This window comes from Lagopus muta, chromosome 1 (assembly GCF_023343835.1).
Source record: "Lagopus muta isolate bLagMut1 chromosome 1, bLagMut1 primary, whole genome shotgun sequence".
Classification (NCBI taxonomy): Eukaryota; Metazoa; Chordata; class Aves; order Galliformes; family Phasianidae; genus Lagopus; species Lagopus muta.
Genome location: NC_064433.1, coordinates 156408824 through 156480912, shown reverse-complemented (window position 1 = coordinate 156480912; position 72089 = coordinate 156408824). Strand labels below are relative to the sequence as shown.

Here is a 72089-nt window from a genome sequence, read left to right as displayed (position 1 = left end):
AATAATAATAATAATAATAATAAAAACATTCTTTCCAGTCTAAGACGTTTTGGAGAATTTTTATTTTTTAAATTCTCCTTGATAAAATTATAAGTGCTTAACACTGAAAACTATAGTTTTTATAGCACTGGAGAGGAAAAATTTAGACATTTAGAGAAACTCTTGACTTTCTTAAGTTTCTAAAATCTCCTACAAGTCATTAATTTTCAGAAGATGCTGATAAAATACAATTAACTTTTAGAAAAAGTTTTGTTGCTTTTTTTTCCCCTAAAAATCAGTAGTTTTTAACTCAGCATAAATTTTATAGCATTAGCTGAGTCTTTCATGTATGTATAACATATTTACAATCTTCATACACTCCCACTATTAATTGAAATATATTTATTCTGTTTTTATAATTTCTTTTTAATTTTGTATCTTTATTTTATTGTATTTTCATTATATAGTAATAATGGAAGCTAAAACAATTGACTATACATTTGACTGCCTATACTGTGTTTTGACAGTTTTCATTCTTACTATTTCTGTTTAAAAATAGAAAAATAGAAAAAAAAAATGTTTTTTGTTAAAAACAAAACAAAACATAAAGAAGAGATGAAATTATATTTCCTGAAGAGGTAAGTACAAGATATTTAAATACAAACACTAATAAAATACAGAGCTAATGCATTATACATACTGTATAAGAATATAGATTATAAGAATATAAGTTTATAATAAGTTTATAGTAAATAATAAGTATAAGAAACTAGAATTAGATTCTGCAATGAAGGTACATGATACTGATATGGAATAATATAGTTTCTTGTCCCTCCTTCTTTTTCTGGCATCCATATTTTACTGTATAGATTATATAAATTGTTTCTTATACATGCATCAGATTTTATATCCTCCCAAGTATAATAGTCCCCTTTACCTAAAAATGCTCTGTTATCCCTCTACATGGTTCAGCATTAGAGCCCTCTTTTAGTCAAGGCAACATTTTTCTTCAAGGTCATTCAGATGAAATACCTTGATACATGATGTCAAAACAAAACAAAAAGAACAAAGCACTCATTCTGCATATTATCTGTGGGTTTCCATCTCACTAACATTCCCAATATTATGGTCTTAAATAAATGAATATAAATATAAATGAACAACAGAAATTCTTGATCCATGCTAATTTTATTTTCATAATAATCTGCCATTATTCATTTCTCTGTGAGGTAAGCAATCCATTTTCTCAGATTTTTTTCTACAATACTGATTTATTTTCATCACTCTTTCCTGAAACACTCTTTCCTGATTGTAAGTAGTAGACGTAGGTGGTTTTTTATTCATTTCAGAATCATGTTAAATGTCACATCTGTACTGGATAATACTCTGTCAACTAAGAACTGTCTACATAATAAAAATGCATATTCAAGATCTCTTACTGCAGTGGTTACAAATGCTAAAAATTGCTTTAGAACAAGACCTTTATTTGAACAGAACCAAGAAAATGTAAAAAGATTTCCCCCTCAACTTCTGTGAATTAATTTATGGATCTTAGAAACCCTAATGAAAACCTGTTTTCTTAAAGTGAAGTGTGCATATATCCAAGGTATGAATTCAGTATCTAATCATTTGACTTTTTCAAGTAAATATGTTAGATAAATTTGCAACATGATGGAAAGGTGAGAAAAGTGTAACTTAAACTTTTTGCAAAGGAAATAATCAATTTGTTTGTGAGTGTTTTGGATTTGATTTGGATTGCTGCCTTGTTGATGAAGAAACAAGAGGGAGGATTTAGGAAACTAACATTAACTTAGATGTATTGAGAAAAGTTTACAAATAATTGAGAGGTTCTGGTGGTACAAAGTTACACAAACTTCTGATCATATGTATGCTGTATGCCAAGTTAGTTGCCTTTAGCATGTAAAACAAACAAAAATCATATTCAATTCAGACAGGAAACAAAAGTTTGCAGCTTCATCTTTACTATAGTTGGCTGTAGAAAATTAAAACTTCAGAACAGAAGAATGACCTTTACTAACCTCCTTGGTAACAGAAATTCATTCATTCACCCCTGAAAGACCTGTCCTTTGATCACATGCACAGAAGAGTTACATGAGTTTGTTTGCTCTTTTATTCTTCTAAACTGTTCAGTGAATTCATTTTTCTTTTATGCTTCCAGAATGTTTCATAGTATTATTAACAGATAAAAGTGTCCAATGCACTTAAAGGTAAATTGCATAAAACTTGATGTGAAAATCAAGAATCTTTTGGGAGTTAAGAATTTGCTTTTGTTGCCAACATGTAACTGTCCAAAACTATTTGAAAGGAACTAAGATGTTCAAAGATTTTTTGAATGTTCAACCTTACATATAATACTGGAGTGTAATGGGCCATTTGGGTGGCGTTGCCATGAAAAATACATCAGATAAAAAGAGCACAATAACACATTTTGATAGGGCAAATTATCAGCTACAAAATACCGTTTTTTATCACCGCTATCAGCTATGCATTTTCACCAGTGATGAACAAGAGTCTGCATGCCATGCTAACAAAAATCAGAACCAGTGGAGGTGACTCACTGTTCAACACCTGCTGTGATTACATCATTGCTAGGAAAATGTTGCCCATACAGTCCATTTTTTATCAGTCCAAATAGGTGGAAGTCATAAGGCATCAAATCCAGACTATACTTTGGGCATGGTAGGAGAGTCCAGCCAAGACTGACAGTGTGCTCCATGGTCTTCAAACGAGTCAGGGGCCTGGCATTATAATGTTCCATGAGAAAGACTGTCTTTTTCTCAGGCTTTACTCATAGGAGAGTTGTTTCAGCCCCCTGATCATTTTCATGATTCTCTTCTGGGCCCATTTCAAACATCTTTCTTGTTCTGGAAGCCTCAGGCCTGCGTGCAGTACTCAAGATGGTGCCTCAGGAGGGCAGAGTAGAGGGGGACAATCATCTCCCTCTCCTAGCTGGCCACCCTTCTTCTGATGCAGCCCAGGACTCAGTTGGTTTTCTGAGCTGCAAACACATACTGTTGGCTTTTGCCCAGGTTTTCATCCATCAGACCATAAAGTCTTTCTCCACAGAGCTGCTTCCAGTGAATTCTTCTCCCAGTCTGATCATGTCAGGCATTGCCTCAACCCAAGTGAAACACCTTGCATTTGGCCTTATTAAACCTCATTAGATTCCTGTATCCCCACTTACTAAGCTTGTCCAGGACTCTTTGCATTACATCTTTTGCTTCTATTATATCAACTGCGGCACTCAGCTTGATGTCACTAGCAAACTTGCTGAGAGTGCATTCAGTCCCACTGATAAATACGATAAAGAGTGGCTGTCCCAAGATGGACCTCTGGGGGACATCACTTATCACAAACCTCCAACTGGAGAGTTGTTGATCACAATCTTCTGTCTGTTATCATCCAACCATTTCCTTATCTATTGAGTAGTGCACCAAGTTAGAGATATGAATGAAATGTGGTACCATGCAAAAGGCCCTGCAAAAGTGCAGGAAGACAATACCAGTTGCCCTTCCTTTGACAATGTCCACTGATGCTGTCACTCCATCACTGAAGGCCATCAGATTTGTGGGGCATGATCTGCCCTTGTTTGAGCCATGCTGGTTATCCTGGATCACATCCTCATCTTGCATATGTCTTAATATAGCTTCCAGGAGGATCTGCTCTGTGATCTTCCCTGCCAAGGATGTGAGGTTCACTAGCCTGTAGTTCTTTGGATCTTTTTTGCTGTCTTTCATAAATGAGAATTATATTCTCTTTTATGAGTCACCAGGGACATTGTCTGAAAGCCACGACTTTTCAAATATAACAAAAAGTAGATGTAGTCAAGGACTCGTGGTTCTATGCTTTTGGTTAGGCTTTACTCCACTATCTGGACTTAAAGGAGACTCTGAAAAAGCAATTGAAATTCAGCCAGGAGATCTTCCTTAACCATGTGCAGGTGTAGATAGATCTAGAAATAATATTCATTCTGAGGTTCAAACAAGTTTTCACTATAAACTCTTGACAGTTTATGGGCTGGATCAGTCAAATCCGCGCCTCCAGAAAAGGGAAACAGGGGACCCCAAATAATTAAGAACAGCAGCAACAGTCTAAGGAGAAACAAACTAATTTACTAAATACAGTATCAGAATGCAAGATAACACACCATAATACAATATAATTAGAATTGAAGCTAATAAATAAAATACAATGAGAGAGTATCTGAAAGCTGTAGGCCTTACAGCAGTGCTGCGGCGATGCATGCAGTTGGGATGAGCAGCGTGGAAAACAGCTGAAGAAAAAAAAGGGATGTCAGATGACCTACCAAAGCCTTATATATGTTCCCCCTGAGGTGAAATGATAACAGCACAGTAAAAAGTCTTCTGGGGAATGTAGTTTTTCTCTTCTGGGACAGGTACCCAGAACTGGAGCATTAACAGTTGAACTCCCAGTGAACTACATGATGTTATGATGTAGAATACCAATAACCAAAAATCATAAAACCATGATGAAATAAATATTGTAATTTTAGACTCTTCTTGATACCTGAAACATTGAAAATGGATAGCAAGCTTTGGCATAGCAGAGTAGAACATCATTTGGATCATCCTCTAGTCAGGTAAAATATTTTGCATTATCTAAAAAGATAGCAGATGTCTGAAGTCACACCACAGAACAATTCAGCTCACCAAATGTAGATTCTTTAGGATGTGATTAATACATCTAGAACTCATTATCTGTATTGAATGAACCTCTTTTGACCAGGATGACTTTGGACATCTAGATTTTTATATAAATATTCATATATAAGATATCTAAATTTAGTTATTTTATATTTCTGTGCTCTTGAACTTTCAGAACTGAATATGATGAAAATGTCTATATATTATTTCCTGAACAACCTTACAAGAAGGATCATAGCAATTAAAATGACTAGAATTTTCTAGAACTAGAACTAGAATTTTCTTTTCCTTAAATTCATTTATTACTCTTTAGAAATAACCCTGTCACATACAACAGTGTTAAAAATGGCAATGTCACCAAAAATTCTACATGCTGTTCACTTTGTTTGTGAGTTTTAAAGAGAAGCTTAGTTTTTCAGAGTATCTGAAAATCCATGTTTCATTATTAAAAAAAAAAAAAAAAAGAAAAAGAAAAAAAAGTCTTCAATAAGAAAATTATTAATATAACTTCAAAATTAAAAGTAAATTTGAAGCTGAAGACAATTTCCTCTTCTGAAAATTCTTCAACTTTTTGGGGAGGAGAGCCAGGGGAATTTTTTCTTGACAGTTTTTTTTTACTATGTTCATCACAGTTTTTAATTTCATCATTTCTCTTCTTCTGGAGATCTGTATGTTAAACACCAGTTGGATAATGATTGCAGTTTCAAATTAAACTACACTAGAAACAGATCACATCCCCCTAACATACTGTTAAATGTTTCTATGTTACCATTAGATTTAACTACTTTAACAATACAGGCTTGCTGCTCTAGAAATGTTTTCTTTTCAATACTGTTCCCCTGAAAATTTCATTCTTCCTTACAATGTATGTCTAGTTTCTGTCATCAGGTCACACAGTGGTCTAGCATTTTTACTTGTATGTAGGGAATTGTCTGCATTATTTATAAGATTTAGTACTTTTATGGTGTTTTAACTTAAATTCTTATAATCACATAAGAGCACAGATTTCTTAAATACATTTTGTTTTATATTGTTGAGTGTATGTGAGGCAGAAGTGCATATACTAAGAGTTTTGATACAACAATGCATAGAAAACAGGCCTGGACTATGTGATACAGAAGGAAAAAACTTTCAATGAAAAAAGTCTATGAGGAGCCCCTGAGGTATTCTTCCCCTTCTCCTGTTCCCATTGAAGCTGAAGTAAAACTGCATGTGATAATATTTGATTAACCTTACAGAAACCAACAAGCAAACAAAAAAGGATTAAATATTGTACTTTACTGCTGTTATTTTAGAACATGCAGAGGCCCATGTGATAACATTCCTCACAAGCATTTGCATATGCATACTTTGGAATCAGTGGAAACAGTGGAAAAAACTCAGTGTTTTAGAGAAGTACAGGCACAGATGTTTTCAGGAAATTAACACCATTCCCTATACTGTTTATGCTCAGTCTGTAATTTTGTCATTCTGTGAATACTGTTTATTACACAAAGAGAAGCAGAGAACTTCATAGCAAAGACTGAAGGTACATTTAATACTGAAATATCTGTAGCTTGGTAATAATAACTCTGAAATTTGCACAGGCTCCTCCCAGTTCTCCTCAAAATAACACAATAAAATTCTGAAGTAATCAAGGCATTCAGAGTAATAGAAATAAAAGTTAAACATCTTATTATTTTGTTATTGTTCTTACAGTACTGAACACTGCAGGAAGCACCATTATACCACTTTTCAAATTCCTATTATGGCTATAAGTCCAATAATTTTGTGATTCTGATCCTAATTCTGGATGTGAATGGAAATTAAAGATTTTTCCGTATAATGCCTATTTCATTGCTTCAGAACTTGCATATTACATAGATGAGCATAGTAAATCAGTCAGAAGATAGACAAAGAAAAATTCTTACTAAGGAAATTATCTATTATTACAGTTAATCAGATTATGTTCTTTCTTGTTCTAGGGAATTCTTGTTTGACACTGAGACAACATCATCATTATTTATGTCAGATTTCTCACAGGTGGCATTTAAATATTTAATCATTTAAATATTTCATCATTTTCTAGGTGCTGAAGTTGAGATACAAAAAACAGATTTTATGAGCAGATAAAAACTCCCCTTTAAAAATAATGTCAATTAAATTATACCAATATACACTGTCACAAAAGGCAAAACAGTCTGAGGTTTTTTAGAGTGGACAACCAAGATATGTAGAAAAGTTTTATTTTCATCTCTGCATATCTTGGTTCTCTGTTTTAAAACCAAACTTCAGTGAAGTAAGGCAGTCATGAATTTATGTATAAAATATTTCTGATCTTTCTGGTCCTGATCTTATTCTGAATTTAGACATAAATGTCTAAATATAGTGCTATAATATTAAAGTGCTATATATATAATAATAAATCATTATTTAATTTTATTATTATTATATTTTATTATTGTTATAATTTAAAAATAAATTATTAATTAATTATTTATAATAATTATATATAATTATAATATATATAATATTATAGTGCTATAAATCAGTGAATAATATATATATAAAAGAAAATTGAAAAAATATTACTGAGCAGTTGTTCAGTAATTCTGCGTTGTCTATTTTCTTTCTTTTAAATATGAGTATATGTAAAAACATATGTAGTACCATTAAAAAAAAAATCAGGTTTGTACAGCTAGATTAAAAGAAAACTTCATAGGCAATTTACATAATTCTGCTCTACAAATATAAGTAGTTAGTTTTGCAGTGTTTTGTTTTTTAAGCATTCTTTTCATTTTTGCAGAATGCATAGAATGCATACATGTGGATGTATGTGCAGATAACATGTATTAAAAATGAATATGTCTTAAAATTTGCCAGTCTGACAAATGAAAGGTTAAGACTCAAGGTTTTTTTACTCAGTGTAGTGTCACAGACTTTGCCATGTATAAAAAGCAATTTTTATTTTCAATAACAGTTGTTCACAAAGTGAAAATATACTTTGGATTACATAGTGTGGGGAGCAAGGACTGAAGAGGACAAAAAGCAATTTTGTCTCTTTAACCACATGAAGATGATTCACTGCATTTTATTTGGATAAGGAACTCATTAAAGTAATCTTAAGAAAGCACACAAAATCTGTTGATATATTTACTAAAATTTCCTTTATTGAAGCTTCTTGGTTTTTTTAAGCACTACTTTATTAAAAAATAGTTGCTTCTGCCTTTGGTAAACAAAAAGACTCAAAAGCAAAGACGGGCTTTTTCTTGTTTTCTCACTTTTTATTATGTCTGTCTGTATAGTATAAGATTAATAATCAATTCAGGCAAACATGATATATGTTCTTTTATATTTTCCTTTTTCTATCTCTGTATATTTCAACAACGAAAAGTGCAAAGTGCTTCACTGGAAAGGAATGAACTCAGTCACCATCACATGTGGAGAGCCACACTGCTGGGAAGCAGCTCTAAGGAAAAGAACCTGATATCCTTGAGGACAATATGCTGAACACAAGCCAGCAGAGTGCTCTAGCTGCAGTGAAGGCAAATGGTATCCTGGACTGCATTAAGTATTGTCAGCAGGTTGAGGGAGGTGATCCTTCTGCTCTGTTCGCTGGTGAGGCCACACACGGAGTATTGTGTCCAGTTCTAGGCTCCCCATTATATGAGAAACATGGAAGTACTGGAGAGAATCCAAGGCCACCAAGATGATGAAGGGGCTGGAGCATTTTTCCTGTGAAGACAGGCCCAGAAAAATGGAACCATTTGGCCTAGAGAAGAGAAGGCTCAAAAGAATATTATCAGTGTATATGAAGACTTTGTTGTCGTTAATAGCACTAACATATTGGTCTATAAATGATAATTATCTTTGTGTGATAGATGTTTGAAGAGAAACTTGAATGGAACTTTGATTATTAAAATAACTGGAATCAAATGACTGCAGTGAAATAGTGTAAGAGGGATAGAGTAAGGCTCATACAGAAACAGGAGATTTCTTCTGATCTGTCCTTGATAAAAACTTATAAATATTTGTATAAGGAATAAAAGTAATTGGAAGAGAAATATGCATGCCTCATGCTGAACCTAACAGATTGGAGAAATTGTTCAAGAATTGTTTATTCTCATGGAATGATTGCCCTGTAAATGCTGCCAAGGACAGTATCAGCTTGAATAACTATCTATATAATGACATTCACGTAAGCTACAGTGACTTCCCTTCTAAAATAAAGTTGAAAACCACAGTGTATTAAAGGACACACACTTTTTTTTTTTTTTCCCCATTAAATGAAGGAATGAAATGTGGCATTAAAAGCTGAGTGGTAAGTACAGTGAATTCATATTGTTACTTAAAAGCATAGTTTTTATTTCCAGCTATGGGAATGAAGTTTCTCAGAATTCAAAAAATGTTGTCTGTTTATATATTTACGTTTCTATTTCACCGTGAAAAAGAAAAAAGAGACCTGTACAATAAATGCTCATTCTGGCATTGGGTTTTCTACACAGTTGCTGCTGATTTTTAGGAGAACAGTATTTCCTTGTACGTGTCAATCTATTTTCTTTTTTAATGAGTATGTTTGTACCTATGCCCCTAAGTAGAGTGGTTTAAAAGAAACTTGCAATAACCCATGGTGCAAAACTGCAATGTAAAATCATTTGCTATCAAAAGTGGATTTAATCCTTAGTGTCATCAAATTTTCAGACTAAAACTTCTTTCACACACAAAAAAAAATAATAATAAAAAAAAAATTGGTTTATCTTTTGCTTTTGAAGTATAAAATTTAAAACATCCAGTTCTAGTCCTCTTCACAAATAAAGCTGAGTGTAAGTTGATTGTCAGTGTTCAGTGGAGTTAGAGAGCTCTCAGTTTTTTGTAGCATTAGAATGGCTCTACTTTATTATGTTCAACATACATATTATAAACCATTCACTTAAAAACAAGAAATTCCTGTTCCTCTAACAGTTTCTCTAATCAGTTAATTGGCCCTAGCTTCTCCCAAACAACAGTGATAAAGATTGAATGGTTTCTTAAGCGTAACAAGATTAATAACGCATACAAAAAGAATCTCCTGTTTACCCTTACACACAAACAGACACAAACAGACATTTTGCTCTCTATCTTACACTCCAGTTTCCTAAGGTTTCACAGTGATAGGGTCCATCAAGGAGTCTGATAAACTCTTTGGTGACCCGCTCACAGTTACATCTTCCCCTACAGTTGATGAGTTTGTTAACTTGTGGAATAAAACAAAATGGCTGGGATTCTGCCTTTCATATGTTGTATATACTGGAAAGTAATGTATACCTGCACTGTCTCAAGTCAGATATTTTTAGCAGGGAGCATGTTCTTCTCTCATGTTTATTCATTCCAATTGTTAGAATTCTACTTCTCTACTGAAGTACCGTACTCTGTTGTGGTAAACTCTAATCAATTGTCCTCAGTGTCTATCTTAGATGGAAAACTTAAATGCTTTTTCTCATTTCTGCAGAACTGTGGGTGGTCAGTGTAGTCCACTGGAACACAGTTGACATGAGAAAAAGCCGACACCATATTGCAGAAGTAGTTTCAGTTTCAAAAAATTAATTGGTGTGGTGTACTTACTTAGTTAAATAAAAAACTCTCATTATTCATATCATTTCTTATCATAGAAGCAAGCTACCGTGTTTTAAAAATATCTCTCTGAAAAAAAACCAAAATCATTATTATCTTAAAAATAATTAAGACTGATTATCATGTTTGCCCATATAAGAAGCTGCCTAAGAATGTGGTACATTTTTATTAACAAAAGTTAACTATCCTGTTTTAAAAGCACATTTTAAAGCTGACAGCTGTGTCTGAGAGCAAACACTAAGTGAACAGTCTTGAAAATCAGTGTAGGTGAATAGTTATTTGTTCTGGTAATTAGACAGAAAATCATGTTGAAGCAGGGTGCAAATGCCAGGAGTACAAAACCTTAAAATATTTAATTTTATCTGTTGTAGATACTACATTGATAATCATTTGTTTATTTTCATTAAACAGCTATCTATTGTTTCGTGAGAGCTACAGAAAAGGAAAGGTACTGAAAGGTACTAAACTGTAAAACTAATTACACTGCAGGGGAACATTCAGCTCTTCTATTTTTACTGCAAAAACGTACATTTGAAAATAGTAACCAGAAAATGACAGAACATGGAAGGTTCTACTCTTAAGGAGCTTTTTTTTCTTTTTTTTTTTTTTTTTAATATATATATACTGTGTGCATATGTGTGTATATATATATATCCTATGCTTTCTATGAGTGATCAGTTCTTTTAAAAGTATCTGGTTATCAGCTCCTAGAGCATTACCTCACATACAGATGTTTTTTGCTCTCAACACCTCTTTCCCCTTTATCTCTCTCTATCATCTCTTTTTGTTTAATGTTATTGGCTTAGATTTAACATGGTCAGAATTGACTGAATACTGATTTATTATTCCACTTCTTTTCTGCAGCTCTTGTTCCAGTCGTGTTTTCTTTAAGGACTTGCTGTTCACTATGTTTCTTCCTTTTCTGCAAGATCATTGTCACTCTCAGTGCTGCCATAAATAAGTCTTGCCAATCTCCTCTGACCCAGATCATTTCTTCATTTTTCTTTATCTCTGAGTCCTTTCAACCAGTTATCCACTGAGACTTCTTGACATTTTCAACAATTTGAAAATCTTAATATTTGAAGATTTGGAATGATCCTACTACTTCTTCTAATTGCCTAGATTACTCAGTACATTCCTTAATGACTTGGATGCTGACAACATGCAGCATCCAAATGTAATGTATTAAAGGGAACTACAGAAAGAAAAAGGCTAGATCATATCTAATGTGGAGTAGAACAAAAATTTAGAGGCTCAAAATCCAGTAAAGGACACAGGAGTAGCACTAAAGAACACATTTTCTAATTGTAATTGTGACAAAGGAAAGAGCAGGTTTTCTGGATGGATTATCAAGTCCCCAGCATTAATGAATTGCAAAAAAGTTTTGTATTTGTAGGGAACATGGATAGATGATATAAGTATATAGTTCAAGAGGAAAAAAAAGGAAAATAAATAACATTTCAAGTTTGATTTCAGACTTTTCTTCTATTTTTTTTTTCTTGCTTTTCTAGTTTTCTGGTACATGTGATACTATTAACCCCTTTGCTTTTGTAGTTCTGCAACCCCTGTTCTTCACAAAACTCTTCCCTTCCACCAGCACAGAAAGAAAAGTTGTTTCTAGTGATGAGAGATTCAAACAATATTCAGCAGCATTTATTTTTTTACTCTTACTTCTTTTGCACACATGCAGCATAGCCTTTTCTTTCATTTATTGTTTTTGTGTGTTGGTTGGTTTGGTTTTTGTGTGTTGTTTTTTCTTTTTTTTTTCTCTGTAATTTCTCCTTTTCTGCCTTGAGGAGTTTCAAATGATAAGTTTCCCAACCTACTGACAACTTAGACTTGCATCTGCACAGGACAGCATAAAACTAGTCAAACTTTTCCTCAAGTTCAGAAAGAAGTATGGTCTGAGAATACCATGAGAATAAGGGTTCATTCACCCCTATTCTGTCTAAGATTTACATTTAGTGTTCAGTGTTGTAATGCTTTCACTGGATCGCAGTGTACAATGTCCTATGATATATTCACTAAAAATCTTTTTTCAAGAACAATCAATATGCTTTATGTCTTCCACTTGCTATTTGAGAGTGTTTGTTACTTCCTATGGTTTTCTACAAATACTAAGTATAGGCTCTTTTGCTGTCCAACAGTAAATAGTGGGAATACTCCTAAAATCCATTTTATTTTTTAGATTGGGGGAATATATGGGGAAAAGAAGGCATTCCCAGTTGATAAGCCGGAAGAGAAAAATAAGTATCTGAGAATGTTATGCTTACAGAAAGGAAGATTGTTGTATACTTTTTGTGGAAAATAAAGTTATTTTTTTCTAAGCAACTTAGCAGCATGATAGGAACTGTTGCCTAATGAATGATTCAGTACAATGGACATAAGGAAGGGGATAGTAGTCTGATTGCAGAGAGACAATAATATTATTAAAAATTCAAGTGTTCATTCTCTTTGTGTTTTATGAAACCCATTCAAACCCCAGGCATCACTGTTTCCCAAAACAATTCATATTATTTATAGTTGAAGTGATCTGGCTGTGTTTAACAACTCATTCCAAAAATTCGCCTTAAAATATCACCTTCTATATGATTTTTGTGTTTACAGATATTGACTACTCTGGGTTTTCCTGGTGAACTGTAATTACAGATGAAGTGTGCTGAGTGAATTTGTTTTGAAACTGTGAACACTGAAAACTTGCAAGACATGAGGTGTTTTAGTTGTGAAGTGGCTGTATAATGAGTTGATATTAATCTTCAATAAAAACAGAAGGTGGCTTTGAGTCAAGATCATCTGAGAACATTTTATAACCCCATCTGTAAAATGCATTGTTGTTTTTATCTAACCATTATACTTCTATTTTTATCCCATTAAATACCCTGGATTAAATGGGATTAATATTATGTGTAAAAGCATGTGTAAAACCGAACACTGCAGTGAAATGTGTATGAAACTCTCAAAGTAGACCATGTGATCAGAATTTAAAGTTTAGTTGTCTATGTTACAAACAAAAGTATTCCCAGCAGCAAGATGCTCACCATCTAGAGAAAATACAATTGCAAACAATTGGCTTTGATTTCATTTCTGTATGATGTACAGACCTGATTAAAGGTATATCTAAGAATATTAGTTATATACACACTGTATAGAAATGATATAATTTTTTCCATTAGATAATTTCTCTTGAAAAAGGAAAGATAACAAGGATGCTACAAGGTGACATAAGGATTGTGTCTTAGTGTGTTCATCAGTCATTAAAGTAGTAAAATTCTGAGATGTTAAAAATAGATTAGAAGCCCTTTAAAAAAATACAGATCTTTTGAAAGCTCTTTGAAAGGTGTTTTGAAGGTTAAATCAAGAAGCCATTTTTCTCTTTTTTCTTTTTTCTTTTTTTCAGCATAGCTTTAAATATCTTAGAAGCATCTCATTATTGCTATCTTTTTGAGTATCTGCATGCTATACACAATAATAAGAACAGCAATAACAGCTATGAAGCTAGGTGGTTATTAACACCGTAAAGCTTTAGAACCCTCTGCCCAAGCCAGAAACCCTAATAAAGAAAAGAGATAAAGTTATTTTAAAGTGTAATCTTCCTATGTAGAAAATGGCTAAGTAAAATAAATAGATTTTCTGCTAGAATCTGTATTCCTTGACAGTAGCCAATAAAACCACTACATTTTATTCATGGGGAAAAAAAAATATTTATATATATTTATATATTTTTATATATATATATATATATTTTTATATAAATATATATATATATTTATATATATATGTAATTAAACTTTGTAGATTAAATGTTACCAGCTTGCTGAATATTAAAGGGATAATTTCATTTATATTACTTTTTCCATATTAAGAATTTTGATTAAGCAATTTTAGTGTCAGCCCTAGGAAAGACTGAAGCACAAAATGTTCACTTAAATTAATTCATTTTTGTCCCTGTCATGGGAACTGAGTAAAATCTGTTGCTTTGTAATAGTTGAAGAGGCTGTAAAACATATTTCATTTTTTGTATTCCTGGAAATGCCAAACTGATTTTTGGCAGCTCACTCCCTTCGCTCTCTTTTTTCCATACTCTTTTTATTTATTTATTTATTTATTTATTTATTTATTTATTTATTTATTTATTTATTTATAACAAAGAAGCAACAAAATCTTCTGTTACCAAGGAAGTCTAAAATAAACTTTCAGAAAAATTTACTTCAGTGTCAGGGTAAGCAATAAGCATAGCAAAGAAAATGCAACACATACACATTTTTTTATGATATTGTATCAAACTTATTCATGCTATACAGGCAATGCAGGATTGAAGAAAAAAAAAAAAAAAAGTAAAATATGTTCCATCCCAAAGATACTACACATCAAGTTTTCACTTCAGCTGAACTTTGTTGGCTGGTTTATGTACTGAGTGAGCTCATGATTGATAAAAAAAAACTGGTATACCACAAGTAGATTTCATTTTGGTTTCTCTTGTAGATCGAGCTTATGGATCTATATCTCTGAGTCATTCTCAGGTGAAGAGAATATATGTGTTTCCAATTGTGTTGCTAAGGTGAACTGGCATACTCATCATACACAGAGATATTTGTGATGTCCTGTTTCTCCTTTTTCAAGTTCTTTGATGTGAGTTACAGTGCTTTTTTATTTTATTTTTTTCAGTTTATTTGTTTATGTTTGTTTGATTTCTTTTCCCACTAGGATCAGAGCAGGGCACATTTAAATGAATGGGACAATAAATTTCTCTGAATCTGTTTCATATTTTATAAATATGTTAGTTGCAGTCTCCTTGTGATTTCAATGCTTTTTATGTAACCAAAAAAACAAAGAAAAACACACAACCAACCAACCAACAAACAAAAAACACCTGAAAACTGAAATGAAATCAAAATCTAGATAATATGAACATGTTTGCACTGAGAATTTACCTAGAAAAAAATGTTAGACCATTGTGCTATAATGAGTCTCCACAAGCTGTTCTGACTTTGCCTTGTGGGCCTCCTATTGGAGAGAAAATATCTCATCATTCTGGAGGAACCACTTCCAGATTGCTGCTGTTACCAGTGTATGGGAAGCAGTCCACGGAAACCCTGCTTCTCTTTTGTACCCCTCCCATTTTCTTCAAAACATTTCCAAACAATTAAATGAAGAAAAATATCCAACAATCAGAGTGAATTTTAATATAAATAAACAAATAAATTCAACAGAGATTAACAGAAATCTGGATCCATTACATTATTTTCTCTAGAATAAGGATTGCATCCTTCTATTCTGCTTTCACTTAGTGATGATAGAAAAAGCTGTACTATCCAAATAACTACTATACAAAAATATCAATAAATCCTCTTTCCTACCCTCCAAAAAAGTAGATATTTGCAAATGTTTTTATGTTACCAAAGCAGTGAACATGCATGTAGTTTGTAAAAATACAAGAAACTCAACTACCAAACTAAAAAAAATAATAAAATAAAATAAAATAAAAAAATTACCAAAGGATACCCCTTAAAGAATTATATATTGTTAATGGTCTGTAAACAGAGTTTAATATCCACAGAAGCTATTTCCATAGTTTTATATTTCCGATGTAGCCGTGATGAGAAAGGCAGTCAGGAAATTATTATTCCAGTAACCAGTAGATGTGGAAGGATGAATGCGATGCAGATGCCCAGTCTTGAAAAGAACCTTCTATTTCATGTGACTATGATAGATGTCCAAGTGTTCTCAAGTATTAAGTATACTAAAATATCAGGTGTTTAAACACGATTTTTTCTGAGATAGAGCTATGGGATTTCACCATGTTTTGCAGAGAAAAATAAATCAGTTGGAAAAAAAAAAAAAATAGTTCAAAAAGCAAAATGTTATCCAGGAACCATGTGGTTTTGGTTGGTTGCTTGCTTGCTTGGTACTTTGTGAAGAGAGCATTGGTGGATGTTATGAAACATATGCAGTAAACATTTTAGTTTCACAGTTTTACTTCCATCCTACATGTTCAGTTGAAATTTGTTGTATGGTACATTAAACTGTCTAGTACCGCTTAGTTTCCATATTGCACAGCTAAAACCAAATGTAAATATTTGGTGTAGTAAGGTAAAAGCAGCTTGATTTGTCTTAAATGCTAATGAAATCCGTTTTATGATTAGAAAGTGGTACTACTTTGGGAACACAAAACTTTATTGAAGCTTGTTCCAAATATTTGCAGAGTGATAAGAAACTCTTTGTTTTGACCAGTAATGCAACTCCCATTTGGTCCCCTGTCCATTCCACATGGTCACTTGATAACATGGTCTTTAATCTGCTATATTATTTTTCTGCATTAAAAGATCTGTAGGTACAGTTTCTCTTTTTGTCATAGTTCAAGATCAAATTACATAGTGAAAGATTAATGGAATTGGACATCAAAGCAAAGGACCACAGATACATACAATTTTATAACTTACATGACTTTTCTGTGCTGCTGGAGAGGTGTTGAAATGAGGAAAAGATGTTGAGTAGTTCAGCACTGTTGTTTGTGTCCTGGCAAGAGTTTGGGCAGATCAAGGTAGGAGTGTCAGGCATGCTGTGCATAATCATGGAGGCAGACTCATAATCAATTCAGTTGGGCTCTCCTCATCTCCCTGTGCTCCTGGGAGGTTAAAGAAGATACTCTGGATCCTGGCAAAGAATTGTGGGATCTCTGTGCACAGGAAAACCCTTCCAGAAACTCTTTGCTATCCCGGTATTCTTAAGTGCCTTTATAGAATGGCCAGTTCAAATTGTGCTGCAGCTTTCAGATTTGCTATTGCCATTGTGGGGATGCAGAATCTGTTTCAGACTTTCTGACACTTCTGCACTTCTTGAATATCAAAAGGTTTTTGCAAAGTTTGGCTATCTATTTGGCTATCTTGAGCAAACTGTTCTACTGTTGGTACAAGTGGTTGATCATATTTCACTCAATTCTGTTGCAACAAAAGTAAAGTTTCTGCACTTGCATTAAGAGGTATGTTAACTAAGCCTAAGTCCTGCCAACTGATGCACTCCTTAATTTATAGACTTATAACCTGCAAAATAGAGACAGTTTATTTTGCCTGCCTGAGAAATTTGCCACTAGGAATGACAAGTAAATATGTGTCAGAGAACATTCAGCAGGTTCTATCTACTCTGTATGGTTATTTTTTTTAATCTGATTATTTCCATAAAGGAAGTTAAAGCTGGAAATTCATTTTCATTTTTTTGTCTTCCAGCTGGTAACTTATAGAAGATCCTTACTAGGTCAGATCAACGGTCCATCTAACTCAGTGTATCACATCTCTAGCAAAATTCAAAAGCCAACATCAAGGAAAAAGAATACAGCAAGGGAAGCGTATAAATGCTTCTTCCCTGTACACTCACAACTTCAAATTTTGATGTCAAGGAAGTTTTCTGTCCAGAAGACTGTTTCTGAGTATTTCATCAATTACATTGATTTATATTTTAAGAGCATGTTCAGTCTGCCTTGAATTCATGTGAGATCAACATCTTCTGCTTTACTTTTACTATTAATAAGTAGGTCTACTTGGCACTTCAGTTAAGATACAGAACTGTTTTCTACCCTTATTGGCTATATTATATAATTACATGCCACTATATAAAATTTGTGCTGGGTCTACAAATGGGTTAGGAAACCTATGAAAAATATTTATACCTCAGTCAATTTGATCCCAGTAGAAAAATGAGTAAAATAGTTGTGTATTCTGTCAATATTCATCCCATGTTGGAGGAGAAAATGTTTTCTTCATGTTTTTGTACTTAGTATTTTTCTGATATTAAGGAATTAATTAAAAGAGGATGAAAAGGTTCCAACATCCTTATTTCAAATCACACTGGGTGTATAAAAATCTGTAACTTAAAATTGAAGTGTGATGTTACGCTTGACATATCACAAAGCTAAACACAATGTACATCTGATATGCTTGGTGAAAAAAAGGGCCTCTCTTGTATACAGTATTGACTGTGTTATGTCAGATACATTGAAAATGAACATATTTGAAATGCATGAAGCAAGCCACATTGTGTGCATAGTTACTCTGTGAAATAGTTGTTATGCCATTATTTCAGTCTCCTTCTGCTATGCTACACTAACTCTCTTCACATAGAATTTTACTAAAAGTGCATCTGGAGGTCTGGCAATACTAGTACTAGTATTCTGCCAGGGCCTAGATGCTTTAACCTTCCTGATGGCTACAAAACCAGACAGAAAGCAAAGGCTCCATCTGGGAGAACTGGTCAAAGTAAGGAAGACATGTTAGTAAGGACAATCAGAACCCTAAGATGACCAGTGAATTTCTGCTTGTCTCCAACAGAAAGGATTGAAACTAGCTCCTGCTTTCTCTCTCTCTCTCTCTTTTTTTCTTCCTTTAATGGTGTAGAATCTGATGGGCAATTCTCTTACAATGGAAAAAAAAAAAGCATAGTAAAGGACCAACAATTTTCTTTATCTGTTATCTATTTTCTTTATCTAACATATAGAAAATAATTTGTTTTGAATAGAATAGTATAAAAATGTGAGAATGTTGGAAAATAGATGGAAAGAGCCAAGTTATCCAGGCTCTATAATTAAAATATTTTATTTCTCTTATTTAAGAGAAGTACTGATGAATTAGGTTTCAAGTGTGTGCCTAAATTACACTTATTTCTTTCCCATGGTAAAGTCTGAAAATACTTTCCTGAATGCTGAATTAGACCAAATGGTCAGACCATAATGTATGGTTAGGGCACATAATCCCATAACCAAAAGCAGATCTTACTTCACGTATTGAAGTGGTGAAAGTACCTCAATATACTAGAATTGTAAGTCTTGATGTGCAGAAAATGAAGCTGGCAAGCCTGGTGGACAGGTTGGCTGAGTGTCCTGATACAGTTCTGTCCTTTCAGTTTATTGTTAATATTTTCTTCCAAGTGTCTGGTGGGATGCCATGTTTTGGCTTTGGAAGAAAAACAGTGCTAACTGAACACCAAAATGCTTTTTGTTACTGGGTGGCGCTGCAAGATGCCAGGGATATTTCAGTTTCTAGTGTTGCTCTGACCATGAGGGGGATGGCTATTTATTAGGAGCTGGGAGGGGACAGATCCAGAACAGTCGATCAAAACTGGCTATTAGCATATTCCACACCATATGACATTATGCTAAATAAATAAATAAATAAATAAATAAAAATAAAGTGTGGGGAACTGCTCAGAGAGGCAGCTGCTGCTATTGGACTAGCTGGGCACTAGGGGTACTTTTCATTCTTAGTGTTAGCTGGGGACTGTCTAAATGAACCCCGAACAGAAATGTCCATGAAACTGAACAAAAAGTACCTAAAGGTGCTAATTTTATTGTTTAACTACTGTGTATAATCTTTGGAATGTTATGGGGACTGGAGGATGTCTTTTGAAGTTCTGCTGACTGGGGAAAAAAAATGTTTATATGTTATCTGCCAGGACACTTTCCTTTGAAATCTACTCTAGGGAACCTGCTTTAGCAAGGGGTTGCACTCGATCTCCAGAGATCCTTTTCAACGCTTATGATTCTGTGATTCTGTGATACCAATTGCCAAAAATTGTAGGAGAGTGTCCAAGTGAATGAATGCGCAATCAGTCCCACCTCAGTCCCTTAGAAGATAATGACAAAAGTGCTCAAGGAAATTATTTGCACACATCTAATGTACAACAAGATGATTAGCAACGGTCATCATGGATATTTACCAAGTCCAAGTCTTGTTCAAATAACCTGATTGCCATTTAAGTGAGATGATTAGTTGTAGATAGGAGGACAGTGACGGATGCCATTTGTCTAAAATTTAGGAAACTTTCTGACTTAGTTTCCTGCATGTCTTGCTCCAATTTATATGAGGGAGAAGACATTCTTTGATGTATGTATACCCAACGTGAGATTAAAGAACAATTATTCAAATGTCTGTCCGACCAGTTTATTACAAACCTTAATCAGGGTGATGGGGAAGAGAAAGCAGGTGATAGAAAAGATAGAAAAGAAGAAAGAATTATGTAAAAAGGGAATAGTCACTACCAAGATCCAGCAGCGTCCTGTTGCACATTGTTCTGATGGTCTGAGGCAAGAGAACGGGGAGAGCAGCAGCAGAGTGACCAGCCTTAGGCAGCAAGCAGGTGTAGTGACACGGTAAGTCCAGGAAGAAGGAGCAGGTCTCAGGTAGCCAGCCCCGGAGAATCCATCAGCAGGCAGGCATCACATCATGAAGCATATGATATCAGACACCTTTTCTTTTTCTTCAGCATGCAGGCATCACATTGTGAGGAATCTGATGTCAAATACCTTCTTCTTCAGTATGCAGGCATGTTGTGAGGAATTTGATTTCAGACACCTGTACTCATGGCTGTCGGTCCCTTTTTTATCCTTCTGCCAATCTGGTATTCCTGGATGCTTGGGTCAGAGACATGTGCAGTGCCCCCTGAGATGGCCATCTCCTTTGAGATAAGCCCACACAAAAGACTGTTTCCCAGTATTAAGCTGTGGCTTATCTCTCTCTCATTCCCCTTGGCCTGCAAATTTTCAGACAACAGATTTTGCAAACTTTGAACTGGACTTGCCCGGAATTGTCCATCTGTGTCCCTCAGACAAAGGATTTTTCAACCTTTACCCAGGACGTGTCCATCAGTGTTCCTCAGCTAGCTTTGAGGCTATGTTGCAAAAGATAATCTCTTACACTGCATCAGCCTTGTAGCTAAATTGAGGAGATGTGGACTGAATGGATTCACTGCAAGATAAGTGAAGAACTGTTTGAACTGCAAGACTTAAAATGTAATGCACAACAAAGCGAAGTCTAGCAGGTAGATATTTATGAGTAAAATTCTGCTGGGATTAATATATTTGGTAATCTGTGCATTGTAATGGAATACATTTTCATTGAGTTCATGGATAACTTTCAAACTCGAATGATCATTGAAGTGTATTGAAGGACAGGGTAGCTGTTTAAAGGTATTTCTGTACACTAGAGGCATAAGTTCATTAGAATTTCACAAAGTTCAGTAAATAGAAATGTAAAGTTCCCAGTGCATTCCCCTCGACCCCTCTGCCATTAGACAGATTGAAGACTGAATAGGTAAGGACAAATTTTATAAAAAGTGTTTTAGAGGTCCTCAATGCATAAGCAGTGCATCCAACAATTAAAACTAATAACAGACTGTGTTGCATTAATAAAGATACAATCAGTTCATGGAAAGTGGTTATTCCACTCCACTAAGCACCTGTGAAACTGCACTGAGAATAAGGGTTCTTCTTTAGGACCTCAATGCTGCAGAAATACTGATAAATTGCAGCAAAATCAAAGGAGGGCTGTTTGGGTCCTATAGCTGCTAGCATGTGAGAGGGGATCGAGGGAACCTGGAAGTATTTTAGCCTAGACATTGGGGAAAGAAAAAAAAAAGGAAAAAAAAAGGCTAAGAGGAGAACCTAATATCAGTCCTTCAGATAAATAAGAAGATGAAGTTACACTCTGCTAGATGTGCACAGCAACAGAGCAATGGGACAAGAAGTAATAAATACAAGTTGCAGAAATTGCAACTGAGTATAACGAAAAAAATATGCACAATTAGAGTGGTTAAGCACTGGAACAGATTTCCCAGAGAGACAATAGAATTTATGTGAAGATATTCAAAACTTGATTAAATGAAAGGCTATCAGCAATATAAATTTAGTACTGTTTTCAGAAAACATTTGAGTAAATGATCTTGCCAATAAGTGGGATTGTCCAGACATCCAGACAAGAAAAAAAAAAGTTACTTACAAAAAGTTGTAAGACAACAGACAACAAAAGAACTCTGTATTTGTTACTAAATAATCACTGCCATTTTTAGCACATGTATCAAAATTCATTGCTTGTATTAGTTCAGCCAACATTATGGCCTGACAATTCAAACACAATGAGTTTGTCAGTCTCTATTCCGGTAATACGTATTCACATACCTACATTTTCTTTTATGTCCTTAACCCTGAAATCAGAGAACAAGTGCTTAATTCTGTAATGCACATAGGTAATTTTTTATTTCGGCATCATATTTCCTATAAAGAGATCTCAGGTTTTTTTTAATGTGTTTACATGTCTGAAGAACTCTGATTATTACAGCTAACTTCCTTGCCAAGTCTCATTTATTATTCTTCCATTATCCCTGACAGCACAACTGTCTTGGTCAGTACTCTTTCCATTCTTGGTAAGTTTACAGATTACTCTTGATACATCTGTAAAGTTGTTATACTGCTACTAACATCTGGAACAACTTTCTAAAATATTATTTTCCATTTTGCCTGGGAGGCAAATTAGAAACATTCTTTTAGTTTTGATTTAGAATGCAATCCAAACATATAACATATTTATTTCCTTGAGGTTTTTCAGATTGATTCACTTACCAGTTCTTTTACTATCCTATTTTAGGAATAAAACCCCTACAAACCATAGCTGTAAACATCTTAAACATTCCTTTCTATTAGCAGGGAACTAACTTAAATACTATTTTCACTTGTTTTGACACAGTAATTTGAAGTGTTACACTGGCATCATCTCTCTTTGTCTTGATAATGTACACAACTCCTTGATATATATTATCAGACTGATTAGCTGAAGACTTGAGATGGTAGTGTGGTGTTTCGTAGAATTGGATTTACATCTTCCAGGAAAAAAATGGATCAAGGAAGCAAAGTGTCAGAGAATGTTTGACACAGATTGTAATTCATTCACATGGTGGTTAGCTATAATACCTCAGCTGCCATTACATGAACAGTTTATCGTACTTGAAGTACATCAACAATCTAAATTTATGTAAATTTAAGGACATCTGTTTAAGAGCCAAAACAGAGACATACATCACAGACTCATAGAATGGCCTGGGTTGAAAGGGACTACAATGATCATCTAGTTTCAAACCTCCTGCTACGTACTGGGTCACCAACCTCTAGACCAGGCTGCCGAGAGCCACATCCAGCCTGGCTTTGAATGACTCCAAGGATGGGGCATCCACAACCTCCTTGGGCAACCTGTTCCAGTGCGTCACCAACTTCTGAGTGAAAAACTTTCTCCTAATATCTAACCTAAACCTCCCCTGTCTCAGTTTAAAATAATTCCCCCTTGCCCTAAAAAATATAATATACTTGCCATAGTGGTGTTAAATGCTCCTTACAATTTAATATATGAAGAAAAAGGAAAGCCACAGCATCTTAGCTATCAGTGTTCCCACCTAATTTGAAGGAAATGAAGATTTCCGCATGGCAATGCATCCCACACACTGATCCGGTTCTTTTTCAGGAATTCATCTCTTAATCTTTAGTTTCATCAATCTCTATGTGAATTTTGACCAGTCCTTTCACTTGTGTTTAGATTGTTCATGTGTAAACTGGTTATCCTTCAGTGTTTGATAGAAATATCCTGATAATTACTGAATAAATGTTTACATTGTATTTTCAGTTACTATCATCAGAGTAACAATATAAGCATTATTTTTTTATTGAAACTCATTAGACAGAACTTCAAGGTTAGCTATTAAAGGCATATGTTTTCTTCAAATTTTATTTTAATGTTTTTATTGTCTACAAAACATTACAATTAAAGTTGATGAACTGTTAAACAACTACTTGTGACAGAATGCCGAACAAAGGTTATATGCATATAAATATATATAAAGCATATTGTTCAACTCATTTATTTAATTCAAACCATGACACACAATATTGTAAGATACTGGTTCTGTTGCTTGGTAGGGAAATCAGTTCAAAAAATTCTTGAACACAGATGTCATCAGGTTGAGTCCAATTACATTTTCTTGAGCACTATTTTTTTCCTGCAAGTTTTCCTGCAAGTTTTTCCTGGCATTCCTACTTAAGTTTAGGACATTAAATATGATTATACCTTCTGATTTCAGGAGAGTCAAGTAATTTTAGAGAATGTCAGACCAGTAGGCTTATTTCACAGGACCATTATTTAGTTCTGATTTTCCTTTTATGTGTACCTCAATCAAAGATCAGAGCTCTATTGTGCTGGGCACAGTAAAGACAAGTAATCAAAAAGCAAGCTTCTGCTCTAAATAGTTCCCAATCTAGATACCAGTAAGAATGCACCAGGCAGATGAAGCAGCAAATGGAGTAAAAGAGAGTCAGGCAATAATGAACAGACTTTTCAGCTTACAACTTCCCAAATTGATTTCTGCGTAATACCACGATGAAGAAGGTTGTCAGATATCTTCACTTTGAATATCTTACATGGTGGTATTTTGGATGTTCTCCTTGGGAAAGAGGAGGGATTCAGATGCGAGTATAGAGGAGGAAATAAAACGTGGTTCTCTTTTCATCGACTGTTCTAATCAGTAGGATATTTCATTAAATCTTAGAATTTCCAAAGACAACATCCTGTAACACCAAATAAAAACTTGGGGCCAAATCACATACTTGACTTTTCTGTATTACTTTCTAGCAAGACAGGCAGACTCTTGTTCAGAATTCAGGTTTTTATCCAGATAAAAGTTATCTACCTGCATGAAATGCATGTGGAGCATAGATAAGTAATTTAGTTTATTTCATGGTTAAATGAACAAAAATTAGGTACAGTATTGACACTGGACAGTTCTTGATTTTCTAATTAGAAATGGGAACTTAAAATGTATCATTAAGATGGGGTGCTCCAAAATATTGTCCAATTTTACTTTCAAAGTCAGTTAAATGCTTCAAAAAGTAATACCCTAGACTGCTACAAGAACAGATATGATCTGATGCCTAATTTATTCCAAACATTTTCTGTTTCTGAATATGAAGAATTTAGAACTACTTCAAATAAAATTCTTCCAGAATTACTTTAGATATTCCACCAAGTGAGGAACAGGAGGGCATGTGAGTTACAAGATGTGACAGATAATGTTGGTTTGCAAAAAAAAGGAAGGAAGGGAGGAAGGGAGGAAGGGAGGAAGGGAGGAAAGGAGGAAAGAAAGGAAAGAAAGGAAAGGAAGAAAGAATTAGGATTAAATAGATACTCTTTTGAATGTGGATATAGCAATTAGTCTACAATAACATTAAACAAAAGATGGTATTTGGTCTTTAGGAGGAAAGTTAAGTAAATCCAATGAGTAAATGCGTTAATTGTCAGGTTAGTTGTTTTGAAGAGGGAGAGGGAGTTGCTTGTTTCTTTAGACAGTTGATTGGTTGGTTTTAAATTAAAATGTAAATTTATGTTTCATGTAAATTCCTGCTGTCTGACAGAAGCTTTAGATTTCAGGATATTTGTCACTACAATCCCTGATTTACACAAAAGAAGCTACTTTATACTTCACAATAGCCAGCATGATCAAGAGAGATGTGGTTAATATTTGTCAAAAGTAATGTAGTTCTTATATTCTATTTCTATTTACTTCTTTAGCATCCATGTTACTCAGGCAACTGTGACTCATGTAGGTTTTACAGAGGAAAGCCTTTCATAGAGATAGGCAACAAAAGCAATGCTGGAGAAGGAGGATCATGACCATTCTTTTCATCTGAAGCACAGCCGGTTTAGAAAATATATCTGCTTCCTAAATCTACATGGATAAATAAAGATGGGTGCCCAAAATATATGGTGTATAATATTCCATTCAAGGGAATCTGAATCTGTATCAAGGACATTTTCAAAGAAAGACTTAAATAGCAAGTTTCTAAATATATGTAGATGTCTCTGAAGTTAATGCCTCCTATTTATTTCCATGGAAACTACAACTGATACACAGATAGTAACACTACTTAATAGAGCAAATTGTCAGCTACAGAACACTATTTTTCAACATAATCACCACTATTAGTTATCCATTCTCAGCAGTGATGAACAAGAGCCTGCATGCTTCACTCATAAACTTCTGTATCAGTTCACATTCACTGTTTTGTCTCCACAAATAAGTAAGCATTGATGAATGCCAATGGGTGCCTTTTTTTTTTTTTTTTCCATGGAGGAATTCAATCACACACCTTTGATTCATACTCATTTCCATGTCAGATACCATTTTGTCAGACTGCGCCTCTGCTGTGATCTGCCACATAGGAACAAAATGCAATGGAATATTGTTGGGAAGGCCTCTAATGCCATGCCAACAAAATGAACCTCTGATATTGTGGGCCAATATAATTGAATCAGAGTCATTACTTTTGGATCAGAACTCATAAGATAGTATTGCAATTTTAACAAACAGCAAACCATGAACAAAAAAAGTTAAGTCATTTCTGGAGTTCCTCTATCCTGCATGTAACTGAAGATCATGAAGACAATTGGAAAGAAAACAGCAACCCAATGGCTTCCACTTATTCATCAGAAAAAGAAGAGTCATTTGACCCTAGAAGTGCTTAAAATGATACAAGCAAATCCATTTTACTCTGAAGGGCAATATGCATTATCAATTTTAGTATTAGGGAAAATTCCTAATATTTTAAATCTGGTAACATCTCACTTAAAGAATGAGACACTTTAGGTTTTTGTTTGTTTGTTTTTTAATTTAAATAAAAATTTTACATGCTTTAAAATGCATAGGAATTCATATTTTAATAAGAATAAAATTTATATTAGAATATATAGAAATATAGAAAATAGATATTTCTAGAATATATATCTAGAATATGTATCTAGAATGAGATGTTACTAGATTTAAAATATGAAAAGTATAGAATATATATATATTCTGTGTTCAATTCTATCTATATATCTTCTATATATATACATATATATGTGTGTATATATACATCTTATACAATATATATAAATACATAGGAAAATATGCATTTTATACCAAAATCTGAAGTTTATGAAGTAATGGAACTCACTGAGCTAAAAAATAACCCGGGGGGGGGGAAAGATATTCAAATACATAGCAAAAGTATCTACTGTTACTAATATGGAAATTTGGAAATATTTTTCATATTTCAAAGTTTATATCAGTATGGTATAAAAGAGAATGAAAGACCATCAGTATCAAATTATGCTAATAAATTAAATTTAACCAGTAAAAGACAAGCTAAGATTTCTCTTCTTTGAATAGCAGATACTTCTTGCTTTTTGCATTAGGCAGTGATCTGTTTTAATCCTGGTGTTGTGCAATGATGATCTTCACACAGGGAGATTTAAAAGAGATTCAGAGTTCTGACATGAATTGCACAGCCTCATAAAACTGTTTTTACCAAACAAGCAGAAATATGTACACACTGCAGAATAAGTGCTGTCTACATCAGTGAGTCATGTAAAATAGTACACTTCCTTGTGCAATTATCTATGTGGTTGTAACAGCATTCATAATTACATTTGTACTAATGCAACAAAAATGACATGGCTACATACTTTTCAAACCTTAATCAGCTTGCACGCACCTCTTCTATCAGGCTGCAGAGTGCTTTCCTTGTTCATTGCCATGCAGAGCATTGCAAGGCAAATGTATCTAGCTGTACCTGAAGAACAGAACTCTAGACATTTCCCAAGTATTCATTGGACCACATTACTTCCCCCAACAGCATGATTTACAGAATTCAATACTGACATATTGCTTAATATTTTAAGCTTTGATTTCCTAGATTTTTTTTGAAATAAGGAAGGAGCCTGATCTATTACAATTATTCATTCAAATGATCTCAGAAATAAAAATGAGAGCCACATTTCATGGTCGTATTTCCAAATCTGCAAATTTTTAGTGAAAGTTAAGTGTCCTTATGAACATGAGCTCAACAGCAATCACATAAGAAAAGCAGCAAAGAATCTAGCACAAATAATTATGTAAACTCCTCAAAAATCACATGTACAGCTAAATTGATCATAATGTCCAAAATTGAAAAATATTTATGAACTGCTAGCATTCATACAGTATTAGCTGCTTGTTTTGTAACTTTGTTTTGTGAACCATTTCACATATAAAGTGTACAGCAAGAATAAATGGTTCAGCTTGTTGGTTTCCATGTTAATTCATACAGATATGCTTTGCCTGAGATTTTTTGTTAAATAATTTTTGAAAAAATATATTCATTTAATTGCAGGAATATATTAATTTTCTAGGTCAACATGTGCTCAAATATATTTACTATTCAACTTCAGTAAACAATAGCTGGTATTATATTAGTTGTTGTATCTAATGTTCATGTCATGTATTGCACTAAGATCTTTATTAACTTTTCTGTTGTCTGCAACCACTCCACAAAAGTAAAATACATTAGATACTTTATAAAGAAAGTGTCCTGAAAATGTTCATCAGTCACTACTAAAGAATGTTTTTTAAGCACTTTGATTATGAAATTACAGAATCTTAGACATAAGGAAAAATAAATTAAATTTAGACTAGACACCAGACAAAATTTGTCAGATACAGATTTTGGAAAAGGGACTACGTAGATCTTTCAGATGAATAAGAATGGAGTTACTTAATTCTTTTAATTCTGAAAGTAGACATCACATTGGAAAATACAGCAGAAAAAAAGCATCATAGCTGAAAACAAGTATTTTTGGTTTAAGATCATGCATCCAAAATGAGAGGCCATATTATTCAAGACAGAATTTAATTAATTACAACCTCAATTGTCATTTATTGTATAGTTATAACCATCTTGCCTATATGACATCTTGCTTACAACCATCTTGTGCTGCTTCTTTGTAAATGTTCAAAGACTGCACCTCCTGCTATGCAATTTTAATAGCTAATATTTTTCTCTACATTTGGACATAAATCAGGCAGTTTGGGGAATTTTGTGGAACAGATTAACTAGACCTATCAAACCTTAATAGGTCTTTTTATAATCACATACACAAATACTCACAGAACTTTTTTTTTTTTTTTTAAAGGGAGACCTGCATTACCAAGATAAAATAATAATTATCATCATAAATAAATAAAATGTATTAACACATCTATGTACACATATCATGAACTTTATAATTATCTTCTAAATGTTTATCCTATCTACTATTTCTACAACAGAGAAGCCAAATTTTAGTGGATGTGACTATGCTGTTTAAACATAGTTGTTGATTTTATTTTGCTGCTTTCTCTAGGTTTCACAATATATAATTTTTATTTATAGACAATTCATTTTAATTAGTGGGGCTTCAGCTGGCAAAATAAATACTGTTTCTCGGAGTGAAAACTGCATAAAGATGAATATATTTTACATTTTACCCTACCTTTGAGTACAGATAAATAATTAAATAGTTTAGACAAATAGGAAAGTGCATCTGTAGTCATGAATTGTGACTAAATTTAAAAATACATAGTTTAAGAGTGCCATCTTCTGGAATCAATTATTTCTTACACTTCTGCTCTTATTTTAGTCTTTTGCTCACTAGATAAATCAGTTAAAGAGGAATGAAGTTTACTTGCTTGTTTTCCCTACAATTCCCTTTTCATTTGTCTGTGCAAGTTTTAAAGGTAGTAGTCACTACATAAATTATTTTCCATACAGAGAGTTAGAGAGTTTGATCTAAAAATCATCATCTGAAAGTACTCAGCTTTATTCAGCCTGATCTGCATGAGTAGCAAAAGATTATTAGAATGGGAAATTGTGTGTTCCTTCATTGCAAGCACATATAGACCTCCACACAGCAAACGTAAAGATTACAGAACATCTCAAATATTTTTTGAAGGAAGATGCTTTGGACTAAATATTCATCTCACTCAACACATACACAGTTTCTGCTAATTCTAATGCAAATATTATTGCCAAGGTACACTGCATCTAATAAAAACGATGGGTAACAGAAAATTTTAGTCTAAACTGGAATATAGAAACATCCATGGTCTATAAACTGACAATGCGGGGATCCAGTAATAGCACAATTTTACTTGCCTTACAAAAGAACACCATGTAACCAGAAATTGCATGCTTAAAACATAAGTTAAGGCTTTGCACTGTCTGGAAACAAGGCTTTGGGGAAGTGATGTGTAAAACACTGTCCTCTCTTCTTGCCTTGGAACCCAATAAAATCGAAACTCATCTACTGTATTTCAGCTGGGATTTTTCTGTCTGAATTTATTTATTTATCTATTTATTCAGGCCTGAGCCTCCATATTTCAGGTCATTTTTCATATTGAAACTATCAAAACCAGTAATGATTTGTCCCATATCTCACTCATTCTTTGTACACTTAAAAGCTCTTAAAATTAAATTCCCCTTCTTTTCTGCTTTTAACTTTCCAGATTAAATATACCTATTCATCATCCTATGAAGCTCTCCACTTTCAGTTGTCAACAATCTGCTCACCCTGTTAGACTTTCTCTCCCAAAGGGATTTTCTCTTTGACCAAATCCTATTTTCTGTTCAGCTGATCAGCAACATGCTCTACTTCTTCCTTCAAGGAATGCTAAAATACATTCTTGCAGATGTCGTAAGAATCTCTCCTTTATCAGTATACAGGATCAAGATAAAAAAATAGCAATAATAACCAAAGAAAACATATTTTTATTAGATTAAAACTGCGATACATATACCATCTGTTCTAGATTATGATATTATCAGTATATGTATTAAAACAGTTCTATACCTTTTCCTATATGATAAACCTACTTACTTGTATTACTAGATAATGACAGAATGCCTCTGTTGCACTGGTTGTTATTTTTCAATTCCCTTTTCCAACCCTTATTGTCTCCTGTGAGATTTTAATACATATTTGGAAAATTTCAATTCTCACTATTGTATTCTTGTACACCCACTATTTACAATTGCTCTAAGTATTCTTAAAACAGAAGTCTAAAAAACTGACATTTCTAAACACAGATGTCTTCTTTATCTTGTCACTGTCTCTCTACATATGCTAAATGCATATTAAAAAGCCCATGTAGCATATTTGGAGAAAAAGCAAATCAGGACTCAAAATCCAGATACAGACATGGTGCAGTATGATAAACTGTTTTGTAGACATATAAAGCTTCTGACTTGTACATATTTCAACAAGATAAAGCAAATTACAGATATATTTTACAATAATAAAAAATGCAGTGTGCACATGTAAAGGAAGAACAGCCCAGTTCCTAGCCCTAAACCTCCTGCAGTCTGATTTCAATTAGGAAAAGTTGAATGAAGCCTAATAGTATGAGTGACATAATTAAAGATACAAGTTAAACAAAAAATATATATAGTCACAAATTCAAGTATAACCATAATCAATGTTTCAAGACTATACCACATAAAACTATTTTTATACTGCCTGAATGGGAACTGCTGAATCATGGCCTGAACCTCTGATCGATCACCTGAGGCGAACAATGAGTCAGCCATGAGAGCAAAGGTGAAGGCAAATCACCTGTGCTGCTGGAAGGGTGGCACCTGGCTCCACCTCTCCTAGACCCACTTAAGAGCTGACTACCAGTAAGAATGAATCTTTTCTGGAGATCCCTCTTCTGGAGTTTTGCAGTGAGCCTGGGATGTGGGTAAGCCTTCTATCTATTCTCTTTTTGTTATTATAATGTGGTTTGCCAAACTCTTTTGTTTATTTTGTAATTATAGCATCCTTATATTCTTTGACTATACATTGTCTAATATTAAAAAGTATTGCTTTGAAATAGTGAACTTGAAAAGTATTCTTGGAGTATTTTATAGGAATGATATTTCAATGGGATTTATATTTAATATTTAAATGTACATGTATATTTACCAGCTTTTAGTATTCCAAGACCTTGTTTTTTATGCCACTTAGGCTGCCACTACAACCATGGAGGCTATGAACAAACAGAAAACAAGGAGTTAAACACTGCTGGAAAGTGAGAGGGAAAAAAATGTATTCAGACTATCTTTTAATTCTAAGAAAGCATTTCTCACAGTTTAAATAGTAAAATGACAGTTCAGAGTCTAAATGGATATGAATAGCAAAACACTTAAATCACAGATATGCAAGTTATATGCAGATACGTATATGCAGTTTTATAAGTTGCATTAGTTCACTGTCCTGTAGGGTTGATAGTGGAGTTCAGAAGGAAGTCGAAGTGGGCCAGTGAATTTCTTTTTGTTTTTTCCTCTCTTAATGTTAATTTCAATGTCTTATTTTACTTCATATTATTCTTATGAGCTGCTGCATCATTTTCCTTTTGATTTATGGTCACCTTTTGATAATTACTGCTGCTAGCATTTTTTTCTGTTTCTAACTAAAGAGGTGCTGCTTAGAGTTTCTAGAGAATCTGAATTTCATCAAGCCCTGGGAACACAATATTTAACTCCATACAGTAACTTAGCTTATCATTCCTCCAATTTCAAAGAAATTTCCATATTTTGTATTCAAAATCTTCTTCTATCTCAAACAAAATCATAGCCTTCTCAGTAGTCTTTAAAGACATCAAACTAATGGCTATGTCTATCCAGTCTCTTAACTAAAATACGAACTGTAACTTCAACACCCATACTTGCAGATTTTTAACTAGTAATTTCCCTCTGCAAATTATTAATCCTTCTGGATAGCCGTTACCTATTTTTTCTTTCTTGAAGTCTATCCACTCATATATTCATATATTATGTGACACTCCTATGATGTTAATGAAAATCAGGGAGATGTTCTAGACAAAAAGCTGTACATGGGGCAGAAGAAGTAATATGACATAGTCTACTTCTAATAGTTGTTAATATTGTACATGTTAGTGCTTTAGCATTAATAAAAATATTGCATCATGAACCTCTTGTTAAAATTCTAAGTATTGGTAACATCTTCATTTGAAAGAAATCAATGGTCTTGCCAGTGATATCACTGAAAGTTGTTGTACTGTTCAAAGATACTGAGACCCTATCCTCAATATACAAATTTGAATTATTTCTTCTTTATATGGGTCCAATATATTAAAAAAAAAAATCAATCTGTAATACATTTTTAAAGTTATTTGTAATTGCAGAATTCTTCTCATATCTCAGAACTTACTGTGATACAAGAATGAGAAATAAATTTGGTAAGACAACACTGCATATTTAAAATGCAAGCTGTAAAATGATAATGGACAAGCAACACCCTTTAGCTCCAGCTAACGTACTGTCAACATGTCATGTTATGTATTTTTTTTTAAACTTGACTTTCACAGTTTGACACCAGCTTACCTGGATGTCAAATTAAATTAGACCAAATAGAAGAAATTTTCCTAAGTAATAATGAGTGGTTCTACTTTTCTACTGTCATTCTATATATATGTAAAATATTTAAGTATTTGCAATCCAAAAAATTTACTGGCTTGCTTTCTTATTTTGTTGGTTAGTTGGTTTATTATGTCACAGCTGAAATTATGCAGAATTACTAGCAAGGCAAGTTGTGAATTTTTTTCACATGCCTAGAACTGAAGAGCTGTAAGGATTTCAAGTTTGTAAGAAGGTACTTCAACAGTATGTTGCAACGTGGAAAGTATTTTAACTAAAAAATGCATTTTACTACCTATTAGTAATTTAAAAAGAAATCTCAATATGGATTTTCATAGGAAGAATTTAAATGAATAAGTTTACAATCTGCAAGACACCTTATGCTTTAAGGATGAAAACAGACATTTGAATTCACTCATGATGAAGTAATCTTCTGTCTGACAGTGAGTCATTTTCAGTTCAAGGCACAACTTGGAATCTGGGAGCTAATAAGGAAAAGAAGTTTCTGTGAACTACTTTTCTGATCCATAGTTTGAGAACACAACAAGGGAACTGCACACAGCTGTGCTTCTTAAAAACTATAGAGTTTGTAATGTTCTAAACATGATATGTGCTTTTTCTGGGCATATGCATTCTGTATGAAATGATGTTAAAGCAGGATTCCTCCTTGTTAGCTCAGTGTCAGATTATCAGTTTAAGAAAGTCACAAAACTAAAAAATCTCATGTTCACTTTAAGAATACGGAATGCAATAGTAGTACAGCATGAACAAGTTACAGACAGAAATCACAGAATCATAGAATCCTAATGGCCTGAGGTGAAAAAGATCTCAAAGATCATCTAATTTCAACTTCCTTCTGCAGGTTTGCCGAGCACTAGACCAGGCTGGCCAGGGACACAATCGTCTTAACATTTTTTAATTGTTTGACTTAGGGATGGTGATTCCACCACCTCCCTGGGCAGGCCATAGTAGTGCCTGACCACTCTCTGAGAAAGAAAGTTCTTCCTTACGTCTAACCTAAACCTCTTCTGCTACAACTTGTGGCCATTTCCTGAAAGACCAGAAAGTGTTATTTCATGTAAGTAAATGAATACAAATTCCCAAAATATGTTTCTAATGATTCAGAAATACATGCATCTACTAACTTCTCAAATCTACCAAAATCTATTGCAATAAAGCATATTTTTGCAAAACAAGAAAACAAAGAAAAAACATACCATTAATTCACTGATAATAATGTAAGCAATGAGTTAAAGAAAATTTTATTCCCTTCAAAACTGTCATGTTTATAGCAGTAATCCAAATAATGTGGAGTGATATTGTTCTTTTTAATCAAATACTCTTTTCCTTTTTTTTTGAATCAAAACTATTTCAAAGAAGTTCTACACTTGTCAAGATGAACAGAAGTATTTCTCTAAAATGTCTCTATTCATCATAATACACAGATCTTGATCTTGTAAAATGAATTTGTAAACAAATGATCTTTCAGATGTGTCATTTCTTATTTTACAGTAGGTTATTTGCACATAGAATGCTCAGAAAAGATCTTCTTTTCAAAACACCATCCCAGAAATATAAATTTAAAAGTAGTTTTGAGGACAAGACGCTTCACTTTTACAGACAGTGTTGTATCTTAACTTCGTTTCTCGTCATATTGCGATGGTCCTATGTGTTAACAGTAATTTTCAGAAATTTTGAGTATTTATTTAAAGCTTTACGGAAAATATTTTGTAACATCCATTCAAGCATGTTTTTCACATTCATCACACGCATCCCAGTAATCCTTTGCTGTGCAGAGTTCTTGGTTCCACTGTGTTGTATATTGAAATTCTATTAGTCCTTTCTGTTTTCTGAATAAAATTACAAAGACTTCTCGGAAAGTAACACATCCTATTTCAACATGCTGGCCCACAACATCAGGGATGGATGTTGGTGGTATGGCAGTAGAGGTTGAACCTTCCTGCTAATATTCCCTTACGTTTTGATGTTGTGTGTCAGATGGTAGCAGAGGGACAGTCTGACAAAATGGCATCTGATGTGGAAGTGTACATGAAGCAAAGGTGTGTCATTGAATTCCTCCATGAGGAAAAAAATGGCATCCATTTGTTGATGCTTGCTGAAGATTTATGGAGACAAACAGTGGGTATGAACACAGTGAGTCTGTGGGTGGTACATTTCAGCAGTGATGACTGAGATGTGAAAGACAAGCCATGTTCTGGATGGCTAAGCACAACTGTCATACCATGAAATTATGAGGTCTTGTTTATCACTGTCAAAAATGCTCAGCCAATGGTAGTAGCTATATTGAAAAACATTGTTTTATAGCTGAGAATTTGCTCTATCAAACAGTATTATTGTACTCTTTGTATCTGTTGTGATTTCCTTGGAAATAAATAGGAGGTATTATTTTTAGAGAGACCTACACGCTAACAAAAAAAGATAATACTGAAAGATAAATAAAATAGTTCACAGCACTGAAGTTTGTAATGGAAAGAATCTAAAATACAATCCCTTTATCTACTGATTGTGTTTACCTTTCAGTTCGGCAACATAAGCATAACTGCTAGGGCTTTCATTTGACTTTCAGTGTCTGATACAATATCCATTTATTTGTTTTTCTTCTCTGGAAACTGAATTTTCACTAACACTACTTTAGCAGACTGATCAGGTGAATAGTATTCCTCTTCAGTTCCTCTGTCTTGAAAATTTTGTTTAGCCTTTTCTACTGCTTGTATGAACTGACCTAATATTTGCTGAATTTCAACTGTGGCAAACAAAATGAACTTTGAAATGCAGAACATTTAGCAATGAAAGACCACTTATTGGGTAGAAGTTATTTAATACAATTGAAAAAGATGAGGATACAAAAATTGTGTTTATCTATTTCTGCTGTGGCAAAATGCTTTTTATTGTCTCTTAGTCAAATAGAACATTTGAATATGTGCAGACAGCACATTACAAGAGATTATTAACTTCTTTTAAAGTTCCCATCTTGGGCTCAAGGGCATCATGGGGTGATGAGAAATCTGCTGCCACCAGTATAAATTATGACAACTATAAATTATATCACCTGGCTACACTTTTTTCCACACATCTCATTGACTGCAGGTTCATTAGAGAATGTCAGTTTCACATGAATTTTACATGAATGAATTCTCAGCTAGTTAATTACAACTTTAATCTAGATCTGTATATTCTTAAGCAACAAAGGAATATTTTGCTCCAAATACTTTGAAACATAAAAGCAGCACCGTAAACTTATTACAGCTAGCAGTTCAGCTCAGCCTAATCAGTCTTTCTGGAAGATTACTAAGAGAGAAAGGTAAGATGACAGAAAGAAGCTTTCTGAGACCTATCTTCATGAATTACATTGCTCATTGAACAAAATCAAACATTCTGAATGAAATACTTGAAAAGTATAAATTCAGAAATTCCTGTATGTCTGTTGAAGTCAGAGTTAGGAAAATTTTGCTTCCTCAGAATTGTTGCCAGCACAGATTATGAAAAAAACAGAAGTGAAGATGTTCCTATGTGAAATGGCTTTATCAGTTAGAGGACAAAGATGTCATCAGAATTTGTAAATACAAATAAGAATGGAACGATGCAAAGATCTTTCTTTTGTTTTGAAATGAGTCAGATTTAGATAACTGAAATTTAAAAATGCTTATTTTGAAAACACATGTACATGTATCTGGGACTGCCCTTTCCCAAGTGCAACACCTTGCACTTGGCCTTCTGAATCTCATTAGCTTCATGTGGACCCACTTCTCTAGGTCCCCTTGGATGGCATTCCTTCCATTGTATTGACATGCGAAATCAAACTCTATAACCACAAAGTAGTTATAAAGCAGGTATGGTTTATTCAGTGCTGCGCAGATACCAGGTGCAAGGGGGAAAGAGCTGCCTAGCTTGCACACCATCAGGAAAAATCATACTACAGATATACAAATACATAATCAATAGTTTTCCCTGAATTTGGATACATATTCATTACACCCCCAAGAGTTCATTAGCATGCAGACCCTCCCCTCTTGCATGTGCGTAGTGGGTCATGGGATGAAGATTTGTCATCTTCCTCACGAAGGCTTCTGACCTTTTTTGCTGTAAACTTCTGACCTTTTGGGGTAGCATCCCCCCAGACCAATTTCAAACTTCTTGCCCTGTGGACATCTGATCACCTCCCTGCCAAATGTCCTCAGGCTGCTCTCAAACCCTTATCTTTATGGCCTTCATCCCCCTCAGTATCCCAGACCTGGTGTCTGCCATCCCTTATTTTCTAACAAGCTCTACATTCTCGCTTCTATAAGCTATCTCTAACTATTCCCCTTCACCCACCTTATTCTCAGTCACTGTGAAGCCTTCTTGCCTTTTTACTTTCATTTATGGGGCCGTCTCACCTTTCAGTATCAACTGCAACACATCTTTGTATCATCACAAACTTGCTGAGGGTGTCTTCAATCTCTGTCTAGGTTACTGTTGAAGATGCTGAAGAGCACTGGGCCCCAGATGGACCACTGGTGGATACCATTTTTCACCAGCCTCAACCTGGACACAGATTGGCTGACCACAACACTGGCTGCAACAATTCAATCAATGTATTGCCTGCTGCATATGCCACTCTTTTAAATTCATATATTTCCAATTTAGATATAAAAGTTATTGAATCAGATTAAAAGAAAATGCTGGTTTTTGTTGTTGTTTTTGTTGTTTTTGTTCTAAGGAAAAAAAAAAAATCCAGCTCACATAACTCTTGCAATCTGCCTATCGCACATTAATCTCTGTAATTCACTTATGGATCCTTTGGAAGCTAACACAGTACTCATATGTAATGGTGTACTAATATGCATTACAAAGTGTATGTACTGCTTAGAAATTAAAAAAAAAAAAAAATCAAAATCCACTCTTAAGAATATTTACCATGCACCTGGTTTGGAAGGAGAAAAAAATGAACTAAAGAAGAAACAACCTATTTGATGTTTTTCAATCTGTTTAGTATGGAAATTAATCACTAGCAAAAATGAAGGCACATCTGAGTTAGAGGAACAAAAAGCAAAAGCAAAAAAAACCCACAAAACCATATATATAATGTTGAAAATTTCATTACAAGTCAAATCATTCTTACTGTTCCTAAATCAAGCCTAAAAAAAGCAAACAGGAAATATTAATTTGCTAATCTCAACAGTAAGATTGAAACAGTGAATGTTCTGATTACATTGCTTTGGTAAGTTAATTCAGTGTTCCCTCTGGCTTAAAGAATCATAGAATGGCCTGGGTTGAAAAAGACCTCAATGATCATTTAGCTTCAACTTCCCCACCATGGGGAACTACTTGATTAGAGTGTCCAGAGCCACATCCAACCTCGAATGATCTCAGCTCCCTCAACTACTCCTCATAAGGTCTGTGCTCCAGATCACCAGCTTAGTTGTCCTTCTCAAAACTCAAGGGCCTCAATGTCTTTCTTGTGGTGGGGAAAACCCATAAAGTACTTCACGCAAAAGTCTACAGGTCAATTTTAGCTCAGAAGAACAAAATAGCCAGAAAAATGGGATTAATGTGGGCGAGCCTCCACATATTACTGCAATTTTTTCTTCACAGTACCAATCTTAAAAACAGCTCTAATTAGTCTGGTTATTCTCTCAGAAAATAGCACCTCTTAGCATAGTAGCCATACTGGTTCAGACCAATAGGATCACATAGTCCAATAAGTAAAAAAAAAAAAACAAAAAGAAAAAACACCTGATGCTAAATTCAGTTTAAACACATTCCAAACAAAATTAAAAATGGAAGAAAAAGCACTTTTTTTTCTCTTTGAAACCCATTCCAACTGAAGAAATAATTATATTTGCAGATTATCTGATTTGAATCTTTTTTCAAAGGATTCAAGGGGATTCTTTCCTTATTTATTTTTCATAATTGTCATTATCAAGCTGGAAAAAGATTAAAAAAATAAAAATAAAAATCTACATTTCCTTTAATTCTCTGCCTTAATATCAGAATTTTACTTACCTCCAAATACTTGGACAGTTGTCTACAAGTATTTCCTTTTAGCTTATACATAACTATATTTAAAAAAAAATCACAAATGCACAAAAATATTTTCTGGAAATACTTCCAAAGTAAATACTGTGTATACGTATTCTGAAAAAGCAGCTTCTTCTGTTCTTTGCAATACCTGTACAAGTGTTACAATTTTCATATGCCAATTGTTGTCAGCCTAATTCAGAGCTCATTCTTGAAGACCGCTCTATTTAATTAGTCCACGTAATCTATTTAGTAGTCCACATAGAACTTTCTAGTAATGTTTGAAATGGTACAAATGGTTTTCCCTGTCCTCTGTCTGCTGCTTCAAGAGAGTATCAGTAATGATCCTTGTGACATACCCATTATTCCACACAAATGACTGTGTCCCCTGAGATGTTTCATATTGCATTGGCTGTGTGCTTTTAGGGAACTCCATTTTATTTGTTTAGTAAGGTTTTAAACACTCTATGTGCATCCAAGATCTATCTAAACAAATTCTGCAAATAGAACTCACAGAATCACAGAATTGTAGGGGCTGGAAGGGACCTCTAGAGATCATTTAGTCCAATCCCCCTGACAAAGCACGCTCCCTAGACCAGGTTGCACAGGTAGGCAACCAGACGGGTCTTGAATATCTCCTAGGAGGAGACTCCATAGTCCCCCTGAACAGCCTGTTCCAGTGCTCCATTACTCTTATTGTGACATGTATCACAGAAACTGCAGAACCTCTCCATGATGATGGTATATAACACTAGTTGTCCACTACACAACAATACATCATTTTACTGGAAATAACATACATAAATAAAAGTATTTTTTCAAATAACAGAATTGTTTGAGTTGAAAGAGATCTTTAAAGGTCACTTAGTCCAACTCTCACAATGAACAGGGACACCTACAGCTGTATGAGGTTGCTCAGAGCACCGTCCAATCTGATGTTGAATGTCTCCAGAAACATGGCATCAACCACTTCCCTGGGTAACCTCTTCCATTACCATACTATCCTTTCTGTATATCCAATCTAAACCTTACTTCTTTTAGTTTGAAACCATTTCCCCTTGTCTTATCCTCACAGATCCTGCTGAAGAGTCTGTCCGCTTCTTTCTTATAGTCTCTTTTTACATGTAAAAAGTCACTATCAGGTCTTCTTTTCTCCAAGCTGAAGCATTCCAGGCTTCTCAACCTGTCCTCATGAGGGATGTGTTCCATCCCTTGAATCATTTTTGTGGCCCTCTTCTGCACACTTTCCAGCATATCCATGTCTCTCCTGAGGAGTTCACAGTACTTCAGATGAATTCTCATTGGCACAGAATAGTGGAGTAGGATCACCTCCCTTGACCTGCTGACCACGCTTCTTTTGATGCAGCCCAAAATATGACTGGTTTTCTGGACTGTGAGGGCACATTGCTGGCTCAGGTCCAGCTTGCCATCCACCAGTACCCCTATGTCCTTTTCATCAGGGCTTTGCTCTATCCTTATCCCAGCTTGTAATGATAGCAGATGTGGCTACACTCAGGTGCAGGACATGACACTTGGCATTGCCAAACCTCAAGAGGCTCACTTGAGTGCACTGGTTGATTCTGTCTAGGTGTTTCTGGATGGCATCCTGTCTCTCAAGTGTGTCAAATTCATCACATTGCTTGGTGTCAGCCACAAACTTGCTGAGGGCGCACTTGATCTCCCTGTCAGTGTCACTGAAGAAGTTATTAAACAGCACTGGTGCCAGCAGTAACCCTGAGTAACCACTCATCATTGATCTCCATCTGGATGTTGAGCTACTGACCACCACTCTTATGATCTTGCAACGAGTTCCTCATCCATTGAACAGCCCACCAATCAAATCCATATATTTCCAATTTGGAGAGAAGGATGTTGTGAAGGACCATGTCAAAGGTGTTACTGAAGTTCAGATAGATTACATCAGCAGCTTTTCCCTTGTTCATTGATGCAGTGACACCATCATAGAAGGCCACTAAGTCAGGCAGGATTTTCCTTTGGTGAAGCAATGCTAGCTGATCTGAATCAGTTCTTCATCTTTCACATGCCTTAGCATAGCTTCCAGGAGGATCTACTCCATGATCTTCTCCAGCATTGTCTCACTCCAGTTTATAGCAGGGAGAGGAGGTTCTTTGATATCACAGAATGATAGAATCACAAGGTTGGAAACAACCTATACGATCATCTAGTCCAACCATCTCCTCATCACCATTGCCACCACTAGCACTAAACCATATCACGCAGCACGTCATCCAGACGCCTCTTGAACACTGCCAGGGACAGTGACTCCATCACCTCCCTGGGCAGCCATTCCAGTGCCTGACCACTCTCTGAGAGAAAAAGCTCTTCCTTATGTCTAATCTAAACCTCCTTTGATACAACGTGTGGCCATCTGTATAGCCGGTGTGAGATTAAGAAACAGTGGTTTAAATGTTGGTCCAACCAGTTTATTACAAATCCTAATCAAGGAGATGGGGAAGGGAAGGAATGACTATTATGAAATAGGGTGATGAGGAAGGGAAGGATGGTAATAGAAAAGATAGGAAATAAGCAAGAATTGTGTAAAGCAGGGATAGTCACCGCCAGGATCCAGTAGTGGTCCCACTGCAGGCCGCCCCAATGGTCTGAGGCAAAAGCATGGGGGAGAGCAGCAGTAGCGTGGCTGACCTTGTGCAGCAAGCATATAGCAGGAAGAAGCCATAGGGTAAGTCCAGGAGGAAGCAGCAGGTCTCAGGTAGCAGGCCCAGGAGACTCCGTCAGCATGCAGGAAATTCGTAGTGAGGGATCTGATGGCAGACACCTATCCTCATAGTTGTTGATCCCTCTTTTATCCTCCTTTTTTCCTGACTATGTGACATCCCTGGGTGCTTGAGCAAGTGTCATGTGAGTACCCCCTGAGATGGCCATCTTCCTTGAGATAAGTCCGCACAAAAGGCCACTTCACAACCATTAAGCTGTGGCTTATCTCTCCTTCGTTGTCCTAGCCTTGTTCATCTGTGTCCCTCAGACAAAGGATTTCTCAACCCTTGCCCAGAACTTGTTCGGACTTGTTCATCAGCAAGCTTTGAGGCAATGGCATAAAAGAATAATCTCTCACAAGCATAGAGGAGAGACTGAATGCGTCCCTGGGTTATTCTTTTTATCCTTCTTAAAAACAATTGTGACATTGCCTTTTTTTTTAGTCACCAGAGACTTCACCTTCTCAGTATGACTGAGAGTGGTTTGGTGACTACATTAGTCGATTCTCAGAAATCTGGGATGCATGGATGTTCAGGTGACTGGGCTGGTAGTGAACTTGATCTACGCTTGGTAGATAAGAAGCTGGACATGAGCAAGAAGTGTGCACTAGCAGCCTGAATGGCCAACTATATCTTGGGCTGCATTAAAAAAGGGGTGGCCAGTAGGAAGAGGGAAGTGATTGGCCGCCTCAACTCAGCTCTTGTGAGGACCCATCTGGAATATTGTGTCCAGGCCTGGAGCCCCCAGCACAAGAAAGACACAGAGCTCTTGTAATGAGTCCTGAGGAGGACCACTAAGATGATCAGAGGGCTAGAGCACCTCTCCTATGAGGAAGGATTGAAGGAGCTGAGCTTATATAGCTTGGAAAAGAGAAGGCTCTGGGGAGACAACGTTGCGGCCTTCCAGTGCTCAAAGGGAGTGTATCAACAGGAGGCAGAACAGCTATTTACACGGGTTGATAGTGATAGGACGAGGGAGAATGGTTTTAAACTGAGACAAGGCAGGTTTAGGTTAGTTATTAGGAGGAATTTTTCCCAGAGAGTGGTGACATGCTGGAACATGTTGCCGAGAGAGGCTGTGGATGCCCCATCCCTGGAGGCATTCAAGGCCAGGCTGGATGTGGCTCTGGGCAGTCTGGTCTAGTGGTTGGTGACCCTGCCCACAGCAGGGGGATTGAAACTAGATGATCATTGAGGTCCTTTTTGAGCTCAGGCCATTCTGTAATTCTGTGATTCGCTTGCAGTGGGAGGGACATTGCTCTATCAATTCCCACCTTCCAAACCATTCACTCAAGTGCTGTGTGAAAAGCAGTTGCCAGTGATGACTGCAGTAAAAATGTTATTGAGCGCCTGAGAAGTTGTTGTGTACCAAAATATACGATTATGTTCAAAGAATGACATACTGCTCTCATACATTCTTATTGAGCATTCCCTGACCTTTCTCTTACATAAAAAATGGGTAGATCTTCAATTGAAATCTGTAATTATTTTTTTTTTCCTTCATTTTTCAATTTTAAAATGACATAAAAATGAACATGTGGCATCATTACTGGTTAGGTCATGTTAGCTGCCCTCAAAAAAAGCCCACAGTCTTTTTTGCAGTCTAGTTAACACTCCATCCAAATACCCCTGACAGCATTACGTATTTCAACCCAGCTGTTTTCTGTTTCTAATGTCACGTAAGTGGCTACTTCACCAAAAACATTTTTCCAGTTTGAAATGAAGTAGTGTAAGTTGCCAGTTTTTGACAAGCAGATACAGAGTGTATAGTGATACAATTGTAGAAACACAATTCATTTCATGGAATTTAATTCTGCAGGAATATATAACTGGACGTAGATTTATAGTATATATACTATATATATATATATATATATATATAGTATATATACTATACACTATATATAGCATTTATAGTATAGTATAGTCACAGATAAGTGGTTAGCCGGAGAGGTGTGGCCAGTGGCTGTAGTTGTTGAAATAGAAGGAAGGGATGTCATCCAAAGGGACTTGGACAAGCTTGAGAAGTGGGCCCATATGAAGCTAATGAAGTTCATTAAGGCCAAGCGCAAGGTGTTTCACTTCACCATTCCAGACATGAGTGCAGACTGGGAATAGAACTCATTGAATGTAGGCCTGTAAAGAAGGACATGGAGGTACTGGTGGACAAAAAGCTGGAGATGAGCCAGCAGTGTGCACGTGCAGCCTGGAAAGCCAAATGTATCCTGGACTACATCAGAAGAGAGGAGGTTAACAGGTGTATGGGAACTGCTGAGTCACGGCCTGAACCTCTGATTGATCACCTGAGGCGAGCCATGAGCCAGCCAGACAAGCACAGGTGAAGGCAATTCACCTGTCCTGCTGGAAGGGGGTGGAGCCAGGGTCCACCCCTCCTAGACCTATTTAAGAGCTGGCTACCAGTGGGGAATGATCTCTTCTGGAGATTGCCTCTGTTGGTGTTTTGTGGTGAGCCCAGCTGAAGGGTAAGCCTTCCATTTTATTTTCTTTTGTTATCATTGTCTACTTTGCCTAGCTTTCTTGATTATATTGTGATTGCAACATCTTGATATCTATTGATTATATAACAGGAAGAGAGAGTTGACTGTTCCTCTTTACTCCATCCTTGGGAGATTTCATCTGCAATAATGCATCCAGCCTGAAGGTGCCCAGTACAGGAAAGATACAGAACTGTTGGTGTAGGTCTGGAGGAAAGCCAAGAAAATGATCAGAATCCTGGAGCATCTCTCTTATGAAGAAAGGCTGAGAAAGATGGATTTGTTCAGCTTGGGGGAGAGAAGGCTTCCATGATTATCAAGATTAAAATAGACATTTTTTTTGTCTGAAGGGACAAACTCCAAACAAAACTGAAATAATTTCTGGTTATTTACTTCTAGTCAGGAGGAGGAGGAGGAAAAAAAAAAAAAAAAAAAAAGATAAAAATCTCTATGGAGTACTAAGTAATTGCTTTCTATTTACAGTGCATGAATTACAACTTACAGATTTACATTATATTTTATAGCATGAGTAAATAATAAGAAATAATCATCCTATATGGCTAAATCCTGACCTTTAGAGGATCTGTAACCTTTAGAGAAGGATTGGTCTAGACACAATATTATTTATCCAAAACATTTGTTTGGACTATATTTTGTTCTTATGTTCAAAATCTTTTCAACAGACCCTTTCAGACTCTGTTCCTTTAGAATAATGAAAACTACACAATGATGGAGTTATCTTGGTGTTTAAAAAAAATAGTAGTAAAAATCTGTTATACATTTTTCAATATTGGGTGAATTAAAAATGTCTTGTGGAGTTGTCATTAAGTACTTCCTAAAACAGTTTTTAACTGTCCATTCAGCATAGCTTGCATATTCTGATATCTTTATCTGATGTAGTGACTACAATCACTTCTTAAGTTTTCAGAAAATAGAAAATAAATGAATTGAATCTGTGTGATAGTTAATATCTGGTATACACGGACTTCAGGAGAAAAGGCAAGTATAATATAGAAAGATTATGCAATAGCAGGTAGTTATATAAACCAAGAAGGTGTAGAAGGTGCAGTTAGTTAATTTAGTGATGTTTCTCCTTCAGAAACGCTGTTCTTATTTCTAGCATAGCTAACACTAAACATCTAGGAAGTAAATATTTTCCCTCAAAGAGAAAGAAACCTCTCCAGCAAATAGAGAAAATCTACTGTCCACTAAATGTGCACATATATGTATGCTATTTGCTTTTCCCGCTGAATTAAAGGTGATGAGAGTCTTTGGTTTTCAATGGAAAATTCTTTCTCACAATTAGTTTATTAGCAATCAGTATGTTCAATTTTTGTGGTCACAGAAAACAAAACAACAGTTTGAATATACCCTCTTTTGTTTTGCTTTGTCACCAGCTGGCCAGGCAAAGTTGTGGCTCTGTTCAGTAAATTTCCTTCCAGTTTCTGAACCTCACATGGTCTGCCAGGTCTCTCCTAACAAACATCTGCTACTGTACTGATTCCTCTCACTGATGTGCTGATCTATCAGATGCTGGCTGAAGTCACTGTGCCAACACAGGATGTGCTGAGAGAGGTCCAACCGCTGGGTTAGTCCTGGCTATAGTACTCTACCATGGTGCTTCTGCCTGTTTTCAATTCAGAAGACTGAATTTCCTGATGCATTGCTTCTTTCAAAAAGATTTAGAAAATTTCTGAGCTCATATACATCTCTTTAAAGAATGATATAATTTGTTCATCATGTTGGATTAACTGTTATCTACCTATAGGCTTTTCTGGCTTTGGCTTTTGATATTGAATGTGGCCAAACATTCACTAGAATTTAGTATTGCTAGGCTAACAAAGGTGGATAAGATGCTACAAAGTTGAACGGTGTTCTGGCACATGCTTTAACGGTAAAAATGCTATTTACAATCACATTTCTAACTCCTGATTACTTGTTAAAATATTGTTGAAGAATCCTGAAATCACTGTTCCAGGGGTTGTATCTATCCTCAAAATATCTGTCCACTGTTCATCAGCAGCCAGGTCCCACCTCTGGATAGCTTAAATTTCGAACTGATAAAGCTACAGCACAGCATACATTGCAGCAATGTGCTTTCCAACTAGTTCCTATATTTAGTAGAAAAAGTGTTTTCCTTGACCTTATGTAACACTATATCAGATCCTTAGTGGTTGTCCAGGTTGCACAAGACAACATGAGAGAAAAGAATAAACAAAACAATCTGTAGGATAGGCATTTATAAAACAATATTTGTAGAAGTAAATTGGTTAGCAAAATCAGTGCTATAGAATAAAAAGCTCTCATATCACATATATTTCTATTTACATATTTACACTCATTCTGCATATATGTATATGAAAAATTATTAGCAAGTTCTTCAGAGATAAACTATTTTTTATACTGTAGATTTTCATAGGGTACATAGCATATAATTCATTCACAGATCACGGAAGATGTTATTCACTAAACAGTTTGTACAAGAAATTTAAAAAAAAAAACTTTTATTTGTAAAAATATTCACATTTTTCAGAATAAATTTATTTCATACTAAGTAATCCACCTGTTCTTACATCATGATTGAGGTAGGTTTATCACTTTTTGAGTACAAGCAATATATTTTGTGCAGTGAAGACAGAAGAGGAATATGCCTTGAGAATGTATTTCAAGGAAGAATTTGTGCTGCCTTAAGGCTTTAAAAGTTGTTTGTTGTTTTTTTTTTTCCCTCCCAGAAGGGGAATCTTCTTAATCGGATTCTCTAGAAAAACCGTGCTGAACATGTTGGTTTTATGACTACGGGAATCAGTTTTGTCAACAGAATGCATTTTAAAGATACATTTTCAATTTTTCACTGGCCTATAGTTCTCCGGATCCTCCTTGCTTTCTTTCTTGTAAACAGGAGTGATGTGACCCTTCCTTCAGTCATCCAGGACCTCACCTGACAGCCATGACTTTTCAAATATGATGGAGAGGGGCTCAGCAACCATCTCAGACAGCTCCTTCAGAACCCTGGGACGCACGTCATCCAGCCCCATAGACTTGCACACATCTAGTCTCATGAGGCAGTCTTGGACTTGCTCTGCCTTTACAGTGGGAGGGGAGAGAGATTTACCACCCCAGCCCCCACCTAGAGGTTTAGGGATGCCAGGCTCAGGGACGTGACAAATACTACAATCCTGGAGGCCAGTGAAGACTTAGGCAAAGAACTCATTCAGTACCTCAGCCTTCTCTTCATCCATTGAAGCGCGTTCTCCTTTTACATTTACCAAAGGAGATACACTCGCTTTGGCCTGTCTGGCCAATGTACCTGTAGAAAGTCTTCCTATTGTTTTTCATGTCCCTTACCAAGTTCAGTTCTGCCTGTGCCTTGGCTTTCCTGATCCCACGTTGTCTCACTCCAATTTATAGGAGGAAGAGGAGGTTCTTTTAATATCTGTATACCTGGTATGAGATTAAGAAACAACAGTTCAAATGTTGGTCCGACCAGTTTATTACAAATCTTAATTAGGGAAATGGGGAAGGGGAGGACGGACACTATTATGAATTAGAGTAATGGGGAAGGGAAGGAAAGCGATAGAAAAGATAGAAAAGAAGAAGTTAGGAGTCTTTATAGGAAGCAAGAGGGACATAGTCACCACCATGGATCCAGCGAGGTTCGTAGTTCCATCTTTGATCTTCAGTAGTGGTGGATCGTCGGGCATTGTTGTTCTATTGACAACGACGGCGAGAAGCACGACGATGATGACCATGGCGATGATGGCCCCTTTTCAATGCTTTCAAAGTGGTAGAGTCAGCTGTCTTTGGAGTGACAGCTCAAATCCAAAGTGGTTGAGTCAGCTCTCCTTTGAGTGGCAGCTTCTGGCTCTGGGATCTCAGCAGAAACTCCTTTGTTCCCATCTTCCGGGCCTTGCCAGCAGATAAGAGGGAGCAGGGATGCCCATTTGCATCCTGTTTCTCACAGAACACAATGGTATCGTTCCCCAGTTTTCCCACAACTAGCTGGAGCTGTTTAGTCACAGGCCAGATCTTCCACCAGTAAACACTCCTGAGCATTCTCATCCACTCTTCTACAGAGCAAGCAGCTCTGGGGGAAGGGGCTTTCAAATGTTCCCAAAGCGATATCGATTGTCACACGGTTAGCACCCATTAGTTGCCTCCTCAACAAATCACTCAGAGTCTTATCACAAGAAATACCTCAGGAAGCAAGCTTTGAGCCAAAAAACAAAGAAGGATTCTCACACACATCTGCAAGTCCAGACGGCACCCCTGTACCCTTCCCAGGTGACACGCCCCTGCTTCCAGAGCTTGTACACACCTTTCTTCGCCCCTAGTGTCCCCATCAAGTCTGAATGGCTTAGAAAGGGTTTCCTATCTCCTCTGCCCACTTTTCAGAGGGATGGAGAGCTCTTGTGCTCTCAGAAAGGCATGCTTGAAGAGTAGCCAGCTCTCCTCAACATCTTTGTTTTCAAAGACAGCATCCAAGGGGATCTTGGCCAACAGTCATTGAACTGCTTAAAGTTCACTCTTCCAAAGTTCAGGGTCCTGAAGCCACTCTTTGCCAGGCCCACAGACTTTGAGATAACAAACTCGACAAGGGCATGGTCACTGCAGCCCAGGCTGCCTCCAACCTTAACGCCTTTAATGATCTTTGCACTGGTGAGCAGCAGGTCCAGCAACACTTCACCTCTGGTTGGTCTGTCTGATACCTGGACCAGAAAGTTATCACCAGTGGATTCCAGGAGCCTCCTGGACTTCTTGCAGCTCACCATGTAGTCTTTCCAATAGATACCTAGATGGTTGAAGTCCCCCATCAGGACAAGAGCCTGTGAGCATAAAGCCTCCCACATCTGAAGCAAGAAAGCCTCATCCACAGTCTCCCCTTGATCAGGTGGCCTGTAGTATACCCCTATCACCAGCTGGCCTTTGTTAGACCCATCCCTAATTCCACAATGTTTGTGGCGGTAGCCTTCCACAGGAGTGCAGCCACTGCAAACCAGCAGGCACATTAACACTACTAGATAGCCTTAACGAGGTGTGACTGATCAGCCCCGCCCTGCTGCCGGTAGCGCTGGCTCGGCCCTCACCCCGTTGCCAGGTCGTTAACAGGAGCCCTCGCACTCATTACTCACCTGAGAGTGATAACAACTGTCCTTGCTGCGTAGTCCCGTGTATGGGTGACTTACAGTTTCTTCTCGTTAAAGAAACCCACCCCGACTCCTACTCTCTGTCCCTGAGGCTTTTTCTAGGTAAGGGGGGTGGATGCAGAGCCGTTGCCCTGGAAAAGCCCCTACTGCATCAGCAGTTCTTATGAGAACTGCCTGGCCAAGAGCTGCCCAGCCACCCCTGTTATCTCGGGGATCCCTGAATGAGGGAACCGACCCCCCTATACCTCGTGGTCAGTCGCTGACCATTTTGCCACAGACAACTGAAGCAAGACAGCCCCAACCCTGCTTGCACTTGACATTCTGGAACCTCATTTGGTTCATGTGGACCCATTGACCAGGTGGGTCTGAATGCCATTCTTTCCTTTTATTGCATCAACCGCACCACTCAGCTTGGTGCTGTCTGTAAAGTTGCTGAGGGTGTGCTCAGTCCCAGAATCTATGTAACTGATAAAGATGTTGAAGTGGCCCCAAGACAGACACCTGGGTATCACCACCTGTGACTTGCCTTTACCTGTACATAGTGCAGGGTATGCAGTGTGAAATGCTCTAATTCTATTTGAAAGTGAAATTGGGAATTGTAAAGAAAAACACAATCTTTGCCTTTCTATTTATCTGTTTAGATTTTTTTCTAATAAAAAGTAACTTTACATGTTATTGCATATTTTACGCAAGAAAAATTTATCTTGAAGAAATTCAAAGAGAAAAGAAATAAAAGATTTTTCTAGTTTTGCTATTGAACCTCCTCAATCTGACAGTAAGAAGCAAAAACAATAGTGAAGGCAATTTAATATAATGACCTAAAGCAGAAACCACGTATATTGAAAGAGTTCAGTCACATAACTTGATTTACAAGTTTTAGATTCCAAAGAAAAGAATGCTTACTTTCAAAAAATATAACTTAGCACTTATCATTACTTTAAAAACAAAAACAGACAAACAAAAAAATAATTTTTAAAAAAATTTGGAAAAAAAAAATCCAATTAGTTGAATTGGATAATTCATAAATGCAAATAACTCCCATATATATTCAATTTTAAGTTTCATTATTTTCATTTACTGTTCTACACTGACTTTATTGTTTTCTTGAAGTCAGCTATAAATGATTTGCATTTTGCTTCATTTATCTATATACATTTTTTCATGCTAGTGACACACTTTCACTTGTAAAATTGTATGTGAAATAGAGCAACTTCAGGAGTAGATGAGAAGAAACCTACTCAATCTGGATCTTCCTGAATACAGTGAAAATTGTTGACAATTAAAACACACACACAAAAAAAAAAAAAAAAAAAAAAAAAGGTTTGAGTGAATGCTGCATTTCTCTTAGAATTATGAGGTATTATTTAACACTTAGCAAATGCTGAAATCTGGCAAGAATCTATGTTAAATTAAGTGTCTTGTCTAAGAAACTCCTCAGAAGTACATATTCTACATATGCCAGAGAGTAGGAATTTTATTTTAGCAACAGTATCTGTTTATATATTTTAAAATAATTAAAGATGTACTATGATGCAGGCCCTTAAGCTGTTCAGCAACCTGATAACGTCATTTGCACATTCTTTAACAATATTTTCCCTATACCTATTTCACAAAAATCCAAGAGCCTAGAATAGCACTTAGTTTTCCTGTTCTAGCCCTAAGAGGCCAACGCACAATCCAGTAGAGGCAGTTTTGCTAAGGCTTGACATCCTTAATATTTCTACTCATCAGAAAAGTTATATAATTTCTATTTTCAGAATGATAAAATGGAATACAGACATTAACTAGCAGCCCATGAAAGCATGTGATGCTGAAATGCTGAAATGCTATGTTACACTTGGATAGACTTGTGTTTTGTAACTTCTAACTTTACCTAAAAACTAAACGTCATTTTTAGAATGTCAGCACACATCTGTTATATTGATTTTATTAAATTATGGACCCTTGCTGTTCTATTTATTATAGGTGCTATTATAGGTGCTGAGAAGCATGGATTGGTTTATATTCTGACTGTTGGGATAAAGTACTCATACATAAACATGGCTACTTTTGTCCTTGCTTTTGAAGATGAAGGAAACTATTTTAAAGGATTCCAGGAAGGTCTGAATTTCTTTGCTGTAGAAACTTTCAGTGTACAACATACAAGCTAATATATTTTAATTCGAGCTTATAACTGGCAAAAAGGAAGCTTACTTCATGCTAAATATCACATCTTGATCTTTATTATTTTTACTTAATCTTTGCAAGTCAGTACATCTCTGATAATAAATCTCTGATTAAAAGTAAGATCTCTTGCTTGCTCTGTGAGAAATATTTAATATTTATTCTTCTATTTGCAGTTATCATTGATAATCATGAAGATCATTCCAGAACAAATCTTAGAGTTATTTTGAGTATAGCAAGTTCTTGTATTTATCTGCTCACTTTAGTGCACATATATATACACAAATATTGGATACAGATAAATTTTAAAACCTGACATTAAAAATAGTTCAGGCTAAGGTTTGTTCTTCATTTAGTCAGTGGATAGAAAACATAATGTCCTGAGATAAGATGACTGAAGATTCCACTCCTTTATTGATTGCAAGATATAAGAATATAGTTTAACTTCCATCTTCTTAGGCTAAATTAAATTAAATGCATTTTACATTTAATAAAGTTATAATGCAAAAAAATCCTGCTCATTTTCTTCATACAGAACTTTTCATGAGTGCTCAGACAATAGATGTTTTCTTAGCAAAATCCTTGGGAAAAATCCATTCACCTCTCTCCAAAATCTCACCAAGTCTGGTTTGTGCTAATGTTATGATTGGACTATTGCTAATTTTTCAGTTGTCCTGTTTTGCTGTTAAAATATGCTTGGTATTTTAAGAAACATAACAGTAACATACATTTATTTTCAAGAGAGGATTCATAGAAACAGCTGCAAAATTTCCAGAGAAACAAAGAAAAACTTCTTCCATTCTTAAAGTTGGTCTTTCATTATCTTATGATTTCTCATTCATTGTATCCCATTTCAGTTCTAGTAAAAGCTGGAGGAAAAAAATGAAGAGCATAAAACAGATAATGTTAGATAAATGTCAGTATTTTAACTAAAGACACACAATTCAATATACTATTCTAGTCTCAAACTTACAGATGTACTTGTTTTCCTTCCCCGCCCTTCTCCTGGCCATTAAATAAAGTGTAGACTACTTACTATAATCACTGTATTAAACTGAAGTTTGTACACAGTCCTTAACACAAGGAAAACAAACAAACAAACAAACAAACAAAAAAACTAAATATTTTAATTTAATTTAAGCATTATTCGTACTCAGTTGCCTTATTCTTTTTCCATGAAGTATTTACAAGCAGAAGCATCTAGTTACAACAAAGAGAACAAAGACTTGTTAATTTTTTTAAGGTTAAGCCTTAGATAGTTGTCGCAACATGTTTGAGTTTTAGATCTAACTTTTCAGACAGGTAATAGTTGTTTTGTTGTTGCTACTACCTAAAAACAACAACAAAAAAAACCACACTAAACTTACAGTCTAGCAGATGCTTGATAATAGTGGTGAGATATTTCATTATGGATACAAGATCACTACCACCTGTTTCAACATTTACATTTGCTGAGAAGTAGAGTGTGTTCTTCAGTAACAGTTGGTAATATCTTAGGAGCAAAGCTGCATGTCATTTTTTTTTTTTTCCTTAGGTGGCTGTCAGCTGACAAGAATAAACTTACATTCACTTCACAGGTCAAAAGTCATTCTGCACTCATGTTGTAGTTGTAAATGTATTCAGTCTTAACAGAGTACACAAAAGTGTTTAAAAAAAAAAATCTCTAAAAAGATATTAAGCTGATCTGTTGCTATTGAAAGACGAAATTCCCACTACTCAATTAAAAACTGGAATCAGTAGTTTTATAACCAATTATTTGTAACCTAAAGCACAACCAAACTGAAGAACTGTTCAGACTACTAGAATAATTGCTGTTGACCTTATTAATTCAAGAACTGTGTTATAAAACTTCAAGAACTTGACTGTGAAGTATATATCCTCTGATATAAATGTATGCCTGTAATTTCTTACGAGTCAAATAGAACTAAAAAAGCCTTATAAGTAGAAAATCTGAATTGCACTAAAATAACTTAAGATAGGGTATTGAACACCTTAATAAAACACAGGAAAAATATAAACATTGGCTGGCTTTCTTTTATGTTCAGAACTATAAAATTAATCAAAGTTAGAGTGGAGGAAAGTATACTGGACAAATTAACAGAGGTGCTAGAAAGAATCATAAATTTTCCTAATATTTTGTGCATTTCATAAAATATGAAATATTTTGTAGTAATTTTTGCATTTCATAGTAAATAATTTTTAAAAATGCAACCAAGATTAGTAAAAGTTTCTAACATAAGTTATTTGGAAGTTACTCACATCTGAAGTAATAAAAAAAAAAAAAAAAAAAAAATTTAGCTTCCGCAAAGAAGTAAATTTTGTATGTGGAATTGTCGTTCATTACTTCTACAATTGAAATTATTGAACACTTCATATTAAACAAAAACAAAAAACCTAGGCTCATATATTACTTTCCTAAGCATAAGCCATTTATACTGAAAACTTCTAAGTTGCATGTACACATCCAGATGAACTTATTTGGAAGGAGGAGAGAAGGAGAAGAGGGAAAGGGAGAGGAAGGGAGGGGAGGGGAGAGGAAAATGATTTACAATTCAAAGCAGAATTTCAATAATTTTCACTGAAGATCTTGATATTTTTTTATTACATTGAAGGAGTACTAAGGTACCATTGGCTCTATGGTCTCCCTGTTAATCTATGTAATTTTTTGCAAAACTAACAACTGTGGGATAAACTTTTGGGTTTATTCTTCAAGGTTGGCATCATAGAGATCACGTCTACATTGCTTTCACATTTCCCATTTGCTGTTGAAAAGGTGTGGGGATATTAACAAAACATTTAACCAAAAAAAAAAAAAAGCCTAAGAACTTCTAAATGATATCTGAATTGAAAATAACACCAGAAACAGAAAATCAGGTTATTTTTTCCCCCTGTATTTCCATCTGTTCTAATATTTCACCTGAAAGATGAAAAATGTTGAATTGTTAAATAAAAAACTGAGAAAAAAAGGATGAAAGGAAGACTTTTTTATAGGAAGAGTCTAGAAATATTTGCAGAATACAATATTTAGAGGAAAGGCATGAAGAAAAGATAAGAATATCAATTACAACTAGATGTGCTGAAGAGAAGATAGTTTAAGAAAACTGCAGGAAAAAAAAAAAGACAATGGAAAAGGATCACAACACAAAATCAACAGCTGGAGGGACTGATTATGCTCCTCAGAATCAACAAACAACTAAATTCAGTGGATTAAAAAAAGCAATTTCCTTTCTAAAGGTGTATGAAAAGGAGTTACCTTTGCTTAAAAATTTATCTACATTCAGAATAACTTTCTGCTTAGAAACCAGAAACACTGGTTTTTAAGATCTTGAGAAGAAAATATCCTGTTGTGATTATTACTTTCCAATTCCTGCTAGTAAAATATTTTCCTCAGAACAGGGAGTTTGTATTTCGTTTTCCTGTGATATGAGTTACTTTTGCTTTTGGAAAATAATGTGATAGTAAACAGGTTGAAATCAGATCATAGAGCATTTGAGAAATATTACTTACTGTTAAAACATTTATTTAGCTGTTGATGTAGACTGAACACCGTGAGATTTTGAGACACCCTTGTGCCAAATACAACTTCCTGTACTACAGCTGAAGCTTAAATGGAATAGGGGCATATGGTTTATAACGGGGAGCAGAGTGGTCCAATCATAACAGCTGTAGAAAGTATCACCTCTCTAGCTTCTAATTCTGGCCTCCTCCAGAGTCGTCATTATTGCTGTGAGTTGCGAGAAGAGTGATTGCTGTTGTTTGTCTGGAAAACCATGGTGGATTTTACATGGAAGAAGTGATATTGTCTGTGTTTCACTGTATGTGGTGTTAAAATAAAAGGACAAGATTAACCTCTAAAGAAGTAACAGAAAATAGTTCTGATGTGTCTGAATTTGGTCTGCTTTATAGGAACTTCAGATGATTTGCCACCGTGCACTGGAAACTATATAAAAAGTCCACCTCTGACAATCTGAGCTCTGCCAATTAATTATTCATTATATTGTTCAGCTCTTTAAAACTATTGTTAGCATATAAAATCCACTCAATTTTTGAATTGATCTGGCTTTGCTAATATATGGGATATTGGATCAGAATTACAGATGTTGATGGCTATGGATTAGCCTGCAGTCAGAGAAGACTGCAGATGAGAAATTACTTACATCATGAACCGTGACAGGTAGCAGATAAATGTGGGTGCAGATGAAATGTTGGAAACTGAACTTTTGAACTCTCAAGCACAAGTCTGTCACTTGCTAGCCGCAACCACAAATTCCTGGTTCTACATTGTGATAACACCTAGACTGTAAAACTGGAATACAGAGGTCTCCAGTTAATAAAGAGACCACTGATTAGGAGGCTGACCATACACTGTGCTTCTACATGCAGGCTATTTAGATTGAGAGAATCAGGTCTAGAAAAAAAATGGAAAATGGGAATAAAGCAAGTTTCAAGGAGACAAATATTGGGGATCTCCAACATTTGAGACTGGAAACTTTAAGCAGCCATACAGCAAGAGCCAACATAATCGTCTGTCTGACTTTCCTAGACCTTCAATGATCTCTGTGATAGAAGGCCAGTTAACATAAAGTGAATGTGATTTTAAGTGGGAAAGTAATTGAAAAATCACATGTGACCATCAGGTAGGATAAGAGTTCCAATCTGAAAGAAACCTCAGTATCCAGAGCAGTTGTAACTTGCTCTATCTCACCTACAGTACTTGTATACACACGTATTAACTGCTCCAAGGTAAAATTTGTATAAAAAGTGGTTGGCACTGCTTGTGTGGAAGGCAAAGAGTGAAAAAAAAAATGAACTCCATGGATATTCATAGATATAGTTATTATATATAAGATTATTTAGTGGATGTTTTTATTTGGCAGCACAAATATGATAATTGGAATTACTTCTATGAAATAAATTCTATAAAATAACAGACCTCTAATCAGAGTACAAGCCTAGAAAACCTGCTTTGCACAAACTTAACACATTTTCTGTTGTAGAACAACAAATCTCAATGCAACAACTAGCAAAGGACTTAAAGGGGACAAATCCTCAGTGTTTCTAATCAAATGTCTCCAACAGGAGACAAATCCCATTACAGTTTGCAACCAGAATCTAAATATCGTATTTGAAACAGTTTGCACATACCTTGTGAAGATAATATAAACTGTACTGACACCTTCTGATAGTACACCGTCTTGTCCTGCTTCAACAAGGTAGAGAAAGACAAGATAATTAATATAGAACAGAGTTATTTTACTTTTACAGTTTAATGTTTCTATTTTGATCTTGTATCATTTCAGGGCTTTCAGATTCTTGCCTGAGCTCTGTACATTTTTCTTCTTGCAGCAGAGTAAATCTGAAGAAAAGAATTGAATTCATTAGAGACATGCAGATTTTAAATTGTATTTCATTGACAACTTTGGAGAATGCAGGTCTAGAGAGAAGATTGAATGGATTGCTAGCAGTTGAAAAAACTTTAATATTTTTTCTTTCCTATAACAGCACCTAATTGAGATTTATTATTATTTGTGTTAGAGTTGGAGTTTTTTTTCCTCTAAAATATAAAATTTTATTTCCTCCTTCTCATTCATCATTTCAGAGACCAGGCTGTCACAAAGTATACTGTCACTGCATTTTGGAGTTGGAGTGAGAATCTCTCTTTAATATTAGAGGGGAAAATATAGCTTTTTTCTAGTTATTATAGTATGTAAATGTATAGTATATTTTCTGATGAGTTTGCTACTTTTCTATAAATGTATTTTCCCTTGAATTTTACTGCACAGAAACAAATTAGGACAAGCCTTATGTATTAACCAAGCTGAAATTCTACCATGTAGGCAGATCTCTGATTCACAGTGCAGAAGACATTCACTATCCTCCCTTACCAGATATTACCATATTTCCACTTACTAATGAAATACCAGAGATGCAGTATCTCATACTGAATAGCCACAAACCTATTTAAATTCCAAATTTTAATTTGTCAGCAATATTGTATATTGGATGTACAGCAATTTCCAAGAGCTCTATAACAAATAAATAAATAAATAAAAATAACCCCAACTCTATCCTTTACCATCGTTTCCCTTAGAAACATGTTAAAAGGAAATTATGTCCTTTGTATATACCTCAATTAGGGCAGATTATATATTACAACATATACCATGAAATTCATTAATATGGAGAATATGTGAAGGTTGATATATCTTCTTATATTTTCTATCATTTCCATTGGTGTAATATTATTATTGACATTTCTTTGTTCATTCAAGGGATTAAAAATCTTGTAGCCATTCAATATATTTTTAAAAGAAAGTTGAATGTGCAGACAAGTTGCACAGAAAGCTTGAATTTCAAGTAAACACTGACAGCTAGGGAATGTTTTATATTTAATACTTCATTTATCTAATTGAAATGACATTTCAAACTTTTTACATATCGCTGACATTGCTGCAATACAGTTTTCTTGAAAATATGGTTTTGCAGTAAAGGAATGCATTTCTTTGATTTTAGTCCTGTCACATCGTTTAAAAAAATAAAGATAACCCATTTCCATTTTCCCAAAGATTGCATAAGGTTTAAATGAAACTGTCATGACAGAAATGTAAAATGTGAAGAATAGTCTAAAATATTACAAAAACTTTCACTTATGCTATGACTCTGCCATCAGAGGCTATTTGTTCCAATTTTCATACTAGCAAATGATGCAGTGCATGTCAGTGTGAGTATAAAAAGGAACAAAATAGATAGGCGAGTGGACAGGGAGAAGAAAAATATCATCAGATTTATCTGAAAACAAACCAAAAAAAAAGAAAAAAAACCACAACAATAAAGTATAACACTTAAATACAATAGCTTCTTTCAAAAAGAAATATACTTCTAGCAATTCCCAAATGTAAAGAAATTAAACGATAAATGCAAGGGCCTGATTCTTGTTATCATTAGTCAACTTTAAAGTTCTTTCTCTTGAAACACAGGATTACATGTTTGACCTGTGTTTGAATATGCAGTGTTGTGCTGAATGAGGAATAATACCGTTGTGCTTTTCCAGAAAGGTTTTGCCTTCAGGATGGAGTATCTCACTGTTGAGTGAGACCTGACTGCAGCATAGTGGTACCATCTCACTTTTGCTCCATTGTGATGCCCTAACACCATTAGGTAGCTCAGTTTCACAACACCTCTCACTGCCCCCCCTCAAAAGAAAGGAGGAAGGTAATGGTCTTATCTCATGCATTGGTGTAAGTACAGGGCAATCAATCACCAGTTAGAATCATGAGTAAAACAGACTTAGCATAAGAGAGATTAATTAAGTTTATTATGTATTACTAACAGTCCACAGCAGTGAAAACAGAAAGCCTCTGGAGGTTGGAGTCAGTCATAATCCTTTGTCCTCTGCCAATTTGTCACTTATTTTCTCTGCTTCACTGTGGGGTCCCTCCCATAGAATGCCATCCTTCCCAAACTAATCCTGTGATTTCCCAGAGGCTACAGCTCTTCAAGCACTGCTCCACATGTGTCCCCACAGGTGGCAGCTCCCCCCACCCTCCTGCCCCTCTGCACACTGCTCTACACAGCTTGCAGCTCTGGCCCACAGCTGCACCTGCTGGAGTATCCATGGGCTGTGCCTCCTTCAGGCCTCATCCACTGCTTCACCATGGGCTCCTCCATGGCTGCATGTGGAGATCTGCTCTGTGTGGTGCCCATGTGCTGCAGGAGAACAGCCTGCTCCTCCATGGGTCTCTTCTAGGCTGCAGTGAACTACTGTTCTGCACCTGGAGCACCTCCTGCCCTCCTTCTGCAATGACCCTGAAGTCTGCAAGGTTGTTTCAGCATTTTTTCAGTTCCCTTCCCCAGCATCCAGCATTACTCACTGGCCTTTGTAAGCCAGCTGGAAGTGGTCCTTATCTAATATGGTACAGTTTTTGGACTCGTCTATCAGAGGCCACTCTTGCAGCCCTCCATTACCAAAACTTTAACACATAAACCTAACACATCCATGTCTCTGATGCAGTGGTCCACAGGCAACATTAGTGCCCTAAAGCCATGATATAACTTCAAGCAGTTTATAAAAAGCTCCTATCATAATATGCCTGGTTTGACTGTTAAAGACACGTTGCTTTTTTCATTTGTTTGTTTCTGATAATAGAACTGAACACATAGAATCATAGAATCATACAATAATAGAATTGCTCAGGTTGGAAAAGACTTTAAAGGTCATCAAGTCCAACCACAACCTAACCATATTACCCTAACTCTAACAACCCTCCAGTAAATCATGTCCCTGAGCACCACATCCAAATGGTTTTTGAACACATTCAGGGATGCTGATCCTCCTTTGGACCTGCTCCAGCACCTCAATGTCCTTTCTGTACTGAGGTGCCCAAAACTGAACGCTGTACTCGATGTGAGGCCTCACCAATGCTGAGTACAGGGACCGGATGACTTCCCTGGTCCTGCTTACCACACCAGTCCTGATACAAGCCTGTCCATAGTATATAGTCCAGTAAAATTAGGGGTACTTATTTCACAAAGACAGTTCTTTGCATTCTTACATATATTTTAAGTTTCCTATTCTGCCTTATTTTGTAACCAAGTAACTGTATGATTCAAAGTGACAGAAATCTCCAAAGTTGATTTTTTTTCCTAATTTTGTGATTCTGTGATTCTTGAGTATCAGCTACCATGTTGCAGGCAGTACTGTAAAGGAAATGCATCTGGAATGGAGGTATAGTTGACAATTTTAGCAAAGGAGATAGAGAGTAATCTTATTTCTTTCCTCAAATTTACACAAAAGAAAAGGAAAATAACAGTGAAACTAGCTAAATATAAGAATATTTAACTCATTAGTATTATCATGAACTCAGGAACTAAGTGTTGCCACCATCAGGTCTTGCAACAGGATGTGATTTCTGTTCTCTCAATCGTATGATTCTTGTCTCGTCACAACGCTTCCTGAGCTGAGCATGGAAAGACTACTTAACACTGCTATCCATCAGTGCATTCATTTAATAAGCATTGGAATCCAGTGAAATCAGCTTAGAAGTATGATTTATTCATCAGAGACACTGCTGAAAAGACGATGAACATTACTGTGAGTGAAAGGTTTTATAAAATGTTTTTTCATCGAACACTAAGCTCATTATTAATTCTGAAATTCAGACAAAAGTGACATGTTCCTCATCAGAAAGATAAAAATTTCCATCAGGATGCATCTGAAACTGAATAAAAAGAAATCCATGTGGCTAGATTTCCCGTCTGCTACAAAAAGTAGCACTCAGTATTTTACTAAGGGAATTGGAAAGAAATAAGCCTTTTCCCACACAGGGAAAGTATTGCACTGAATACATTTCATGGAAATTAACTCATACTGAATCTAAAAATAATCATAATTGGTGTGTTTAGTAGTGACAATAAGAACAACTACTTTTGAATAGTCTGATATGCAATTAAATGAGTTTAAATTCTGATATCTGAAACATGATCTACTACTACAATCATTCCCTCTACACACATACACACACACAAAAAAAATTTTTTTTTAAAATTAAATATTTCTGAGACTATAAAGCAAGCAGCTCTAAGAAACTTCTAGTGAAATTGCAGCTGAAACACACCTGGGGAAAAATATGTGCTGCCTTCCAAACACCCTGTTCCTAAACACAACTGTTATAGACAGTCAGATATTTGCTCCCTTTAAAAATCTTAAGGGTTTTTGTTACATCTCTTTGCGGCCATTCAGATAAAACAGAAAAGCCACCAAACATAGGAACAGCATCCTTTTACTCATGGTTTCTCACTTTACTATATTTCTTTTATGTAACAGTGACATTTTTTAGTGTCATCTTTGATTAGATAGTATAGCAGTAAGTGTGCCTGCTGCTTTTGTTAAACAGACTAAAAGATTACTGAAAATATAACGTTTGCAAAGTTAACTTCTATTTCAGACTTATTTTACTGAATAATTACTATCTAAACTAGTCTTAACTATCCTTCAGTTTATACATCAAAAATTGGACTGACCAAAAGAATTTTTGGAGTATTTAAGTTGACACTTCAAATTGCTTTATTGAGCTCTGTATCAGCTATTGAGAAACAACTATTCAGATATTTCCAGCGTAAGCCTGTGTATGAACATGTGTATAAATAATGATAATATTGTATGCTAATGTGTACGGATGATAGATAACTGTGGAAATATAGAAGTTTTTCATTTAATTGATAAAATAGAAAGATACACATATGGCTTCTAACATAAATTTTTCTATAGCTATAGTATGGTAACCAAAGGGATAGAATATTGTTCATCTAGCACCCACAAATGCTAGGTATATTTATAGTTTGAACATCAGATTAACTACTTCAGTATTTATGGTTTATGGCAGTCATTAAATTTAAGTCTTCTAAATGCAGGAAATCAAAGAAACATTAAAAACCAAACCAGGCTGTCTCCACAAATGGAAGATTTACCTTCAACATTTTTAGTTCCACAAGATAAGTATATATTAATCAAAAGCTAACTCAGTTAAATTTCAAAATTTGAATCCTAGGAACTTTAAGTAGATTTCAACTTCAAGTCATAAATGCATAAATTTAGTTCTCAAGTGCAGGTGCCTAGGTGGGTCAAAGGCATATACATTCCTACTACAATCAATCTATGTCTAGGGAAGTATTCAATTTGCACAGTTAGTCACTCTGCAGAAGAGTTTAATCCCTTCTTTGTCTCACTATTTCACAATAGTTAGTATAGGTTAAATATATGAATATTTAGCAGCTAAAGTAAAGTTCACACATGAACAGTGATAAAGTTCCTTTGTTTCACTTAGTTTCCATGGCTTCAGAATTAAACTTTAAGTGATTTCTTCATTTATCATAAAGCTAGATATGGTATTTTGCAGTATAATAATGACTTTCACTTGAATTTTTGTTTTTTTTTCTTCATTTGAAAGCCATTAAGCCGGAACAAATCCTGAAGTTTCTATAAAATACATTTTTGTTTTCAGAAGATTAGTTTGTTAAATGTGAGAAAATAATAGACACATTATCTTTTTTAATTACTTTTTGAAGGAAACATATCTGTTATTAAGTTCTTTAAAAAAGAAAAAAAAAAAAACCTGCAAAAATTGTTGTCCATTGAATTTATATATATTTCTTCAATATTTTCAAAATTATTTTTAGTAATTCTGTTGAATACAACATGATAGATGTTGTAACGCCTTGTCTCATTGTATAGTTCCTCACATGTCCTACATCTCCTAATTCACTTTCCCCCTATGATGTTTAAAAAGAGGATGGCAGCTTATCCTTTCTTTGCCATCTTATTATGAAAATAATCCTTTCATTATCATTATCATATCTATTTTAATACTCTAAAAGATTCTTATGGTGGCCTTCTAACTCATAATATGTTTAGAACTTTACCTATAGTGACACTGATTTCTCCCATATGATTGATAAGTTTATTTTACTATTTACTATTATATTTATATTTATATATATAATAAATGTATTTATTTATTTATTTTTATATAATTATATTAATAATGAGTATACAGAGGCCTGTGATAGATTTTTTGCATAGCTGAGTGATATCACTACCTTAACACAAAGGTATGCAACTTACTTATTCTATAGACAATTAAAAATTATGAAGGCTAATTCACAGAACTTATGATTTCTCATGCTAAGGTGATTTCTGAGAGATTCTAGTCACACACTGATCTAGTAGATCAGTAGATCTAGTAGAACATAGTGGTCCATCAGTACCATGCAAAAGCACATACTCTTTATCTTCAGCATGGTACCCTGGGATAGTATACTGAAATAGCACATGCTGAACTCTTGCTGAGCCTCAGAAGAGCATATATTATTACTTAACTATAACTTAACAGGAAAAAATAAAAAATGAGAGGGAATATATTATGTTTATGATAACATTTCCATAATGCTGCATGCTGGCGTGTTTCAAAAAAATATTTGTTGTGTAAGTTTTAAGGTTGATCACAACTCACCACAGCTCATTGTTACTCATCTTCCTCCTTTAAAACATTTTCTCCATAAATGAGAAATCTTCTACTTTCAAGACTATAGTGGCTATCTCTCGTGCCTCAATTTCTGTTTTTATTTTTATCCACTACTTAATGTTAGTTCTTATATTTTCTTCTAGATTGTCTTTACTCTTCCTTAAGAGGAACCAAGCTGACTACTTTTTCCACTTGACTGTCTTGTGGCTATGCTGAACTCCATTTAAAGCATAGACTTTCAGCCACACTGATATGCAGTTGCATGAATGCATATACATAGGCATACTACCTAATTGTCCGAGTGATGATTAGATACAGGGCATTTGGGTGTGCAGTACTGCAAGCGTAACTGAACAGACGATTTTCAATAAACCTTTAAAACTAGTTCTATTGCATATATAAAATAACTGCATTTACAATTTGTCTTTGCCTTGCACTGTGCTTCACAGATTTATTTTGAAATAATAGCTCACTTCTTATGGCATTTTTTGCCGTCTCTTTTATTTGTTAATATGTGTTGGATTTTTGTGATTTCTTTCAGTTCCATTGTAAAAGCAATTCTCTTTCTGGTTAAGAGAAAAAATATATATTGGGAAAGAATTTACTAAATATAAACAGATATTCACAACTGGTTCACAGATATGTACAGAAAGAAAATACTTTGTGATATTTCTCAGAATATTTATGTTGCTTCTATCAGAAAATAAGAATACTTAAGTAAAGTCAAAGGAGTGAGAGAAAATAGTAAACATCTCATATCAGTTCATTTGGAATAAATATAGATAACATCAAGGGAGAACTGTGGGGTCTTCTAGGCAATACACAGTTTTAGTACAAAAGCACCAAGCTACTTGGGGAAAGCTGTTTCAGCAAGTATCTTTTTGTATTATGTACTGAAATGAACAGAAAAGCTTAGTGAGAGGAATGCACTCTCTTGTACCAGAGTTTCTATTTTGCCATGTCCTGTATTTAATCACAATGTGTAAATATTTACAGAGCTGGTAAACTGGACTAAGGTCTTCAGAGATGTTTTAAAATGAAAATCATCTTTCCCCAAGCTTTGCTTTTACCAATACCAGTTAATACTTCAAATTCCACCATTCAAATCTTTCACAATAATTTTAACAGAGGTAGTTTGAATAGATATAGATACAAAGGCCGTACGTGCCAATGCCATGTGCTACAGATGAGGTTTCATGTCTGTTCGACATTTTCAGATTATAGCTGTCTATTCCAAGTTTTACAGTCCAAAAAACAAAGATGTGTTCTAGTTCTGCCTCTTGAGTTCTTGTTTAAATATGAACAAATTAATCAACTATCTCTTTAGGAAGGAAATATTTCATTCAAAAATGCTGTTGACAAACATGTTTCAGGAAACACGACGTTAATTTGTTTTTCATGCATTTTCCAGCAAAAGAAGATGTGGTGAATTAATTTGGAACAGAATATTTCTGTTCCAAAACAGGAGAGATGAGATGAAACTTACTTAGAAACTCTGTAAAACTGTTTCTCTCTTCTCCTGATAGCACCTGTGATAGGAAAGCCTAAGCATACTCATAATAATTCCATTGGCATCAATGGAGTTATTCTGTGGAATAATTTGACCTTCAAAATCTGTTTTCCATTTCCTTACACTTTTTTTGAAGCCATGCTTTGAATTAACACAATAATTCTTGTATTTTGATCTTTTATATCTACTTCCCATGCAGGTCAAATTATGTTATAAGGTGGTGAGATTATTAAGATGTGAAGTGACAGGATCACCTGAAATCAAACCACCCTATGCTACCTTCAATTTCTCAAATAAATTGTGGTGTACATCAAATTGTTATCAAATTTCTACCTTTTGCATTTCACATTAAATTTTTTCTTAAGTCTGCTATTCGCTCATTTTTACTTTACTTGATAAAGAAGTGTTGCAGTAGTTGTTTATGAATAAGTCTCTGATATTGAGAGTAATTGAGTTCTCTATGGCAATTCCAAATGATGAAAATCTGTACAGACTCTTTAGGATATGGTTGTCTAGAGTTTGAAAAATTTGATAGTTACATTAAAGTCTAAGATCTACCATTGTGATTCACTCACTTTCTAATATAGTTTCGCACAGAAAAAAAGGTTGCAAGTTATGAGAACAAAATAAGAATACAATGTTTTGTATAGCAGATTCTGTTTATTCAGTGGAAGAGTAACCAAAGTAAGATATATTTAAAAGATCCTAGCTTTCATAAAACTTTGTTCATTCTATTTTATTTCTCTTTCAAAAGAGTACAGTAGGGACAAAAAAAGTTAAAAGTACTGACAGAAAGTCATGTGTCTTACTCAACTCAAGAAATTATAAGAATGAATGTATTATGTGATCTGTAGATAATAGATAAAATTCCTTGCATCACATTCAATTTCTATTAAGAATTATTCACACATGTGCAAAATAATTTTATGTCTTTAAAGATTAGAGCTGAATGCATCAAAACTCTGAATTTTGATTTATTATCAGTTAGTGACTCTGCTTATCAGCATACCATCACTCAAAACTATTTTATATGGTTTAAAAGAATAAAAATATATTTTAAAAAATAGCTATAGAAATACATATGCCATTTATACATCTTGTAATTACTGTTCTTTGTAAAGGGAAAAAAAATCACATTAAACAAAAATAATTGTAGTTGTATAAATAACATGTGAACAGAAGTATTTTGTTCTTCAGGCCTATAATAATCAATAATGTATTTACAGAGATACACCACATTATAACCTTCTGATAGTAGGTAGTGATTTTGAACAGGAAGGAAAGATTTTGCAGAATGCTTTTTTTTTCTGATATGCCTTGAAAGTATATTTTAGTATAAGTTATTCTACTAGATTTAAGTACTTTACAATTCAATAAAATTATACAACTAAACATATATTTTTTATTTCTAATTAAAATTAATTCTAATTATATAAAAGCTGCTCTGAAAGTAATGCCTTCTATTTCAATATGTTGACTCACAAAGTCAGAAGCAGATGTTGGTGGTATGGCAGTAGACACTGAATCTCTCTGCCAATATTCTGTTACATTTTGATGCTGTGCAACAGATGTCAGCAGAGGGGCAGCCTGACAAAATAGCATCTGACATGGAAGTGTGTATGATGCAAAGATGTGTAACTGAGTTCCTACAGATGGAAAAATTTGCACCCTTGGCATTCACTGTTGTTTGCTCAACATTTATGGAGAGCAAACAGAGGATGTTAACACAGTAAAAAAGTGAATAGTGCATTTTAGCAGTGACAAAGAGCCCTTGCGTATCACTTGCAAAAGCACATAGCTGAAGGTGGTGATTATGTTGAATACTAGTATTTATTAGAATACTAGTAATTAGTAAATTAAAAAAAATAAAAATAATCATAAATTATTTATTAAAATACTAGTAGCTGAGAAAAGACTCTATCAAATTTTATTATTGTGCTTGTTTTATCTGCTATGACTTCAAATGGAAATGAAAAAGAGGCATTATTTTTGGAGCAATCTATGTCCATTTCACTCACTATCATTGCAGCCACATGGACTGTGTTTTGATATTAAGACTCTAGCAGCCACAGAATTCATGCACTGCAAATTAAGTCAGTTCAGATCCTGATCATATTTTTTCAGATCCTAATATATTTTATGGGATTTATTATGGAACATCTAATTTCTTTTAAACTATTGCCCATAAACAAATTTAAACAAATTTAAACAAATTCACTCTTATGTTGGTTCTGAGGTATCTTATCCACTTCTATAAACTCCCCGGAGAAGGGTGCCATACTTTTCCATGGTGCCTAGTGCCAGGACCAGAGACAACTGGCATAAACTCAAACTCTAGAGGTCCCATCTAAACATCAAAAAACTGTGCAGGTGACTAAGTAATGGAACAGGTCACTCAGAGATTTTGTGGAGATAAAAAAGATATTTAAAAAGATATTTAAAAACTGTGTGGATATTGTCCTGAGAAATCACCTCTAGGTGTACCTTCTTGATCAGGAATGTGAGACTAGATGACCTCCAGAGGTCCCTTCCAACCTGAAATATTCTGTAATTCAATCATTATATTTTTGTGCTATAGCATAATTTAAAAAGCATTAAATAAAGAAAAAAAATACATTTATTGTTACTGGACATGCACTGTAGTTTAATGTATCTTCACTCTTAAGCTATGAAATGTTAAGCTGTTTGAGATAAATACAAAAACAATCTGAAAAGAAAGGCAGATTGACATTATTCTGTCATGTTTCATCCATAACTGTATAGTTTCAGAGTGGTAAGATGCACTAATATATGGTTGTCCAAACTTTTGGCTTTTCTGGGAAGCATTGAGTGGATCAGAGTGGTTCAAAGGCTCCTCTGTGTCTCTTCTACTGCAGTGCTCCTTTGTTCAGTATGATAATAATAATAAAAAAAAAATCTCATGTTTGCATCATATGTTTTTATAGGTTTAAGGAGGACACTTTGCAGTGAGTATTACATTACATGAGACATATTTCCACTGGTAAAATGCATGATAGCTGACAATGACTGCCACTCAAGGGTTCAATAGGTCAAACAATTTAAAAATAAAATAAATATATAAATGGAGAAAGAAATAAAAAACACGTATAGGACACATAAAGGAAACTAAATAAAGTGCAGACTCTGCCCATTTGGTGAAACTAACATTGTTTCTGCTGCCAGTAAGGGCAAGAAGAGGAAAGTGAGATTGTCAGTAGAGAGTTTTTAGTTAATACATGAATGAATGAATAAATAAATAAGCCATGTTGACAAGTGTTTGATATGTTAACCATTTTAGAGGAGACTGCACTGAGATTTCCATCCTGCTCTTCTGCCTTACAGGGCTGAGATAACATTTGCTAACATATTCAAACTTCAGCAGACTTTTTCAAACTAAATGGATTCTGTGAAACTTTAGAATATTACCTGTCACTGCTTGAATGTTCGTATTTCCTTAGATTTTGAAACTTCACTATGATAATTCCACAGCTGCAATATTTCATACAGTAAATTAAGGTAAACAGTTTGGGTGCTGTCATGTAGCCATATAACACCACTTAAATTGCTAAAATGTATTCAGCATGTCTGTGGAGCAAAAAGATACAGTGCAGAACTAGCAGGAAAATTGAGCCATCTGTGGGTGGCAGGAATCAGCCATGTATATAAGCCTATGGGACCTAAGATGGCACCCTGGTTATACATTTGCATTATTCATTATACTACACTTTTAGTAATCATTGACAGAAAACAGAGGTTAACCTCAGTTGCTTCCCAAGGTCTCCCTGAAGATCAGGATTTCTATCTCTGTAAATAGTGATTATATGAGGATGACTCACATTGACTTAGTTTGCACAAGTTGGGCTATAATCTAGGTATCTGCAGTATAGTACTAAGAAGATCAAATAACGCAAGCTATGTCCATACAGCATGCTTGTTTCCAAACTACAAAGTCTTCATAGGTAAAGACTTCTCTTTAGAAAGCTGTTTGGACTTCATATGTGGCACAACTTCAAAGCCTACAAGGTGACCTTTCAAAATGGCACAGTGTGCTGATGATGGCATCATAGAATCATAGAATCACCAAGGTTGGAAAAGACCTAAAAGATCATCCAGTCCAACCGTTCACCTATTCCCAATAGCTCCCACTAAACCATGTCCCTCAACACAACACCCAGCCTTTCCTTGAACACCCCCAGACTCGGTGACTCCACCACCTCCCTGGGCAGTCCATTCCAGTGCCTGACCACCCTTTCTGAAAAGTAATACTTCCTAATGTCCAGCCTGAATCTCCCCTGCCGTAGCTTGAAGCCATTCCCTCTGATCCTATCACTAATGACACGAGAGAAGAGGCCGACCCCCAGCTCACTACAACCTCCCTTCAGGAAGTTATAGAGAGCAATAAGGTCTCCCCTGAGCCTCCTCTTCTCCAGGCTGAACATTCACAGCTCCTTCAGCCTCTCCTCATACGGCCTGTGTTCCAGACCCCTCACCAGCTTTGTTGCCCTCCTTTGAACACGTTCCAGGGCCTCAATGTCTTTCTTGCAGTGAGGAGCCCAAAACTGTACTGTACTGACACAGTACTCAAGGTGAGGCCTCACTAGTGCTGAGTACAGGAATTTCAGTACACTGAAATTCAGTGTACTGAATTACATCGCACTGTAATTCAGGTGTGATATCACTGAAGTTATTACAGATCCAAGCCTCTGACAGAAGAAAAAATAAGCAGATGTAACGAATTGTGCAAAAGCAGCAGTTCTGGTTCAATCAGAACTGCTTTGAGTTAAATGTTTCTGAACAAATTCAAGTTCAAAATTTCAGCAAGACTCTGGATGCATTGCTATGTACTTTAGTAGGAAAGGTAATTAATTTATTACCAAATAAACTATTTTCCATGTGCAGAACTATGTTGAGCAGGTTATATGTAATAAGGAAAAATAGGAGCAAAAAATAGCAAATTGGTTAGACATTGTGTCACCCTCATGATTAATATTCTTACAAAAAGGTATAATAACATATCAACAAAATGTATAACATTTTGTACTGGCAGTAGAACTATTTTTGGATCCAGGCATTTTATGTCATCTAGATAATGCTATCATTCAATCTTGATAATCAGATGCAGTCTATTCTGCCCCAGCTATTAATGTCATCAATGTGATATCTCCTTTTTAAAACACTGGTTTTCCCAGGAGAGTAAGACTAATGCCTTTGAAGACTGAATTTGTCTAAAAAAGTTTAGAAAAACAACATAAAAAAGAAACACATAGAAAATCAGAGAAGTTTTCCAAGATGTTTTGCAGCTATTCTTGATGACTTAATGATGTTCTTGAACTGCTGTATGGAAAGATAACTAAAAATGGAATTATTTGCATCCTAAGCTAGGACCAACCACATACCTCCCATCAAAAAGAAACATCATCAAAAAGTTCATCAAAAAGAAAGCATCTTTAATGGCAGCACTTCAGTCTGAAAAAGTAAAGAAAACCTTTCTTCACCGGAACTTTCATAGAGGCATAGAATGGTTTGGGTTGGAAGAGGCCTAAAGGATCATTAAGTTCTAAACACCTTGCCACAGGCATAGTTGCCAGCCACTAGATCAAGTACTAGATAAGATTGCCCAAGATTCCATCCAACCTGGCCTTAAACATCTCCTTGAACAGGGCATCCACAACCTCTCAGGCAACCTGTTCCAGCACCTAACCATCATATCAGTAAATAATTTCACCCTTACTAAATATAAATCTAATCTAAATCTCCTTTTCTGTAGTTTAAAACCATACCCCTTGTCCTATCACTATTCACCCGTGTAAAAAGTTGATTTTTCTCATGTTTATAAGCTCACTTTAAATATTGGAAGGCCGCAATGAGATCTCCCCACATCCTTCTCTTTTCCAAACTGAACAAGCCCAATTCCTTCAGCCTCTCTTCGTAGGAGAGGTGCTTTATACTATTTACTTTATACAATTCCTTCTTACAACTCAGTTTTTGTTTATCTGAGACTCCTCTTCACAAACATACATAGGCACAGAGCTGAATTTACAAATGTAGGTTGTTCACTTTGGATCCCTGTAAAATATGAGGAAAAATTGTGATATCACAATACATAAAGTTTAACTTCATAAACTTAACTTCATAACTTCATTAACTTCATAAGTTAAGATTCAGGGAAAATGAATTTCATCTATGCAAGCAATCTGAGCTAGCATCAAGACAAACTAGCGCTGCAGCCAATGATGACAGCCTTAAATTCTCTGGCCTTCCTAAACAAGAACTACTGTTGAAATTACTCCATGGCCTGAGTCCTCTTCTGAATTATGTCCATGATCAAAAAACATATCAAAGACCCTTGTTTGAGTATAACAAGTTAGATGATCAGTGCTTGAGAAGATTGCCTGCCACTGTTCAATTCATGAATGAAGAAAAATGTTACTAAAATACTAACTTTAGTGTTTTATTTGAGATACCAGGAAATTATAACCATAGTCTGAAATCATAAAGTGGTGGATTGTGTTCTAGAATTAAACGTCCTGACTTTTTAAGCCCTTTCTGCAACTGCAGAAGTTGCAGAAGAACTGCAACTATTGTTCTTTACAATATGTTCTGTGTGCATGTTCACAGATATCTTGTGTAATGATCCTGACTCAAAGACAGTTCGATACTGAGTAGTTAGTGATCCACATAACAGTTAACCTGAA

The 72089-nt window shown here is 35.1% G+C and overlaps 2 long non-coding RNA genes across 2 annotated transcripts; both read left to right on the top strand.

Moving 5' to 3' along the window:
• The first annotated feature begins 31575 nt into the window (after window positions 1-31575).
• On the top strand, window positions 31576-37994 carry LOC125688371 (uncharacterized). Its single transcript, XR_007374695.1, has 2 exons — window positions 31576-31628; window positions 37776-37994. It is a non-coding gene; the product is annotated as an uncharacterized LOC125688371 (long non-coding RNA).
• A 6514-nt stretch (window positions 37995-44508) lies between these two features.
• Window positions 44509-45001, top strand: LOC125688374 (uncharacterized). The gene is made up of 2 exons (XR_007374698.1): window positions 44509-44545; window positions 44651-45001. It is a non-coding gene; the product is annotated as an uncharacterized LOC125688374 (long non-coding RNA).
• The last annotated feature ends 27088 nt before the right edge of the window (window positions 45002-72089 follow it).